Source organism: Triticum aestivum, chromosome 7D (genome assembly GCF_018294505.1).
Source record: "Triticum aestivum cultivar Chinese Spring chromosome 7D, IWGSC CS RefSeq v2.1, whole genome shotgun sequence".
Lineage (NCBI taxonomy): Eukaryota > Viridiplantae > Streptophyta > Magnoliopsida > Poales > Poaceae > Triticum > Triticum aestivum.
Window position 1 is genome coordinate 470,100,996 of NC_057814.1, and position 72,089 is coordinate 470,173,084.

The window sequence follows — 72,089 nt, forward strand, 5'->3', positions numbered from 1 at the left end:
CAAAGCTCAGGGTATCATCGAGCTTACTGCCCTGCCCACTCCAGGTGAGTTATACGAAACTGATTGTCAGCTTCATCAGAATGAGCTGCAGAGTATCTTTCAGAAGCCAGAGCCAGACATGAGCTAAATGCTTAGTATGATGAAGCCATTGCCTCAAGATGCTGAATATCCAAAGGAATTCCTTGTGAAGGACCTTGAGTACTTGCCATGCACAGTGTACCATATTCTGAGGCGTACTCTATGGCCCATCAAGGGACATTCTTCTGAAGCTAAACTTGAAGGCGCCATGAAGGCTTTGGTATTCCATATCATCAATGGCATCAGATTCAACACCCAGGATTTCTTCATCAGACAACTTGCTGCTTATGGGATTGATCTCTTTGGTCTGAAGTTCTATGCTCCATGGGTGATGCGCTTGAGTAAGCTTCATTCCACCATTGACTATCAGCCCTCAGCGCACAACCATATGGTTTTTCTGCCTGAAGTTGATCTTTCTATTGAAGCCATCTACCCCGAGCCCGTTAAGAAGCCACTACATCTTCAGAATGTTGAATTTCAAAGCTTCACGCAGCCTATTGTAGGAATTCTTGTCCCCAATGCTGCAACACCTGCTTATCCTCTGGATGGAAACATGAGAGTGCCACATCGTGCTAACACTGAAGCCACTGCAAGTACAATTGCGCAAAGGCCTCAGAAGCATCCTCGTGTACTCAGTGACCGAGAGCTTCTGGTGGCATTGCATCAGAAGCAGGATAAGCATCATGACTAGCTGAAGCGTCAGGTGCAGAGCCTCTTGGTCGATGTCAATCGCATTCGTAACTTGGCCACCAAGAACACATTTGTAGCCCATGAAGCCTATCGGCTGTCCTGGAAGAGCCTTACACTGCTATGTTCTGAAGATGATCTGCATGCAGATGGCTTCACTGAGCACTTCAAGTTTGACTCCAGACATCCTCAAAATGCAAGCTGGTGTCGCACTCCCTCAATTGAAGATTCTGAGTATCCATCTTCGGCTACAACTATAGTTGCCAGAGTCGTCGATGAAGAAGACGATACCACTTCACCAACCATGGCTGTACTGCATCTGGATTCTGCACCAGGCCCGTCTGCACCACCAAACTCCAACGACGACCCTGCTCCATCATCTACTCCAACTGGGAACGAGTAGATACTCTATGTCTTCAAACCTTTTTGGTCATTACTGACAAAAGGGGAGAATCATATGAGTTGATAGTCTTCAAGCGGGTCCATATGGGTGGTTGCATTTATTTTTGCTAAGTCGTTACAACTCTCGTCTTTTGAAACAATTTTGTTTTTGAGTTGTAACACTTAAACTTGATGGTCGTCTGCTTCATTTTTCTGCCACTTTGTGATGCGATGATAAATTCCGCATGAAGTCATTCTGCAGACGTCCATTTTTCATTGTGCATGTCATTTATCTTCATTATACGTATATGCATGATGAATTGTCTTCATAAGTTGAAGAGGATCTCCACAAAGTAAAACCTGCCATGTGCATTTGCATACAAACACAAACTACTTACATGCACATCTTTAGGGGGAGCCTTTTGCCACTTATGAAGACAATACCTCAATCCTTAACTTTCACATACTTTTATCCCCGTTGAAAACTTCAACCAGTTTGTCACCAATCACCAAAAAGGGGGAGATTGTAAGTGCATCTAGTGCCACCCCTAGTTGGTTTTGGAGTATGGACGGAAAACTTGGTTGAGGGACTAATGTGTTTGTGAGAATTACAGGATAACACAGGTAGTAGTCCCTTGTTGATTCGGTTTACCTACCAGAGATGACCCCTAAAAATGTGTGAAGACATTGAAGACAATGGTGGTTCGTGAAGACATTCACGATGAAGATTATGACATGAGAAGACATTCGTATGAAGACTATGGAGTGCGAAGACATAGTTGTTTTGTAGTTTCCTTTTCTTCTTTGTTGAGTCATAGGAACCACCGTACTGTTAAGTGGGGTCCAAGTGAACAAAGTCAGAGTGACTAAAGTGATGCTCAACCAAATCCTATGTCTTCGAGCGAAGACAATGAGAGCAAATCTTATCCTGAGCTGGATGAGTCAGCTTTACTTGTAGCCCAAGTCAAGCTGCCGCGTGTGTTTGAAATCCGACTATTGGACACGTATGGGTTCCTTAGTGACCCAGGGTCATTTCGGACAAATCAGGTCGGGTAGCCTCCTGGCTATAAATAGCCCACCCCCTCCACCATAAATTGGTGGCTGCTCAGAGTTAGTGCATGGCTTTTGTCGTTTGAGAGCAACCCGCCTCCGAAGCATTTGAGAGAGAGATCCTTGCGAGGACTAAGCCCAAAACACCCATAGCCAAAGAGTGTTAGGCATAACTAAAGTCTTTCTGTCCGCCTGACCTGAAGACTTGTTACACTTGAGAACTGTGAATCCTCCAGCCGGTTAGGCGTCGCGTTCTGAGCATCCAAGAGCCATTGTGGATTGCCAGTGAACAAAGTCTGTGAAGGTTTGGAAGTCTACCTTGAAGACTTACCAGAGTGATTAGGCGAGGACTGGGTGTCCTTAGCTCAAGGGGAATAAGGTGAAGACGCGGTCTTCTGAGTTAAATCTCAGCCTCCCTAACCAGACGTATAGTTGTCACAGCAACTGGAACTGGTCTACCAAATCCTTGTCTTCACCAAGCAACTGGTTCTATCCTTCACTTCCCTCTACTTTACAGTTTGTCTTCATGAAGTCTTTGCTTGTCTGTCTGATCTGATTGACTTCACTATGTGAAGACTGTTTACTGTTTGGCTTCATACTGTCTTCCATCCCGATCCATACTACCTAGCTGCTGATAGTCTTCGTGCTTTCACTTCATTGCTTGATTGACTATGGCTAGTCTAGTGTAGTCTACCTTCCGCTGCATATCTATAGGTTCATTTCTACTGTTTGTCTTCAAAGACCTCGTGCTTTGAAGACTTCCGTAAAAATCGCCTATTCACCCCCCTCTAGTCGATAACTAGCACTGTCACACCTATTAGACCTAGCTCTCCTAGATTTGAAATGCGTAAGATACCTGAAGGTTATGTTATGGATAAGGAGATAGCTAGAGACTTTCTTGCTTGCAATGATAGAAATGATCTTCAGAAATTATTATGCAAACTGAAAGAAAAATCCTTGAATTCTAGAATGAAATGTGATCCTAAGTTTGCTACTTCACCTATCTTTGTTACTGATAAGGATTATGAATTCTCTGTCGACCGAGAGTTAATTAGTCTAGTTGAATTTGATCTTTTCCATGGCTATGAAAATGAAACTGTTGTGGCACATCTTACTAAGTTAAATGGTATAGCCACCCTATTTGCTCATGATGAGAAAATTCGCTACTAGTATATTCTCAAGCTATTTCCGTTCTCATTAAAGGGTGATGCTAAGATATGGTACAATACTCTTGCTCCTGGTTGTGTGCGTAGTCCCCAGGATATGATTTATTACTTCTCTAAAAAATATTTTCCTGCTCATAAGAAACAAGTTACCTTACAGGAAATATTTAACTTTGTGCAAATTGAAGAAGAGAGTCTCCCACAAGCTTGGGGGAGGCTTCTCCAATTGCTTAATGATTTGCCTGATCATCCTCTTAAGAAAAATGAAATACTTGATATCTACTATAATGGAATAACCGATGCTTCTAGGGACACTCCAAGAAATTTGTCAACTTGTGACCTTCTGTCAGTGACCCCTGAAGAATTGGTCGTAAATCTACGAACATTTGAGACCAATTGGTCATAAGCTGTCCGGGGGGCTCCAGACCCTAAACCATAACGACCATTTTGGTCAAAAAGGTCATAATTTCCTTACACGAAATGGTCATAAAGCAAACAGCATTGGTCCGCTGCCTTATTTCTAGCTGATCACGACCAATATATATGGTCATAGCCTTGTAAATTGTGGCGCATTGCTATGAGTTGGTGCACCTCGTCAGTTTTGCCTATGTGTCAATTTTTCCCCTAGGTTGTGAAGTAGCCTATATTTCTTTCATTCCCAAAATTCCCCAAAAAAATTGGGCATTCTTTACTATCCAAATCATTGCCTCATGACAAAATTCAGCTCCATTTGCCTAGTAAATCTTCCTCGTCAAATTTCCAAAGTTTTTGTTCAGCTAGAACCGGTGTGAAGGAATTACTAGCTAGGCATATCCTAATAAGTTGAATTTTTGCCACATCTTCTATATTCCCAAATCATAGCTCTCCACAAAATTTAAGCCCCATCTAACGATCCATGTGTGCTCACCACCCAATCTTTGTTTCTGGTAATATTTTCAGCTTGTGAAGCAACTATATTTTATGTTAATTTATAATTCCTGGAAATTTACCAGGACATGACCCTACCCATAGAAGCTCCCTCCACCAAATTTTAGCTCATTTAATCTAGTTAATTTTCCTCAATATTTTTCCCAATTTTTTGTTCAGTGGAGACCACTGTGAAGGAAGTACCATTTTTATTTATCCAAATGGTATGAAATTTTTACAGGGCCTTCATACGCCCAAATTATCATCCTCCTCCAAAATTTAGATCAATCCATTATTCATTTGAGTCCAGCTTCAACATTCATATTTTTGTCCAATGTGGTAATTTGCAAAGCAAGTGACATCTAGGCTCCTCTATTTGAGCTGAAAATTTTCCATGATGGTGTCCTTAGTAGATGATCATCCTCGGCCAATACTCAGGCCCATTGGCCATGTGCATTTTCCCAACCACTAATCAAACACTTGGCTGCTAATTCATGTTTGACCTTACCTTAGTCTCCTCGTGAGATTCTTCTATTGCCTTCTTCTTCTGAACACCTACTGGGGAGTGCCCAACCCACTAGACATGCCTAGGCCGCCCAAAACGCATGGGAATGCCACGATCACGTGGTGACCACGCGGCGGAGTTGGGGCCCTCGGCCACCATCCAAACCTCGACGTATCGCCACCAAACCATGTATTTCTGATTAAATAGATACTTATGTACCTAGAAACAATTTTTGGAAAAGATAAAGAGCAAACTATAAGGCAGATGCAGTTCAAATTTGACCCGCTTCCTACTAAATCAGCGGAAATTTGTCTTTTTCACGAGAGGTGGATCAAAGCTTTTGGCACCTAACCATTTGGTCAATTGTGATTTAAATATGTCATAGTGTTTTATAAAATTGATTTGGTACAATTTTGCAACAAATATATGGTAGGTCCTTCACAAAAAAACTCATTTTGGGCACTCGAAAAATGGAAAATGAAATATCCGTCCAAAGAAAATAAAAACTTCCTTAGGCAACAATGTTTGCCATTCCAAGATGCACCTTTGCACACAATATTTGATCATTTGAACAAACTATGTCATGAATGTGGCCATAAGATTGATCATTTGGCTTGAAAGCCATTGATCTTCATACATGATAGCTCATTTCTGAGAACACTTTTTTTAAGAATTGCCGTATTATAAGTTTATTTTTTTGGTAACTTGGTCACATATGATGACACAATGCGAAGGTTTTCCAATTTTTTGATTGTTTTTTAAATTTTCTATGCCCGTTTCAAAATGTGGTCAAAACGGCAGGCATGACCGTTCCTAGATAGTGGTTGAATCTTGGAAATTTTTTGGTGTTTCTCTGATTAAATAGATACTTATGTACCTAGAAATGATTTTTGGGAAAAAATAAAGAGCAAACTATGAGGTAGCTGCAGTTCAAATTCGACCCGCTTCCTACTAAATCGGCAGATATTTGTCTTTTTCACGAGAGGCGGGTCAAAGCTTTTGACACCTAACAATTTGGTCAATTGTGCATTAAATATGGCCTAGCATTATAAAATTTATTTGCTCCAATTTACAACAAATATATAGTAGGTCCTTCACAAAAAAAACTCATTTTGGCACTTGAAAAATGGAAAATGATTTTTTTCGTCCAAAGAAAATGAAAACTTCCTTAGGCAACATTGTTTGCCATTCCAAGATGCACCCTTGTGCACAGTATAATATTATTTGAACAAACTATTGCATGAATGTGACCACAAGATTGATCATTTGGCTTGAAAGCCATTGATCTTCATACATGATAACTCGTTTCTGAGAACACTTTTTAAAAGTAATTACTGTATTACAAGTTTATTGTTTTTCCTAGTAACTTGGTCATATATAATCACACAATGCTAAGGTTTTCCAAATATTTTATTTTTTTTTGAAATTTTTATGCCCGTTTCAAAATGCGGTCAAAACGGCGGGCATGACCATTCCTAGCTAGTGGTTGAATCTTGGATTTTTTTGGTGTATCTCTGATTAAATATATACTTTTGTACATATAAATGATTTTTGGAAAAAAGAATCATGAGCAAACTATAAGGCAGCTGCAGTTCAAATTTGACCCGCTTCCTACTAAATCGGCGGAAATTGTCTTTTTCACGAGAGGTGGATCAAAGCTTTTGACATCTAACCAGTTGGTCAATTGTGCATTAAATATGTCCTTGTCGGGGATATCTAGCGACATATGCCAGGGGTGGCTTATCATGGAGGGGGACAAAAGTACGTCGCCGGTGCCTGGAAACGAGATGAGGTGTAAACACGTACACCGACGCATCTTACCCAGATTCGGTGCTCTCCTGGGAGATAACAACCCTAGTCCTGCTCTGCGGGGTCTCCGCATGATCACTATCTCAACAAGGTAGCTACAAGCTTGCTCCTTGAGCTGTTTTGGCTAGAGGAGGAAGAAGAACAAGGCTAGCCCTTACTCCACTCTCTCTATGTGGTGTGTGTGTGTGTGCTAAGGTTCTAAACCCTTTGCATGGGTGACCTGGGGGGCTTATATGTGCCTACCCCCCCAGGGGTACAATGGTAATCTGGCCGGGTGTAGGGCCCGGCTGTTAGTGTCCCTGGTCGCCAGCTTCTCCGCCGGCTGCTGGGGCCCGCCACCTGGTGGGTCATGCCGGTTGTCTTGTACTTGGCCGACAGGCCGCACCCGCCACTTGCAGGTCCTGCCGGCTGCTTAGTACTGTAGCCGTGCCACTAATGATGTGTGCTTTGTTGGGGAGAGCATGGCTACAGTCCCGCCGCCTGGTGGGCGTTCACTGTAGCCATTCCCCGTCTCTTCTCGTTAATGGCGCATAGACTCCAAGGGAGGGGGAGGGCCGCCTGCTTGGAGTTAGCCTCCCCATGCGCCGACTGGTCAGAGCTTGCTGCCTTCTGGCTTCTCACGGACAGGTAGGGCCCGCCGCCTGCAGGCCGTACCGACAGCCCGTCGTGGGAGCATGGCTTCCTCTGCCATGGATGATGTCACGGGCTGCGTGGCAATAGTGATGCGCCGGGCAAGGGATGTCCGCCTAGTACGCTGCACTGTGGCCACGTTCTGCCCTGGATTCGGGGGTGGCAAGCTGCACTGTGGCCACGCCCCGTCTCGTTGTTGTAATGAGGTGCTAACTTCAAGGGAGCGAGGGGCCGCCTGCTAGGAGCCGGCCTCCCTGGAGGCCGCCCACTAGGAGTCGGCCCACCTTGTGGCCGCCTTCTGGGCTCTGCCGTCCTCTAGCAGCCAGCCGCCTGGACCAGCCGGCCCCAAGAAGGCGGTCCTTTGTCTTTGACGCTTGAGGGGCGCAGCCGGCCCCGATGTCTTGAAATACCATGGGGGATGATGAGGCTACCCATGGTCATTTGCTCCGACAGTAGTCCCCAAAGCTGGTGGGGCACCGCGGCTGAAAAGGCGAGAAGCCTCAGCAGCTTCCTACTCCGAGTGGTCCGGTAATTTCGCTTCGTCCGTCTTCTGAAGTGCCGACTGCTAGGAGCCAGCCGCGACCAAGCAGGCCGCCTGGTGATTTCAAAACGTCATGGTGGGGGCCAGGTGGCACGCCAGCCATACGTCAGACTTGCCGCCCGTTGCCCGCCCGCCATGAGGCGCCAGCAGGCCAGGCCGGCCTGCCAGCCCACGCGCGCGACGGGACGGCACCGCAGGCCGGGGCCCGCCACTACAGGGCCTCGGCACGCGCGCGGATCCGCTACGGCCGAGGCGGGCGGTTGGGCTCCTGTGGCAGTTAATACACGCCTTTATTGGTGCAGTAAACGTGGGATCGTGGGGGGAGTGGGCGCAGTTAATCCCATGACCCCCCACGTTCTCGCCCCCTCGGCTCCGCCGCTTGGGGCTATAAGTAGGGGGAGGGGGCGGGCAAACGCACGCGCGCCCTCCTCACCCTTGGCTTTCGCCATTCTTCTTCTTCTCCTCTTCGCTGCTGCAGCGCCTCTTCCTCTTGCCGAAACGCTGCCGCAGGCCACCGTCGCCGGGCTTCTTCCCACCGCGGCTTTCTTGCTCCGCCGCGGTTTCGCCCGTTCGCCACCGCGCCGCGCCTCTAACGAGCGCCTAAGTCCATGGCGCGCGCACGGGCCGGCGACTGGGACGGCTCCAATGTCCATGAAGCTCATATCTCGTTTCTTCACCAGGCGCGGCGGCTCCACCGGGAGATGCACGTGAAGGTGCATGTCCCCCCCGAGGCAGAAATCTCGCCGGCGCCGGAGGATGGCCAATGCGTCATATTTTGGTCCCATTTTCTTCGTGGCTTTGGTCTTCTGGCGAGCGGCTTTCTGCGCTCCTTCCTCGCCTTCTATGGAGTCTAGCCGCACCACGTCACGCCAAACACGATGGTGCTATTGGCCGCCTTCATCACCCTCTGCGAAGGCTATCTCGGTACTCTCCCCACCCTCGAGCTCTGGGGAGAGTGCTTCTACCTCAAGCTCGGCACTGCCGCCAAGGGCCAGGCGGCTCAATGCGGAGCCTGTGTGGCGGTGCGGCGTTTGGGTGCCGGGAACCACTTCTCGCCCATCTCTCTACTGCAGTCGGCCAAGCTGTGGCAGAAGTCCTACTTCTACGCCAAGAACATCCATCCGACGATGGACTACATCAACTTGCCAGAATACGTAGCCGGCCCGCCTGTTGAGCCGTGCGCCAACTGGAAGTTTCTGCCGAGCAGCCTGTCGGCCGCCTCCTCTGCCGTCCTCGCCCGACTTCAGGTGATGACGAAATCGGAGGGCCTCAAGGGCTCGGATTTGTTGGCCGCCTACATGGCGCGCCGAGTGCTCCCTCTCCAAGCTCGGCCCCACATCATCAACCGCATGAGCAGGCACCGGGACTCGTGCTGGATGTGCACATGGGAGCTGCCGGACGCGGAGGTGGCCCGGTTGGTAAACTACTTCTCCAACAGCAAGTTATCGGAGAAGGATTGGCAGTTCGGCAAGCAGCCGTATAGCCGCGCACACCCGCCGCCTGCGGTGAGTCCTTAATTCTTTTTTTCTCTTCATTTGTTCGGGTTTTATCTGTCGCCGGACCAGTCGGCTATGGTGCAGATCTTCTCGACCCAGTCGGCTGCCGACGCTCTAGAGCCAGGTCATGAGTACATGCCGGACCGGACGAGGAGCGATGTGGACGACCCCGAGTTGGGGGCGGCCGCCATGGAAGAGGACGACGCCACAGGTGGCAGGGGTGGAGTAGGCGGCTCCTCGGGAGGTGGCCTTGAGGATTGGCCGGATGATGATGAGGGGAAGAATGAGCCGCACCGTTCTCACGACGCCAACAAGGCGGGCGCGAGCTCTTTAGCCGCGCCGACTGCACCCGGGGTCACACCGAAGCGCCGAGCCGAAGCCGGGTTGTTCAGCAGCCGGCCGAAGAAGGCCAAGAACACGGCCGCTGCGACCAGGCGACAGGAGGCCGCCGTGAAGGCGGCCCAATTCCAGAGGGCCCTGAAGGAGCTCACGCTGGCGTCCGGGTGAGTACTTAGATTTTTCTGCTCTTGCTCTTGCACTTGCTTTCCTTCTGTCTTCTAGTCTTTTTACCGGCTTCTCGTCGCCGTGTCTTCATAGGGCTCCGCTCTCTCTTTCACGGGCCTCATTTGACTAAGTGATTGGGGCGGCGGACGGCTCCGCAGAGCCCCGCCGTGTGGACCCGCTCGCCGACCTTCGGGAGGCGACAGAGCGGAACGCGTGTGAGGCACGCGAGGAGCGGGAGAAGGCGGAGTGGGAGAAGGCGGATGCGGCCAAGGCGGTGCAGGCGTAGGCCGATGCGGCAGCCAAGGCTCAGGCCGACGCCGTTGCCAAGGAGCAGGCGGACGCAGTAGCCAAGGCGCAGGAGGAGGAGGAGGCCCGCAGCCGGGCTCCACAGCTCGTCGTCCCGCTGCGTGCCGTGCCGCCGGCGCCGGAGAGCCAGGCGCCGACTGGAGGAGCCGGCGACGACCAACCGGTCCTGGAGAGGGGAGGCGGCGACCCCATCATCTTGGGGGCGGAAGTGCCCCCGCCCACGCCGACTGCCAACGCCCAGACCAGCCGGCCTGACACGCCGCAAGTGCCACCAGTCAGTGGCGAGTTGGTGGTGGGATCGAATCCCGCAGTCCGCACTCCAGTGCGCCGTCACGCGGGGAAGGCGACCTCAGCGCCACTGCCGTTAGAGACCGGGGTCGCCAGCTCATCGGCTCCTGATGCCGAGGCCACCAGCGCCGCCCTGCCAGAGTGGACGCCTGGGGGCGGGACAGGTGTTTTGAACAGAGCTGCGCAGGACGTTTAGGCCCAGCTCCAGGCCCAAGATGCCGCCCTCTAGCAGTAGACGAAGGCGTTCCTGGTGACGAGAACGGCCGTCCGGGTATGTTTCTTGTGCTTTTTTTTTCTTCTTGTATTCTTTCATGGGGGCGCGCCAGCGCACCCACTGGGTGTAGCCCCCAAGTTCTGGGGCGGTTGCTGAGCAGGCGGCTGGGAACTTAAAGGTCAATTCAAAGTGCTAACTTTTTTATTTTCTTCTGTTGTCTTCGTTGCAGGATTACCACAACATCCGTGCGGTCGCCTTCAACTCCCAGGTCCAGGAGCTGCCCAAGCGGACCACTGATTTGGCCGAGAGCCGGAGTAAGCACTCCATCTTTTCTCTCTCGCGGGGGTGCGTCAGCGCACCCGCTGGGTGTAGCCCTCGAGATTCGGGCCGACTGCTAAGCAGTCGGGCCGGATCTTCCGACAACCATTTTCCCCTTTGTTCATTGTTGATTGTCTTCTCTTTCATGTCTTCTGCAGGAGCAGCCGCCGCACTGCAGCAGCGCCTGGGTGAGGTCCAGACCGAGCTGTGCGCCGAGGAGTGCAGCAAGGTGGCCCAGGAGTGCGACCGCCTGGTCAAGGAGCTGGCGGACCAGGCAGATTGGCACAAGACGGAGCTCCGGAAGGTGAAGGACGGCGAGGCCACCCTCCAGGCCGAGTTTGAGACTGAACGCTCGGGCTGGGCCGAGAGGGAGAAGGCTCTGTCCGCCAGCTACGGCGAGATCGAGGATATGGTCGATGGTGAGTTATTTCTTCCTTTCTTTCAGCTGACGACTGTTATATGAGCCGGCCTCTAGCTTCAGACTTCTTTTTTCTTCTTGGGAAGACTTCTTTCCTGGTCATGCCGTCGCCGCCAGCCAGGCCATCGAGGCACGCCGCGACGAGCGAAGAAGGCTGGAGCGGAAATCGCGCCCAACGCCCCCCGGACCCTCAGCGAGCAGCTTCTCGCCATTCACGCACGCCTTCAGCCGGCTCATCGGATGCTCCGCCGCCTGCAGTGCGTCGGGGCCCCGGTGCTGACCGCCCTCTGGCCGGATGCTCAGATCGCACGCACCCCTAGCCGGACTGCCGAGTGGCTGGATGTAGCAGGCGGCCACTTCGAGGCTTGGAAGGGCTCCGCGGCTCGCTCTAGCGCTCGAAGGCCTTGGAGTTCATCAAGGCGTGGTACCCAGGCCCGAACTTGGATTAGCTGGCCACCTTCCAGCAGGAGGCCGCACCGGTGCTGGCGGCGGCGAGCTGCGACCTGACTCAACACACGGTGGCGATCGCCGACTATGCTGACACCACCGAGTTCTTCCCCGAGCTGAACGAGGAGGGCACTGAGGTGCCACTCAATTGGTTCGGGCTGAACCCGGAGTATGGGGAGGATTCGGCGGAGGAGATCGCCTCCAGTGATGAGGGCGAGGACGAAGAAGATGAGGACGGCGAGGATGATGCGCCGGATGATGGAGCCGACGGCCGGCCTCAGCCCGACCAAGTCTCGACCAACGAGCCGTGTGCCGGCGAGCCGACTGCTGCTGGTGCCGACCAGGCCGAGACCAACCAGACGGCCGTTCCACCACCCGGTGCCTCAACCTCTGCCGACCCCTCAGATCCGGCTGCTGCTCCTCTGGCCTAGGCGGCCAAGTTATCTTTCTTTCCTGTTCTTGTAATCTTTTGGACACATATGTTAGATTTACGCAATTCCACCTGCTGGGGGTGTATTCAAACTCCTTGAAAGCTGGCCGAGGGCCTTTTGCTTATGTAAATTAACTTTATTCGCGCAAGTTGTGCTTCACCGGGTTCTACTTGTCTTGCTTCTCTTGTTCTTTTGGATTTTTCCTTTGCCGCCTTCCCTTGGCTGCCGCCTTCCAGCCAGGCAGCCGCTCTGCTGTGTGTGGCTGGGTCAGGTACTTGGCCATTTTGGGAAGACGAGCACTTTGGCCGCTTAGAACGTAGCAAGTTAAGTGAGAAGCCAGCCGTCCGGCTGCTCAGCAGCCGGACAGTGAGGCGAGGAGCCGGCTTGGCCTATGTAGATGCTTTTTCCTTAGCCATTTTTCGTGTGGACACCATTTCCCGCCTTTAGCTCTCGCCAGCCGGGCAGTCGCTCTGCGAGCTGCGGCTTATGGCAAGAGAGGGCTTTAGATGCCGGTACACTACTTGTCCGACTGCAGGTAGCATCAACATAGTACAAGGCGGCAAGCCCCCGGGCCGACTGGTCGAACCCGGTGCCGGGCAAGGGAATAAAATCACACATTCACAGGCATAAAACTTATCATATGGATAAAAAGGGTAGCCCCCGAGTGCTCCTCGAGGGTCCTGATGTCTTCGCGCTTAATACAAAAGGTAGCATGGTACATACTGCTTCAACTGTAAAACCTTCGGAGGATATTTGCATTCCATGGGCGCTCTATTTCCTTGCCGGAATCGTCCCTCTTGCGTGCCCTGGGCTTCTGTGCATCAATCAGGTAGTAGGAGTCGTTGCCCAAGGCTTTGCCGATGATGAAGGGGCCTTCCCAAGGGGCCGAGAGCTTGTGCTAGCCGGATGTTCGCTAGATCAGCCGGAGCACAAGGTCCCCCTCTTGGAAGGATCTTGGCTTGACCTTCCGACTGTGGTAGCGGCACAGGCTCTGCTGGTAGATGGCGGACTGGCTGAGTGCCAACAGCCGACCCTCTTCCAGCAGATCGACGCCATCTTCTCGTGCTTCCTTCGCCTCCGCCTCCGTGTACATGGTGATGCGAGGTGAGTCAAACTCAATGTCAGTTGGGATGACGACCTCGGCCCCGTACACGAGGAAGAAGGGAGTGAAGCCGGTTGCTTTGTTTGGCGTGGTGCGGAGGCTCCAGAGGACGACAGGCAGTTCATTGATCCAGCAGCCGGTCGAGTGCTCCAGTGGCTCGACCAGTCGGGGCTTGATGCCGGACAAGATGAGGCCGTTTGCTCGCTTGACCTGGCCTTTTGACTGCGGATGGGCAACGGATGCTAAGTCCAGTCGAATGCCCTATGTCACGCAAAAATGGGCGAAGGCGCCTTTGGCAAAGTTTGTGCCATTGTCGGTGACGATGCTGTGTGGTATACCGTACCGGATGGTGATATCTGACATGAAGGTCACAGCAGTCGGGCCATTTAGCTTCTTGATTGGTTTTGCTTCAATCCACTTGGTGAATTTGTCCACTGCGACAAGCAGATGAGTCATGCCGCCGCGTGTTGTCTTGAATGGGCCCACCATGTCCAGCCCCCACACGGCAAAAGGCCAAGTAAGGGGGAAGGTCTTTAGTGCAGAGGCCGACATATGTTGCTTGGAGCTGAATTTCTGGCACCCCTTGCATTTCTTGACCAAATCCTTGGCGTCCTCCAAAGCAGTCGACCAGAAGAAACCATGGCGGAAAGCTGTGGCGACAAGGGATCTGGAGGCCACGTGGTGGCCTCACTCTCCTTGGTGGATGTCTCTGAGGATTGCCTTGCCTTTCTTTGGCTCAGGGCAGTGCTGGAAGACGCCGGTCACGCTGCGCCTGACAAGCTCTCTCTTTACTATCGTGTATGCTCCCGCCCGACGTTGCACTTGCCTGGCCAAGATCTCGTCAGCTGGTAGCTCTCCGCTCACCGGGAAATTGAGGATGGGCTGCGCCCATGATGGTGCTTCGACTTCGTCCACTGTCATCACGACCACTAAGACTAGGGCGGCTGGGTTGGGAGGCGGCGGGGTGGAGTCGGCTGCCACTTGCTGCGTTGTTGAAGTTCCTGGGCCGACTGCTGCAGCGCCTGGGCCGAGTTCTGAAGTCCCCGGGCTGGGTGTGACAGCTGCAGTCCCCTGGCTGCCTGGTGAAGTCCCCGGGACGGCTGCTACAGCCCCCGAGTCGGGTTTTGAAGTCCCCGGGCCGGGTGCGACTGCTGCAGTCCCTGTGCCACGTGCCGAAGTCCCCGAGCCGGCTGTTGCAGCCCTTGAGTCGGATCCGACTGCTTCAGGAGCAGCCGACACGAAGATGGACTCTGATTCTGGATAAGGCTTGATAGACGGCTTGCGGAGGCACTGAAGGGAGATGCCGGCTGGTATTGCTTGGCGGGTGGAGCCGATCCATGCCAGGGCACCAGCTTGCTCGTTGTCGTTCCGTGGCACGTGAAGGAAGTCACACCCGTCAAAGTATCCGCTGATCTGCTAGACGAGGAAGCGGTAGCTCGCCATATTTGCATCCTTGGCATCCCAGTCGCCAGACGACTGTTGGACCACCAAGTCTGAGTCGCCGTAGCACAGGATCCGGCGGATGCCGATCTCTTTGGCCAGCCGGAGTCCGTGTACTAGTGCCTCATACTCGGCCACGTTGTTGGAGGCGGCAAAGTGAATTTGCCATGTGTATCTGAGCTCGTCGCCTTTGGGAGAGGTGAGGACGATGCCGGCTCCGAAGCCGGTGCGCATCTTCGAGTCATCAAAGTGCATCCGCTAATGAGTGGAGTCCGGAGCTGGCAGCAGGTACTGGGTCTCGGCCCAGTCGACGAGGAAGTCGGCCAGTGCTTGGCACTGGTACGCATCGGTCCTAAACAAACGATTTTTAACCCCTTTTCGCGACGACATTTGGAACCGTCGCCAAGTGAGTGTGTGCGATAGGGTGTCCTTCCCACACGACCCAGAAATTGTCGGGGATAGGCCCTCCTGGGACCCAGGCTGGGGCCGTGTGCGATCGGGCGAGGCATCGACACCCAATCATTTCCGTAGGTATGTACATCCCACACGGTAATCCGAGAAAATCATTTCCGTAGGTATGTACATCCCACACGGTGAATCCCAGAAAAACATTTCCGTTCGTATGTATATCACACACAGTCAATCCAAGGAATACGTTTCCGTTGTTATGTACATCCCATACAGTCAATCTAGGGAAAACGTTTCCGTTCGGATGTACATCCCACACGGTTTTATGTATACGCTCGTGTGTGAAAGGTGTAAATATCACACACGCTCTGCCTTGGTTAACTGTTTGCTTTCATTAACTACATCACACACGATTTGATGTAGAAAAGTGTGTGGCATTGGGCTATCCATCACAAGTGCTTTTACTGCCAGAACCGTTTGCAAAGTTCCATGACCGTCTGTTCTCTTTTTATTTTTGCGTGTAATTTATTATTCTAATTGGAAATTTTGAAATACGAAACAAGCAATTCAAGTTCTCAGCACAATGGTTCAACAACGAATCCATAAATAAAATTGCCAGTACAATATGTTCAGTAATTACAAGATTAGGCAGCAATTAACTATGATGAACCACAGTATTTAAAGGCGGTAAAGGTGAAGAGACAAGTGTAAATCATTTTGACTGCTGACGGTGTTGAAGAAGCGGAATGCCCATAATGTGCCTTTCTGCATGCCATAGGCACGAACCACTTTTGTCCAAACCCTTGTGACGATCGCCCGCCCATCCTTCACCGCCTTCAGAAAGACTTCTAGAGCATTATCATGGTAGCATGAATTATATACTTTAACCTTAGTTGCCTCCACTCCGGTCATGTAGTTTGCAAGGTAATCATTAGTAAATAGCTTCGGAAACCACTGAAAAGAGAAAAATATCAGATACTGAGGTCTAATATAGTAACTTGTTGTGGGCAGGTGGAAAAGGCAACACATTACTTACCATCCTAAAGTTCACTGTTGTCTTCGACAAAATGTAAATAAAGAGCTTAATTCCAATCACCCGTTTCTTTCGCCTAATAATCTTTCTTAGTTTCCTCACTGGACGCTTATTCATGAATATCTCATTGCCCCATACGTAAAAGGGATCGAAGCGTGGATCAGTACCGCTCATATATGTACCTACAAGCAACCAGTAAATGTTAGAAACTAAATTGAGATTGCACAAATGATGTAAAATACAACTACCTATGTTCCTAAGTACAAGTATTTTTTTCGATATTTCAATATGAACTACATACGGATCTATATAGAATTATAGATATAGTTTAGATTAGAATCTAGATTCACTCATTTGCTCCTTATGTAGTCTATATTGGAATCTCTAAAAATACTTATATTTAGGAATATATGGTGTATAATACATGGGATGCAGCTAACCTCGACGGCAAACAACAGCATCGCCCATTGTAGCCCTATGTAAGTACATGGAAAGCCAATGTTAACTACAACAGGATTAACATCCACCAAAAATAGCAAATGGTAATAAAACGGTAGCATTTGTAGTGATATCTTCATTTCAAAAGAGTAGGACTGTAGAAAGGGACGGATTAAAAAATGGATACAACTGTTAATTGCAACAGGCTTAACAACATCCTAATTCATGTTTTGTAAGTTTGTAGCCATTGAAATACAACTCTTTAAAAATGGATACAACTATTAATTGCAACAGGCTTAATGGCCATTGAAACCGGTACTGATAAAAATGCACGGTACCCCATGCCTCAGAAGCTCTTGCTCGCGCTCTTGGTGGCCTCGCGTAAGCTATGGCACTACTTTCAATGTCATCCAATCAAGGTCGTCTCTACCTACCCGCTGGAGAGGGTACTCAGGAGCCCCAACGCTGCTGGAAGGGTTGCCGAATGGAACATCGAGCTGCAGGCATTCCAGCTGGAGTTCAGCACAACCAGGGTCATCAAGGGAGCCGCGCTCGCCGATTTCGTGGCAGAATGGACGGATGCCCCGGGGCTTGAAGCAGGCGAGGACCGATCCCTCTCGCCGGGAAGTGAAGCGCCCGACGGCTGGGTTATGTATTTCGATGGCGCGTTTGCATGCCAGGGCGCGGGGGCTACAGCGGTGCTCATCTCGCCCACTTAAGACAAGCTCTACTACGCCGTGCAGCTTTGCTTCCAGCAGGGTGAGAAGGTCACCAACAACATCGCGGAGTAAGAAGGCCTCATAGCTGGCCTTAAGGCTGCGGTGGCCCTAGGGGTAAAGCGCCTCACCATCAGGGGTGACTTGCAGCTCCTCGTCAACTTCTCCAATAAGGTATACGAGCCGAGGGACAAGCACATGGAGGCATACCTCGCGGAGGTACGCAAAATGGAAAAGCAGTTCATGGGTCTAGAATTGCAGCACGTGCCCCGTGGCACCAACAAGGAGGCCGACGACATCGCCAAAAGAGCATCCAAGCGACTACCCCAAGAGCCAGGCATCTTCGAGGAGCGGCTCTTCAAACCATCGGCAGCACCTCCGCTTTTGGGGCCGGCGCCGCCTCGGGAGGAGCTCCGCCAACCACCTGCCTCGGGAGCCCCGGCCTGCGGCCCGACCTCAGGAGCACGCCTACTCTTGGCGCTCGAGCCTCGGGAGGGGTGCTGGACCAAGGAGTTCAAGGAATACCTGACGCAAGGGACGCTGCCACAGAAAGAGGAGGACGCGGAGTGCGTGGCCCGACAGGCCACGGCGTACTGCATCCAGGACGGTGAGTTATACAGGAAGCGGCCAAATGACATTTCCTTGCGTTGTATTTCCAGGGAACAGGGGAACGAGTTGCTAGCTGACATACACGACGGAGACTGCAAACACCACTCGTCGTCACGAACCCTCGCCGTCAAGGCATCGCAGCGGGTTCTACTGGCCTACGGCGCTCAACGACACGACTGAGCTAGTGAAGTCCTGCGAGGCCTGTCAGTTCCATGCCAAGCAGATCCATCAGCCAGCTTAGGGCCTCTAGACCATCCTGCTCTCGTGGCCATTTGCAGTCTGGGGGCTTGATATCTTAGGCCCGTTCTCTCGAGCGCCTGGGGGCTACCGCTACCTCTACGTCGCCGTCGACAAGTTCACCAAATGGGCGGAGGTAGAAGTTGTCCGCACCATCGTGGCCGGATCTACAGTCAAGTTCATCAAGGGTCTCATGAGCCGGTTCGGGTCCGTAATTGCATCATCACTGACAACGGCTCGCAGTTCACTAGCAATCTCTTCAAGACATATTGTGCTAACCTTGGAACGCAGATCTGCTATGCCTCGGTGGCACACCCCAGGAGCAATGGTCAGGCCGAACGTGCCAACGCGGAGGTCCTGAGAGGCCTCAAGACCAAGACCTTCAAGAAGAAGCTCGAGGCCTGCGGCAGGGGATGGCATGATGAGCTCCAATCTGTGCTGTGGTCCATCCGCACCACCGCCACCAAGCCAACAGGCGAGACCCCGTTCTTCCTCGTCTACAGAGTAGAAGCGGTTCCCCCTCACGAGGTCAAGCATCACTCCGCGCGGGTCCTAGCATTCGATGAGGCGCAACAGGACGCCATGTGGGGGATGGACCTCGTGCTGGGGGAGGAATGCCGCCGCGAAGCCATGCTTCGGGCGGCAAGATACCAGCAGGCGCTTCGATGGTATCACTGTCGCAGCGTCTGCTCCAGGACGCTCGAGGTGGGTGACCTCGTCCTAAGGCGGGTGCTCTCCAGGGAAGGGCTGCATAAGCTTTCACCCATGTGGGAGGGCCCGTTTAGGGTCGCCCAGGTCTCCAGGCCTGGCGCCGTGCGCCTGGAGATGCAAGACGGGGTCCCCATCCAGAACGCCTGGAACATCCAGCACCTCCGGAAGTTCTACCCATGAAGCAAGGCCCGGCGCCTGTGAAGCAAGGCCCAGTGCCTGTGAAGGTCTCCGCTCGTGACACTCTCACGTAATAATGAGTGGGGCTGTACACACCCCGGAGTCTCAGGAGTGCCGCCCTCGGGCCTCAGGGGCTCCCTCCCACGTCCTAGTGGCAGCACTTAGCTCCGCGCTGGTGAGAAGACTAGACTAGGTGTCAGACGTGACTTTTCATTTGCTTTCTGTAGTTGGCTTGCCCCTCTTTAATGAAAATTTTCTTTCTGGTGTTCCTTGCCGGCTTGGTTCCATCTCCTTTCGCCTCCATTTTTGCCCTTGGTTCCTTCTTTTGACCCGTACTCTCCCTCGCATGCCTCGCGAGGGGGCTGGACAGGTACCCTCGGGAGCATTTTTCCTGTTCTTCGTCAGGCACCCGCGCTCGAGCTCGCAAGCTGGCGCACCTCTCTAAATCCGTGCCCCTCGGGTACCGCAATGCGAAGCGCTGGATCATGGCCGGCTACGCCTGCGACCAAGGCTCAAAAGGGCTCGGAAGAATAAGAGTTTCCTAACGAATTTTTGCAGTTCCTAGATGCCTCCCAAGCCAAGGAGGCCTCGCCAGGTACTTGGAAATGCGTGCCTCATGAGGCGGAAACTACTCCGAGCGCATCAAGCTAAGTTATTCCTAAGCGCCTACATAAAACGCCGATGCTGCAACACGACAGATGAACGATAAACATAGCATAGCGACTTGGAAATCATGGTTCGTTGCACGCCCCTGCGGGGCCCCATACTTGTCTCTCTCTTAATGCAGGAAGAAAAGGAAGAACGAAACAAAAGTGGCGCGCGCTCCCGCAGAAGTTCGCGAGGATGGGCCCATGGCGCTCTCCTGGGCTCAGCCAGACCCCTCCTCACACTTCACTGGGGCACGACGACGAGACGACCCGCTGCCACCCTCGAAGCGGGCGCGGCGGCATGGCGGCTAGCCGTAGCCACCGCTGCTGGAGCTGTCGCCGGAAGAAGAGTCGCTGTAGCTGGACGAGCCATGGCTGGTGCCGAGGACAAGCCCGCCTTCACCCTCAGCGCGGCTGTCGTCGAGGCTGAGCACCTCACCACCGTCGTTGTCCTCAGGGCAGCACCCGACGCGGCGACCATCTTCCCCAAACACCCTCACATAGAGGGTCACGTCGCCATCGTAATTGAAGTGGAGGGTGCACCGCCGACCCAGGCCGCGCGCGCGGGCAAACGTCTGCCAGCCACGGGCCACGGCTGCGTTGCCCGTGACGGAGACCTCGACCGCGACCCATGAAGCCTTGCTGCAGCAGCCGTCCGAGTGCAGGCAGAGACCGCCTAGACCCGTGGCTGGCAGCTCGCCGGCAAAGAAGCACGGGAGCTGAAGCCAGGTGCCAGCTGGGTTCTCTGACCACACGGCGAACTCCGGCAGCACCTCCGCCGAGTGGAAGCACGGCTGGGGAGGCCGCACGACCATGGCGCACCTTCCCTCATCGACGGGGCTGCTACGACCTGGCCGACTCGCACCACGTGAAGAGGCGCCGCCGCGGCCGCGAAGGGCCACGGCGGGGGCCGCGGTGTGCTTGCAGGGACGGCCGCGCCCCCTCTTAGGCGGCGGTGAGCCGGGGCCCTCCTGGCGGGCCTTCCCCTTTTCTGCAGCCGAGAGCATCTTCGCGGGCGCCATGGGTTTCACTACTAGCAATGAAGCAAGGGAGAAGAAGCGAGCAGAGCAGGAAGAGATGAGCGACGGGGGCTCCACCCCCCTCCTCATTTATAGTGACAGAAGGCCAACCGGCGATCCCCACGATCACAGGTAATGATGATTTTTCTCTGCATGCAGCAGGGACTCGTCAAGTCGGGCAGTTGCCGAGGCAGCGTGGGGAAGCGGAGACGCCCACGTCCAATCAATCGCCACGCGTCAAGCGAGGCCGCAGGATTTTGGGGCCCGCGACGCTCCGCACTTGCCCCTTGGCTTCGCCTCGAAGCCAAGTCCGAGCGCGCCTTGGGCCCGGGGGCTACTATCGGCGTCCTGGGAGTGGGGGTCCCTAGATTTGCCTACCTGCGGCCCACGGCATGGCTCCACTAGCGGCCCTGTACGGCCCATCTTCACCAGCAAACACTAAAGACCCTCGCGAGGGGCCAAGCCTCGCGAGGCTGACGACGCAAGACCTCCTTGGGGGCGGCCTCACCAGGCTGGCTCGCGAGGGGCGGAGAGATCAAGGCAAGGGGCACCTCGCGAGGCTCCTGTGACATAAGCCATGACGACCGGGGCCAGGCGGGCGCCAGCGCACGTAGTGTCCTCGTTTCCTCTTTGGTGCTAAAGAGGCGAGCGCAGGCGAGGAGTCCCAAGACATCAAGCAAAGGCTTCCATATCAGTGTAACAAGACCAGGACCAGCGGGACGCCAGGACGAAGGTCACCATGGAGCCGAGGACGGCGTCACCACGAGAGCCTTTGGCAGGCGAAGACTACTTTTGTCAGGATAGCTTGTACTAGCTGTCCCCCTTCAAACTTGGCCATTGTGGGATCCCTTGCCGCTCAATATTTGGGAAGAGGACCAGGGCCTCTATAAATAGGACTAGCCACCACCATAGCCGGGGACGGAGGGATTCGGATCATCCTCATCCCCTCACCACCTCACCGAGCACAAGAGCACCTCTCCTCAGGAGGCTGTTCTCCCCTTGTACTAGTTCTTCCTTAGCCCAAGAGGCTATCCACCACACCACACTAGAGTAGGGTATTACACCACATCGGTGGCCCGAACCAGTATAAATCTTGTGTCCCTTTGTCCTGCGAGTTCGACGCGCTCAGCCTTGAGATCACGGTGAGGGAGAGCGCTAAGGGAGGAGAGATCTTCGTGCGCACCCCAGTGTTCGAACCCCAAGGGTTTTACCGGAACCCCAAATTCGACATAAAGTACTACTGGTAATTTTCTCTAATACTAGAAACTTAAACTATTTCTCACATGCTGCCATCAGGGCATGCTGGCCAGACACCGGCGTTCGCCTTCCTGGCCTTGTAGGCGGCAGCCCACCGTGCTTCGATCTCCGCCAAGCTCTCCTCACCACGGCGTGCGGCCTCTTTTTCTTGCGGCTGCGGGACTCTTTTCTTGGCTGCTTTCGGCCTTCTCCGCTCCTTCTGTGCGGCTTTGGCCGCCTGGCTTAGAACCAGGACTTCGAAAACCTTGAATGCCATGGAACATATGAGATGTTCCAAGAGTTGAAACTGGTATTTCAGACTCATGCCCATGTTGAGAGGTATGAGACCTCTGACAATTACTTTGCCTACAAGATGGAGGAGAATAGCTCAGCCAGTGAGCATGTACTCAGAATGTATGGGTACTACAATCGCTTGAATCAAGTGGAGTTAATCTTCTAGATAAGATAGTGATTGACAGAGTTCTCTAGTCACCATCACCAAGCTACTAGAACTTCGTGATGAACTATAATATGCAAGGGATGACGAAAACGATTCCCGAGCTCTTTGCGGTGCTGAAATCGGTGAAGGTAGAAATCAAGAAAGAGCATCAAGTGTTGATGGTTGACAAGACCACTAGTTTCAAGTAAAAGGGCAAGGGAAAGAAAGGGAACTTCAAGAAGAATGGCAAGCAAGTTGCCACTCCCATGAAGAAGCCCAAAAGCTAGACCCAAGCCTGAAACTGGGTGCTTCTACTGAAAGGAAATGGTCATTGGAAGCAAAACTGCCCCAAATACTTGGCGGATAACAAGGATGACAAAGTGAACAAAGGTATATATGATATATGTTATTGATGTGTAATTTACTAGTTCATAGCAACCCCTGGGTATTTGATACCGGTTCAGTTACTGAGATTAGTAACTCAAAACAGGAGTTGCAGAATGAACAGAGACTAGTTAGGAGCAAAGTGACGATGTGTGTTGGAAGTGATTCCAAGGTTGATACGATCGCCATCGCACACTCCCTCTACCTACGGGATTAGTGTTGAACCTAAAATAAATGTTATTTGGTGTTTGTGTTAAGCATGAATATGATTAGATCATGTTTATTGCAATACGGTTATTCATTTAAGTTAGATAATAATTGTTGTTCTATTTACATGAATAAAACCTTCTGTGGTCATATACCCAAGGTGAATGCTTTATTGGATCTCAATCGTAGTGATACACATATTCATAATATTGATGCCAAAAGATGCAAAGTTAACAATGATAGTGCAACATAATTGTGGCACTACCGTTTAGGTAATATTGGTGTAAAGCGCATGAAGAAACTCCATGCAGATGGATTTTTGGAATCACTTGATTATGAATCATTTGATACTTGCAAACCATGCCTCATGGGCAAGATGACTAAAACTCCGTTCTCCGGAACAATGGAGCAAGCCAATGACTTATTGGAAATAATACATACCGATGTATGCGGTCCGATGAGTGTTGAGGCACGCGGCGGGTATTATTTTCTGACCTTCGCAGATGATTCGAGCAGATATGGGTATATCTACTTAATGAAACACAAGTCTGAAACATTTGAAAAGTTCAAAGAATTTCAAAGTGAAGTGGAGAATCATCGTAACAAGAAAATAAAGTTTCTACGACCTAATCGCGGAGGCGAATATTTGAGTTACGAGTTTGGCCTTCATTTAAACAATGTGGAATAGTTTCACAACTCACGCCACCTGGAACACCACAGCGTAATGGTGTGTCCGAACGTCATAACCGTACTTTATTAGATATGGTGCGATCTATGATGCCTCTTACCGATTTACCACTATCATTTTGGGGTTATGCATTAGAGACAACTGCATTCGCGTTAAATAGGGCACCATCTAAATCCGTTGAGACGACACCGTATGAACTATGGTTTGGTAAGAAACCTAAGCTGTTGTTTCTTAAAGTTTTGGGGTTGCGATGCTTATATGAAAAAGCTTCAGCCTGATAAGCTCGAACCCAAATTGGAGAAGTGTGTCTTCATAGGATACCCAAAAGAAATTGTTTGGTACACCTTCTATTACAGATCTGAAGGCAAGATATTTGTTGTGAAGAATGGATCCTTTCTAGAGAAGAAGTTTCTCTCGAAAGAAGTGAGTGCGAGGAAAGTAAAACTTGATGAGCTAATTGTACCTTCTTAATTGTACCTTCTCTCAATTTGGAAAGTAGCACATCAGAGAAATCCGTTCCCGTGATGCCTACACCAACTAGAGAGGAAGTTAACGATGATGATCATGAAACTTCGGATCAAGTTACAACTAGACCTCATAGGTCGAACAGAGCACGTTCCACACCAGAGTGGTACGGTAATCCTGTCCTGGAAGCCATGTTATTAGACCATGGCAAACCTACGAACTATGAAGAAGTTGTGATAAGCCCAGATTTCGACAGATGGCTTGAGGCCATGAAATCTGAGATAGGATCCATGTATGAGAACAAAGTGTGGACTTTGGTGGACTTGCCCGATGATCGGCAAGCCATTGAGAATAAATGGATCTTCATGAGGAAGACAGACACTGATGATAGTGTTTCTATCTACATAGCTCGACTTGTCGCAAAAGGTTTTTGACAAGTTCGAGGAGTTGACTATGATGAGACTTTCTCACCTGTAGCGATGCTTAAGTTTGTCTGAATCATGTTAGCAATTGCCGCATTTTACGATTATGAAATCTAGCAAATGGACGTCAAAACTGCATTCCTTAATGGATTTCTTAAAGAAGAGTTGTATATGATGCAACCAGAAGGTTTTGTCGATCCTAAAGGTGCTAACAAAGTGTGCAAGCTCCAGCGATCCATCTATGGATTAGTGCAAGCATCTCGGAGTTGGAATATACGCTTTGATGAGGTGATCAAAACATATGGTTTTATACAGACTTTCGGAGAAGCCTGTATTTACAAGAAAGTGAGTGGGAGCTCTGTAGCATTTCTAATATTATATGTGGATGACATATTATTGATTGGAAATGATGTAGAGTTGCTGGATAGCATAAACGGATACTTGAATAAAAGTTTTTCGTTGAAATACCTCGGTAGAACTACTTATATATTGGGCATCAAGATCTATGTTGGCACCCCGGCTCAGAGAAACCGGAACGCCCCGTATTCCAGCCGAGAGATCGAGGAGAAGTCTTCTGGAATACGGCACTACTTAGCATAGAAAAAATAATCTATTTATTACAATCTATATGGGTACAAGGGGATTACATCGGCACGGTGACACTACGCCTGCCACGGTTGCTGTATGCAAGCAGCAGAACAACACGAAGCAGCGGAATAACTCTAGCAGCGGAACAACGACGATCGTGATGAACTCCACTCCGCAGGGACTCTGGCTGGAACGCTTATCCTAGCTTGCAAACAAGGAATCCATGGCAAACAAGCAATCAAATCTGGCATGACCTGCAAACTGGCATGACACGCCATGTCAGTACATGGAATGTACTTGCAAGCTCACAGCAACCAGAAGCAATCAAGACAAACAACAGCATGGCATTTACAGGTTTCTTAGCAATGATGAACATCATACTATCAGAACAACATGGCATGTACAACATGATACAGCTAGAACAATACGAGCATGGCATGAACATATGAACATGATGATACTAGCATGCAACATGATAACGCTATCATGCACCAACTTATGCTACTCAGGTTACCTCATAACCATCACATGCATAAGCTTACCATCACAGACATCATACGATCATCTCAGGATCCAATCAAGCTTGGTATTACCATACCGTAGTAATCATTAATGACCACAAGGAGCTTGACCTTAACCCTTGACTATCGCATAACACCACAAATATCCAACAACTCGGTATCCTCGATACCACGGTGATCATCTCACGATCACAATCAACCTCTTTCTCATCATCGAACCAGGGTTGTTATTAAGCACATTATTATTACTGTTGACCCATAGTGTGACCAACTACGAACTGGGCCCTTATCCATGGGCGTGGCTATCGATAGATTTAACACACACTCTGCAGAGGTAGCGCACTTTACCCACACCACGAAACCCATGGCCTCACACACCCATTCGTGTGGACCAACGGCGTTCCGACAAAACCGATCTATCGCCATGCCACTCTCCCGGCCACTCCGACCAACTCCCCTTTGGGCTAAGTCATGGGTGTCCCCGTGCCTACCAAAGGCGTCAACGGCCACCGTCGTGGCAAAACTAACAACGGTCCCAAACGGGGACAATGGTATACCAATCACAACAACGTGCACACAGGCTTATGCTGTCCTACCCGGCCAAGGTAGCGCCCGCGCATAACCTTCCCTCGTTGGAGGCACTAGCGAGAGGCATGACAATACACCCAGTTAGGACCCCCCCATAAAAGCACATGTGGTTGCACTGGTCAGCTCGATTTGGTGGCACCATTACTCAGCCAACAGTTGTTCAAGTTCATTTAAGTCCGGTTAAACTTGGATGCAAATGATGTTGAGTCATACAATATAACATGATGCAACTAGGCATGATATCAACATAAGCATGGGGGTACAACATAATCATCAAGCATATCAACAACAATAAGGCATATATCCGAATGAGCATGTCATACTGACCAGCATGAACATCACAAGTATAACACTACTCATAGCATAACATCACCCCTAGCATCAACAATAAATACTGAGCAAGAACATATCAAGAATACTACCAAGTAAGCATATAACTAGCTAGATGCAAAGGAACATGCATAATCATGGTACTCGGCAGCAGACGATAGTCATGATCCGAAGAACATGACCAACACCAACATGTAATACTACCAAGCATGACATACGACAGAAATACTAGCAACAAGTACATGATAATCAGGTGCATAAAAACATAGCATGAAAGTGAACACAAATCCATAAGCACCACCAAAACAACGATAACCGTATTAAAACAAGCAGACATTTATTAAATATTCAAGTTGAAAACCATGGCTACTGCATGGCCATTATGCAAGTGGGTGTTGTGGCTTGCCTGGGGATGAAGAAAGCACCGGGGAGAAGTGCGGGAAGCTCGCGGAACGAATCACCGGAAAAGTTTCTCTCTCGAAGGGGCCGATTAGGGGCAAGGGTAGAATGGTCATTTTCATAGTGGGACCACCTTGTGAAAATGATACTAATAGATAGAACTCGACGAGACAAAGATGTGGACGTTTGATTCACCTCAAACGGAATTACGGGTGAAAAGACATAGCCACACGAAGTTCAGGGACCAATCTGTAAAAATAAACTCTATAAACAGGCCCCTGGCTGAAAAAACAGAAAGCGTCTTCTGTGGGAATATGTTTTCCTGCAGACAAAGCGAGTCTCAGTTATAAACAGTGAGGAAATACGCTTTCAACTACAGAAAACGTAAACAGAGAAGTGCGCTTTCACTTAGCTGACTAGATATGGACATGTGCGGCTGACAAGCGGGGTCCGCGAGATGTGGAGCCCACCTGGCAGGTCCTTCTTTGACCCCGCGATCGCCCAACGGCAGAGGCAGCGGCGTATTGCGGGTGCCCGTTCCGTGACCTGGGTCGTCTCCGGCGACGCCCAGCACACCGGCGAGATCGGGAAGACGAGGCGCTTCTGTCTGGACTCCTCACGCTCGCCGATATGCGCCGGAGGGAGCGTAACCTCGACTGCGGAGGACGACGGCTATTGGTAGCGACGGGCATGGCCCCCTGGTGCACCGGAGGGAGGGATGAAGAGTGGAGGAGGATCACCGGAGTGTAGGAGGTCTCCTGGTGGTGGAATGAGGGGGAGGGAAGGCCGGCAGCGAGCCAATTTAGGCGGAGCCGAACCATGGCCATGGCGGCAGAGGGTGAGGAGGGGAGCTCCTGGAGGCTAGTGGAGGGGCTGGGGAGGGTGGGAAGAAGCTGGTTGAGGTCGAGTGGCCTTGGGGTGGTTATTTAAAGGCGGGGCGAGGGAGGCCGAGCCGAGTGCCGCCACAGGCGTCCGGCAGAGGTCCTGGTGACGGGCAGCGATCACGGGAGGGCGCGGGAATGCGACGAGGCACCGATGCAGAGGTTATGGAGCAGAGCAAGCCAAGGGAGCACAGGGAGGAAGAGGACACAGCTGAGGAAGACGACGCGGTCACGAGCAGGAACTGTTCGGCGATGGGGACGGCCCGCCGAGGAAGCAAATAGAGGGGGCACGGGCTCCAGAGGGACGGCGACGACATGAGGAAGACGCTGGACATGGCTAGGGGACGAGATATTTAGTGCATAGGCAGGGAGGAGGAGATAGAGGCGCCAGAGCGCGCGTTTCACTGGCATGACCCGTGGTCACCGCGTGAGCTGGCATGCGCGGTGTGTTTTGGGCAGCCCGATCATGTCCAATAGATAGGACATCCAACGGAGAGTGCCAAAGTGCAAGAAAACGAGCATAGGGACTTAATTGGTGAATAGCGCTTGTAGTGTTTCAGTCGCGCAGAAAGTGTTTCTTGTTTGCTATGACTCACATGCTTGGCTATCATGGCCGAGCTTTGACTGGGTTGATCACTCACTAAGGTGATTAAGATGGCAAGGTTTCAGCTCAAGAGGAGGAGTTTAGCTAGTACTTGCTGTACAAACCACCAGACTGGACATAAATACAAACTATGAAGTAGCACTCACATGGAGAAGCCACTTGAGCTGAAATGTGGCAAGGTAGGGTGATTTGTACATATGAGAGTGACATAAAAATTTCATGCCATTTGGCCAAGCCAAAATGGTACTTCCTTCATACAACACCTCTCTGGACAGAAACTTAGGAAAAATCATGAGGGAAAATGGATGAATGAAATGAGCCCAAATCTTGTGGTGATAGGTTATATGGGTAGGAGAAGGTCCTGGAAAAGTTCCAGCAATAATGGAGCAATATAAAATATACTTGCTTCACTAACTGAAAATTTGGACAGAAACAAAGATTTGAAGGTATGCTCACATGGATGCATTGCACGAGCTCAAATCTTGTGGAGCGATTTGATTTGATGATATGAAGGACCATGCAAAATTTCAACTCATTTGGACCATCCTAGCTAGTACTTCCTTCACAAACAATTCCCTCAGACGGGAGCTTTGAAAAATTCCTCAGGAATATTCACTAGGCAAATTAAGTTGAATGTTGGCATGAGGCAATGATATGGACATGAGAAGATGTTCAAAAAGTTTAGGGTCAATTGGGCAAAGGTAAATGGCACTTGCTTCACAAACTGCCATTCAGGACAGAATATGAAAGGAATTTGTCGGGGGAAACGACACCTATGGGATCACGAAGATCCCTTCTACGGTTGGCGGGCGCGGGGTTGTGCAAAGAGCGGGCCTAGAAGTCAGCACAAGGAGATTTTACCCAGGTTCGGGCCGCGTAGATGCGTAATATATATCGGTGTCCAAACCGGCGGATCTCGGGTAGGGGGTCCCGAACTGTGCGTCTAAGGCGGATGGTAACAGGAGGCGGGGGACACGATGTTTACCCAGGTTCGGGCCCTCTCGATGGAGGTAATACCCTACTTCTTGCTTGATTGATCTTGATGATATGATTATTACAAGAGTTGATCTACCACGAGATCATAGAGGCTAAACCCTAGAAGTTAGCCTATGGTATGATTGTTGTCATCCTACGGACTAAACCCTCCGGTTTATATAGACACCGGAGGGGGCTAGGGTTACACAGAGTCGGTTACAGGGGAGGAGATCTACATATCCGTATTGCCAAGCTTTCCTTCCACGCCAAGGAGAGTCCCACCCGGACACGGGACGAAGTCTTCAATCTTGTATCTTCATAGTCCAACAGTCCGGCTGTCCGAGGACCCCCTAATCCAGGACTCCCTCAGTAGCCCCTGAACCATGCTTCAATGACGATGAGTCCGGCGCGAAGATTGTCTTCGGCATTGCAAGGTGAGTTCTTCTCCAAATTCCGAGTACCTGTCGAGTAGTGTCCGGCTCTCCAAAAAAAATTCCACATACCACCGTAGAGAGAATAATATTTCCGCAAATCTAATCTGCTGACACATTCTGCAGCATGACATCACACCACGGCCCGGTCATTATTCGAACCGTTTTTCACAACCAGCCACTGCACATACCGAGGCGGTTTTCTTGGCACGTCTTGTCGAAGCAGATATCGTGTCCCCTTATCATGGGATTCTCGTCAATACGGGTGTGGGTAACCCAACCGCGCCATCAATTACGGCGCTTGGGGAATAAGCGAGTTTACCAGGTAGGTGGGGAGGCGCATAGTTTCTTCCGCCCTTATAAAGGGACAAGGATTCACCTTTTTCACCCACGCCTTCTTCCTCCTCGCTCATCCATTCTTGCGCACTCGAGCTCCAGGACCCAAGTCCGCGTTTTTCTCCTCAAACCACTCCAATCATGTCCGGAGCGGGAGGCAAGTGGATGGTCTCCTCCGTTATGGAGGAGGACATCACAAAGCTGCGGGGAGCCGGATACCTGGCCACGGATATCGCGCACCGGCTGCCAAATGCGGGGCAGATCGTCCCTACTCCAGAACCCCATGAGTGGGTGGTATTGCTTACACACTTCGTCTGCGGACTGGGATTTCCCCTCCACCCGTTTGTCCGCGGGCTCATGTTCTATTACGGGCTGGACTTCCATGATCTGGCCCCTAACTTCATCCTCAACATCTCGGCGTTTATCGTCGTGTGCGAGGCCTTCCTCCGCATCAAGCCCCACTTCGGCTGTGGCTGAAGACCTTCAACGTTAAACCGAAGGTGGTGGTCGGCCAGCAAGCGGAGTGCGGAGGCGCCATGGTGGGCAAGATGCCCAACGTCACCTGGCTCGAAGGCTCCTATGTGGAGACCGTAAAGGGGTGGCAATCGGGGTGGTTCTATATCACCGAGCCGCGCGACACCAACTGGGTGGCGGCCCCCAAATTTTGATCCGGAATCCCCATGCGGCTCACCTCCTGGAAAGAGAAGGGCCTGTCCTGGGGTTCCTTGGTAGAGCTGACCGGACTCCAGACATGCGTCAAAAACATGATGAGCAAGAAAATCAAGCTCGTCAACGTGGTCCAAGTCATGCTCTTCCGCCGGATCCTCCCGTGTCAAAGACGGGCATTCAATTTGTGGGAGTTCGACCCGGCCGAGCACCAGACGCTGCGAGAGCTCTTCGACACGATGCACAAGGATGTCTGGAAGGTGCTGTTCAAGGGTGCCGAGGTACCTCCTCCCCTTACCGAGGACCGCGGACTCAGCGCAAAGTGCCCTGCCAATCCAGTAAGTCTTTTACATCTCATAAGATGTTCTTTTCCCCAGTATAACCACGCGCGGGATCTAAGCCTCCACGCCTTTTAACAGGACTGGGTAGTGACAGCGGAGTAGATCGATTGTCCGGCTCCCCTGCCCGAAGATCCAGCAGATGCTCTCCTAACGGAGATGCTGGTTCTGGCACCTTATGAGGTGCCAGAGAAGAAGGCCAAGAAGAAGGCCACGAGGAACAGGAAGGGTCTCCGGCGCAAGGTTATATCGGACTCATCGTCCAAAAACACCGAGGCGCACTCCTCCCATGAAAACGAGGAGGAGGAAGAGGAAAGTTCTCCCCCCCCCAGCCGGGAGGGATAGGAAAAGGAAGGCCGCCCCATCAGGGGAGGCCGAAGGGTCCAAGAAGGGAAGGACCCTCCTCCCGGACTGCTCCACGATGGCCGCTTTTAGCGACGAGGAGTGGTTACCCAGGGACAAGCCCCTGGCGAAGTCGTGAGTATCCGGATATCATAATAATTCTTGGTATGTCTTATTGTACTGTTTCTTATCACGCCACGCATGATTATGCAGTCCATCCCGAGCCCATATCGACGTGTCTTCGTCGGATGACTCTTTGGGCCCGTCAGATATGAACAGCGATTCACTCCCGACCGCCTCCTCCCCACGCCCTACGGACGACGCCGAGGTGTTGTCTCAAAGGGAACAGAACCAAGGGGGACAGTTCCAGAGGCGCCCCAAGGCGACATTCCAGGTGCTGGGCGTACGAGGGGCAAGACACCCCTGGGCCCCAACGCCGGGGGAAGCATGTCTAGCCCCAAGCCGAATACGGCGCCGGAACCTCCAGTGGTTTCGGATTCTGTCAGGCAACCCCTCGTTAAGGGGGGCAAGCCGTCTGTGCCGATGGCCTCTGTCCATCCAGAGGCATCAGACAACTTGTTGGAAGTGCTTCGCGGCATGCCCATTGACGAAGAGCACAGCACTATTATGAGTGCGGTAGTCAAGAAGGTTAAGTCCGCTAAGAGCGGACTGACTGAAGCCTGTGCTAGCCTCCTAACCGGCTTTGAGGTAAGTAATCAAATTGTAAGAAAATGTTACAACATAGATAGTAGCCCCTGATGCTCTGTTTGGCGTTCGCGAAGAAAAGCCGAATAGAGGATCAAATAATAAGCGTAGGAGTCTAATCAGAATGCGTCTATGTGAATAAGCAGGCTTCACTGCTGGCTGCCGCCGCTCGTACTACGGAGGTCGCCGCACTGAGGCGAGACCTTGAGCTGTCCAAGGAAGAGCTCGGTCTTACCAAGAGGCAGCTCAAAGAGAACAAAGGTAAGTGACACCCCGTCTGAATATTGATGAAGAAGAATTTGGTTTTGGAATAATAGGATCGTTATGAATTTTCCTAGGGGTCACGACCGAAGTGGGGGCCCTGCGGAAGGCGCTATCCGAGGCCGAAGACAAAGCGGACAAGGAGCGCATCGAGCGAGAGAAACAAGAGGCCCGAGTAGGCGAGGTGCAGCAAGAGCTCCAGGCTCTCGTCAAGAAGCATGAGTCCTTGGAGCTTGGCTCTAAGACGCAAGGGTCCGAGCTTGCGAAGGCCCTCGAAAGCACACAACATGCCAAGGCCGAAGCCCAAAAGGCCCTCCAGGAAATTGAGGCGGTTAAGAAGATAGCGGCGGGTAAGGCATTCATTATGCAAAGCAAGCATGTGAAGGAAACTTTCTTTTTACTTACCAGAGTTCGGAGCTCTCTAGGAGCGTTCACAGATCTACCCTGCAGCGTGTCAGATGCCGCAGAGTTCTACCGAGCCGAGGAGGGGAGCTCGACGGAGAAGTTGTTCTGGTCTCAGTATACTGGGACCGAACACCCAATGCCCTTGAGCGACCAGTTGAAGCAACTGGTCGAGCTTCACAAGGCGACCGAACAGGCCATGAGGGGTCTTATAGTCCGGATGTGGCCTGGCGAGCCCCTGCCTGGTAGCTACTTTGGTGTGGTGAGGCGGCTTGCGAATGCCTGCCCACGGTTTGAAGTCATAAAGCGGTCCATCTGCATCGAGGGTGCGCGCAGGGCTTTTGCCCGGGCGAAGGTGCACTGGGCGAAGCTGGACGCCGAAAAGCTGGTGAAGGAGGGGCCGCCGGAGGGCAAGGAGCATCGCCACCCCGAAAAGTATTATTGAAGTGTCCTGAAGGTTGCTCGCCTTGTGGCGGAGGAATGTGCTAAGGATGTAATATTTGAATGAATGTACTCATGTGATCCTGTAATATGAAACGAGTTCATTTGCGCTATGCAACGCTTGTGAATTTAAAATATTACCTTCTGTGCGGCCGTTTATAAAATCTGAGAGTTGGCCAGTCGTCGGCTTCTGCCCCCATGCAACTAGTACTGAGGTGTTCGGGATAAATCTGAGCACTCTTTATCCCAATTTTGGGTCCTTCGAAGGAGGTGTTCAGCGCAACGAACCAGGCAATCGGACTATAAGGCTTTATCACTCTCACTTAGCCATAGAAGTCTACAATTTTAAATTTTGGCGAAGCCCCTAGTATTCGGAAGGCCGAATTTGGGGCGCTATATACGCCTATGTCGGGCAAGGCCGACTCCTCGCCCGAAGCGGAAAAAGTCTTTAAGGACTTGAGACCTCTCGAACAGTGACCATCTCTCGCCTTATCATGACAGTCAGTTTTCGGCTTTCTCTACTGAGGTGCTCGTCCGGAAGAACCGGGACACAATCGCAGTAGTTCTCCCAGTGCTACCTTAGCCGATATTGCGGAACGTAAGGTACCAAAACATGGGAGCCGGGCAAACCCAACTATTGACCCAAGACATGATTCGGAGCTGATGCATATAATGCTATAAGTTCGGGGTGCCGCACTGTCGAAAGTGTTCGGACTTCTCACGCCGTATTTATGGGGTATACCGAAGCCCCTGGCGTACTGGTCGTACCAGAATGTACGGGTGCAATTTGTCATAAATAAGCAGACAAGAGAAAAAAAGAAAGGGTAATGCAATAATAGACTAACGCTCATTGTTATTAAATAATACGTCGAAGCGTACTGATACAAGTAGTGCAATAAGCAAAAAATAGGACTATTTGACATGTCCTATTCAAGGGAAAGCTGCATATGGGTATTTAAAACAGGTATTTCGATCGTTATCAGAGACCACGTGGGGATTCCCTTGTACGTCTTGGCTTCTTGCCTCCATGGTATTTCCTTCCCGTAATGCGTCCAGCAATCAGACTGCCGAAAAGGGCTTCCAGAGAGTAAGGTCCTGAAAGAGAGAAAATGATAAAGGTATACAGCCCCTGGGGCGGTTGAGCCGCATTGTGGGACATGTCCTGGCCGTGCCCCCGCCTATGCCCATGGTATTTTTAGTGCGTAATTATGTATGCGCGACACAGGTTTCATCGCTTGACTGGGACTAGGACGGAGGACGAATTGCTAGGCGAGCTCTGAATGTGCCAGGCGATCCTGTTGCAGGTTACTCCGGACTCGCTTGAAGGTGTCCGGGGGCTTTATCACCGAATTGCCGGTTTGCCTTAAAAGGCTGCTTTGTGCTTCTGCTGCGAGGGCCGCAGTGTGCTCCTCCGTGCGGAGCGAGCGTTCTGTGTTTCCATTGACTGTTATAAATCCACGAAGTCCTGGCATTTTGAGCTTGAGGTATGCATAATGCGGTACCGCATTGAATCTGGCAAATGCGTTTTGTCCGAGTAGTGCGTGATAGCCACTGCGGAACGGGACGATATCGAAGATTAACTCCTCGCTTCGGAAGTTGTCCGGAGATCCGAAGACCACTTCCAGTGTGATTGAGCCCGTGCAACGGGCCTCTACACCTGGGATGACACCTTTAAAGGTGGTTTTAGTGGGTTTGATCCTTGAGGGGTCTATACCCATTTTGCGCACTGTATCCTGATAAAGCAGGTTCAGGCTGCTGCCACCGTCCATAAGGACTCGGGTGAGGTGAAATCCATCAATGATGGGATCAAGGACCAATGCGGCAGAACTGCCATGACGGATACTAGTGGGGTGGTCCCTACGATCGAAATTGATCGGACAAGAAGACCATGGGTTGAACTTTGGGGCGACTGGCTCCATCGCATAGACGCCCTTAGTGCACGCTTCCGTTCCCTCTTGGGAATATGGGTTGCGTGTATCATATTCACCGTTTTCACTTGGGGAGGAAATTTTTTCTGTCCTCCTGTGTTCGGCGGCCGGGACTCTTCCTCATCGTCGCTATGCAGCCCCTTTTCCTTGTTTTCGGTATTCAACTTGCCGGCCTGCTAGAACACCCAGCATTCTCTGTTGGTGTGATTGGCTGGCTTATCGGGGGTGCCGTGAATTTGACACGAGCGATCGAGTATGCGGTCCAAACTGGACTGGCCCGGGTTGCTTCTTTTGAACGGCTTCTTCCGCTGACCGGATTTAGAGCCACTGAACCCGGCATTGACTGCCGTGTCTTTGGCGTTGTCTCCGTTGTTGCGGCGCTTCTGTCTGTTGTGACGTGGTCTGTCGTTACTATCTTTGGCATCTGAATTGCCGTAACTTCTTGACGTGTTGTTGCTGCGAGCCAGCCAGCTATCCTCGCCCGCGCAAAAGCGGGTCATGAGTGTCGTGAGGGCTGCCATAGACTTCGGCTTCTCCTGGCCGAGGTGCCGGGCGAGCCACTCGTCACGGATGTTATGCTTAAATGCCGCTAAGGCCTCTGCATCCAGACAGTCGACAATTCGGTTTTTCTTAGTTAGGAACCGGGTCCAGAATTTCCTGGCCGATTCCCCTGGCTGCTGAGTTATATGGCTCAAGTCATCAGCATCCGATGGTCGCACATAAGTGCCCAGGAAGTTGTCAAGGAATGCATCTTCCAAATCCTCCCAACTACCAATGGAGTTTGTTGGCAAGCTATTCAGCCAATGCCGAGCTGGTCCTTTGACTTTTAGTGGGAGGTACTTGATGGCATGTAGATCATCACCGCGAGCCATGTGGATGCGGAGGAGGAAATCCTCGATCCATACCGCGGGGTCCGTTGTACCATCATATGATTCAATGTTTACGGGTTTAAAACCCTCTGGGAATTCGTGATCCATTACTTAATCAGTGAAGCATAGGGGGTGTGCGGCGCCTCTGTGCCGGGCTATATCACGACGCAGTTCATACGAGTCTTGTCTGCTGTATTCGTCCCGGTCAGCTTTGCTTTTAGTATATTCGGCGTGACGGTCATCGTCCCGCGTTGGGGCGCGCCCCGTGATCCGTAGATCGATCTTGCATGTTTTGCTTTGTTTTCCAATACGTCTCGCAGGTCCCGCGTGTTGCCCCGGGCCTTGGTATTTTTGTTTGAATGGCGGCGGGGTGCGGGCTGGACTTCGGGCTGATATGCCTCTCTGTCTCGGCCACGAGGTGGCCGATCAGCCGCATCATACGCTGGTGATGTAGGTTTCAATGCTTCCTCCTCGAGTTGGGGTAGCAACCTGCGCTTTGGGTAACTCTTGGTTGGGCGCTCGAGTTCGTATTCCTCGGCTGCCAGGACTTCAGTCCATCTATCCGCTGGCAGATCTTGATCAGCTCGAAGCTGTTGTTGCTTTTTCTTCAGGTTGTTTGCTGTGGCTATAAGCCGGCGCTTGAAGCGCTCCTGCTCGACGGGATCCTCACGCACGATAAATTCTTCATCGCCTAGGCTCACCTCGTCTTCGGAGAGAGGCATGTAATTGTCATCCTCTGATTCTCCGTCTGCTGCCTGTTTCGGAGGGCTAGCTTGTTCATCCTCCCGCTTGAGGTCTGGCTGGAGGGGGTTGTCGTCGTCTTTGGCACTATCCGGAGCGTTATTGTCTCTTGTGCCGGTATCGCTGCTTTTGCTATGGCGGGACTTAGAGTGGCGCCGCTGACGTCGGTGCTTGGATTGCTTCTTGGAGGGATTATCCTCCGTTGTCTTATCGCCTGTTCGGGGGTGTCCACCATGTATATATCATATGATGAGGTGGCAGTCCAGTGCCCTGTGGGCGGTGGTTCCTGTTCGTCTCCTGCATCGTCGTCCATACCATCGATGTCTTCGGAGCCGAAATCGAGCATGTCGGTTAAATCATCGACAGTGGCTACTAAGTGGGTGGTTGGTGGGCAGCGAATTTCTTCGTCGTCCGCATCCCATTCTAGGCGGACATAGTTCGGCCAAGGGTCTCCTGACAAGGAGAGAGACCTCAATGAGTTTAGCGCGTCGCCTAGTGGTGAGTGCTGAAAGATATCCGTGGAGGAAAAATCCATGATCGGTGCCCAATCAGATTCGATAGGCACGGACGCAGGCGGTTCGGAGCCCGTGGCCGGGGACGAATCCAAGTGTCCGGCAACACGGGTCTCATAAGAGGTGAAGTCAGTATTCGGCTCTATCACCGCTGAGTGTGCGGCCTCCGTGGCGGGGTCCATCCACCCGTCCTCGGACGGCGTAATCTACTCCGGATCGAGGGCCGGAGTAGCTGTAGGTGGGATCTCCCGAACACTGTCCGTCGGCAGAGCTAAGTCATGCCTGTCGTGACTGTGCGGCGCACCAGACATGGACTCGAATCCGTCAAAGATCAAGTCTCCGTGGATGTCGGCAGTATAGTTCAAGCTTCCAAACATGACCTGATGGCCAGGGGCGTAGCTTTTGATCTGCTCTAGATGGCCAAGCGAGTTAGCCCGCAGTGCGAAGCCGCCGAATACGAAGATCTATCCGGGGAGGAAAACCTCACCCTGGATCGCATCGTTGCCGATGATCGAAGGGGGCCATCAAACCTTGTGGTGACGGCAGAGTGGAACTCTTAATGAAAGCACCAATGTCGGTGTCAAAACCAGCGGATCTCGGGTAGGGGGTCCCGAACTGTGCGACCCAGGTTCGGGCCCTCTCGATGGAGATAATACCGTACTTCCTGCTTGATTGATCTTGATGATATGAGTATTACAAGAGTTGATCTGTTGGAAATATGCCCTAGAGGCAATAATAAAATGGTTATTATTATATTTCCTTGTTCATGATAATTGTCTATTGTTCATGCTATAATTGTGTTATCCGGAAATCGTAATACATGTGTGAATACATAGACCACAACATGTCCCTAGTGAGCCTCTAGTTGACTAGCTCGTTGATCAACAGATCATGGTTTCCTGACTATGGACATTGGATGTCATTGATAACGGGATCACATCATTAGGAGAATGATGTGATGGACAAGACCCAATCCTAAGCATAGCACAAGATCGTGTAGTTCATTTGCTAGAGCTTTTCCAAATGTCAAGTATCATTTCCTTAGACCATGAGATTGTGCAACTCCCGGATACCATAGGAGTGCTTTGGGTGTGCCAAACGTCACAACGTAACTGGGTGGCTATAAAGGTGCACTATGGGTATCTCCGAAAGTGTCTGTTGGGTTGGCACGAATCGAGACTGGGATTTGTCACTCCGTATGACGGAGAGGTATCTCTGGGCCCACTCGGTAATGCATCATCATAATGAGCTCAATGTGACCAAGTGTTTGGTCACGGGATCATGCATTACGGTACGAGTAAAGTGACTTGCCGGTAACGAGATTGAACAAGGTATTGGGATACCGACGATCGAATCTCGGGCAAGTAACGTACCGATTGACAAAGGGAATTGTATACGGGATTGATTGAATCCTCGACATCGTGGTTCATCCGATGAGATCATCGTGGAACATGTGGGAGCCAACATGGGTATCCAGATCCCGCTGTTGGTTATTGATCGGAGAGTCGTCTCGGTCATGTCAGCATGTCTCCCGAACCCGTAGGGTCTACACACTTAAGGTTCGGTGACGCTAGAGTTGTAGAGATATTAGTATGCGGTTAACCGAAAGTTGTTCGGAGTCCCGGATGAGATCCCGGACATCATGAGGAGTTCTGGAATGGTCCGGAGGTAAAGATTTATATATGGGAAGTCCTATTTTGGCCACCGGAAAATGTTCGGGATTTTTCGGTATTGTACCGGGAAGGTTCTAGAAGGTTCTGAAGTGGGGCCCACCTGCATGGGGGGACCCACATGGACGTGGGTAGTGGGGGCAAGGCCCCACACCCCTGGTCAAGGCGCACCAAGATCCCACCTTAGAAGGAATAAGATCATATACCGAAGGGATAAGATCAAGATCCCTAAAAAAAGGGGGATAACAATCGGTGGGGAAGGGAAATGATGGGATTTCTTTCCCCCACCTTTGCCAACGCCCCAATGGACTTGGAGGGCAAGAAACCAGCCCCCTCCACCCCTATATATAGTGGGGAGGCGCATGGGAGCAGCACCCCAAGCCCCTAGCGCCTCCCTCTCCCTCCCGTGACACCTCTCCCTCTCGCTGAGCTTGGCGAAGCCCTGCCGAGATCCCCGCTGCTTCCACCACCACGCCGTCGTGCTGCTGGATCTCCATCAACCTCTCCCTCCCTTTGCTGGATCAAGAAGGAGGAGACGTCTTCCCCAACCGTACGTGTGTTGAACGCGGAGGTGTCGTCCGTTCGGCGCTCGGTCACCGGTGATTTGGATCACGACGAGTACGACTCCATCAATCCCGTTCACTTGAACGCTTCCGCTCGCGATCTACAAGGGTATGTAGATGCACTCTTTTCCCTCTCGTTGCTAGAAGACTCCATAGATTGTTCTTGGTGATGCGTAGAATTTTTTTAATTTCTGCAACAATCTCCAACAGTGGCATCATGCGCTAGGTATATACGTAGTTTCTATGCACGAGTAGAACACAAGTTGTTGTGGGCGTTGATTTTGCCAATTTACTTGCCGTTACTAGTCTTATCTTGATTCGGCGGCATCGTGGGATGAAGCGGCCCGGACCGACCTTACACGTAGGCTTACGTGAGACAGGTTCCACCGACTGACATGCACTAGTTGCATAAGGTGGCTAGTGGGTGTCTGTCTCTCCCACTTTAGTCGGATTGGATTCGATGAAAAGGATCCTTATGAAGGGTAAATAGAAGTTGGCATATCACGTTGTGGTTTTACGTAGGTAAGAAACATTCTTGCTAGAAACCTATAGAAGCCACGTAAAAACATGGTACAACAATTAGAGGACGTCTAACTTGTTTTTGCAGCATATGCCTTGTGATGTGATATGGCCAAAAGGATGTGATGAATGAAATATATGTGATGTATGAGATTGATCATGTTCTTGTAATAGGAATCACGACTTGCATGTCGATGAGTATGACAACCGGTAGGAGCCATAGGAGTTGTCTTTATTTTTTGTATGACCTGTGTGTCATTGAATAACGCCATGTAAATTACTTTACTTTATTGCTAAACACGTTAGCCATAGAAGTAGATGTAATCGTTGGCGTGACAACTTCATGAAGACACGATGATGGAGATCATGGTGTCATGCCGGTGACGAAGATGATCATGGCGCCCCGAAGATGGAGATCACTATTTGATTGCATGTGATATTTATCATGTTTTACATCTTATTTCCTTAGAACGACGGTAGCTGATCCCTCGCAATAATTTCAAGAAAGTGTTCCCCCTAACTGTGCACCTTTGCGAAGGTTCGTTGTTTCGAAGCACCACGTGATGATCGGGTGTGATAGATTCTAACGTTCGAATACAACGGGTGTAAGCCAGATTTACACACGCAATACACTTAGGTTGACTTGACGAGCCTAGCATGTACAGACATGGCCTCGGAACACGGAAGGCCGAAAGGTCGAGCATGAGTCGTATAGAAGATACGATCAACATGAAGATGTTCAGCGATGTTGACTAGCCTGTCTCACGTGATGATCGGACACGGCCTAGTTGACTCGGATCATGTAACACTTAGATGACTAGAGGGATGTCTGTCTGAGTGGGAGTTCGTTAATAATTTGATTAGATGAACTTAGTCTAAAATCTTTACAATATGTCTTGTAGATCAAATGGCCCACGCTAATGTTGCCCTCAACTTCAACGCGTTCCTAGAGAAAACCAAGCTGAAAGATGATGGCAGCAACTATACGGACTGGGTCCGGAACCTGAGGATCATCCTCATAACTGCCAAGAAAGATTATGTCCTTGAAGCACCGCTAGGTGATGCACCTGTTTCCCAGCAACTCAAGACGTTCTGAACGCCTGGCAGTCGCGTAGTGATGATTACTCCCTGGTTCAGTGCGGCATGCTTTACAGCTTAGAACCGGGGCTCCAAAAGCGTTTTGAGCAGCACGGAGCATATGAGATGTTCCAAGAGTTGAAAATGGTTTTCCAAGCTCATGCCCGGGTCGAGAGATATGAAGTCTCCGACAAGTTCTACAGTTGTAAGATGGAGGAGAATAGTTCCGTCAGCGAACACATACTCAAAATGTCTGGGTTGCACAACCGCTTGTCTCAGCTGGGAGTTAATCTCCCGGATGACGCGGTCGTTGACAGAATCCTTCAGTCGCTCCCACCTAGCTACAAGAGCTTTGTGATGAACTTCAATATGCAGGGGATGGAAAAGACCATTCCTGAGGTGTATTCAATGCTGAAATCAGCGGAGGTGGAGATCAAAAAGGAACATCAAGTGTTGATGGTGAATAAAACCACTAAGTTCAAGAAAGGCAAGGGTAAGAAGAACTTCAAGAAAGACGGCAAGGGAGTTGTCACGCCCGGTAAGCAAGCTGCCGGGAAGAAGACAAAGAATGGACCTAAGCCTGAGACTGAGTGCTTTTATTGCAAGGGAAACGGTCACTGGAAGCAAAACTGCCCCAAGTACTTAGCGGATAAGAAGGCCGGCAATACCAAAGGTATATGTGATATACATGTTATTGATGTGTATCTAACCAGCGCTCGTAGTAGCTCCTGGGTATTTGATACCGGTGCGGTTGCTCATATTTGTAACTCAAAGCAGGAGCTGCGGAATAAGTGGAGACTGGCAAAGGACGAGGTGACGATGCGCGTCGGGAATGGTTCCAAGGTCGATGTGATCGCCGTCGGCACACTACCTCTACATTTACCTACGGGATTAGTTTTAAACCTCAATAATTGTTATTTAGTGCCAGCTTTGAGCATGAACATTGTATCAGGATCTCATTTAATTAGAGATGGCTAATCATTTAAATCCGAGAATAATGGTTGTTCTATTTATATGAGAGATATGTTTTATGGTCATGCCCCGCTGGTTAATGGTTTATTCTTAATGAATCTCGAACGTAGTGTTACACATATTCATAGTGTGAATACCAAAAGATGTAAGGTTGATAATGATAGTCCCACATACTTGTGGCACTGCCGTCTTGGTCACATTGGTGTCAAACACATGAAGAAGCTCCATGCAGATGGACTTTTGGAGTCTCTTGATTACGAATCATTTGACACGTGCGAACCATGCCTCATGGGTAAGATGACCAAGACTCCGTTCTCCGGAACAATGGAGCGAGCAACCAACTTATTGGAAATCATACATACTGATGTGTGCAGTCCAATGAGTGTTGAGGCTCGCGGTGGCTATCGTTATGTTCTCACTCTCACTGATGACTTGAGTACATATGGGCATGTCTACCTAATGAAACACAAGTCTGAGACCTTTGAAAAGTTCAAGGAATTTCAGAGTGAGGTTGAGAATCAACGTGACAGAAAAATAAAGTTCTTACGATCAGATCGTGGAGGGGCATATTTGAGTCACGAATTTGGCACACACTTAAGGAAATGTGGAATAGTTTCACAACTCACGCCGCCTGGAACACCTCAGCGAAATGGTGTGTCCGAACGTCGTAATCGCACTCTATTGGATATGGTGCGATCTATGATGTCTCTTACCGATCTACCGCTCTCATTTTGGGGCTATGCTTTAGAGACTGCCGCATTCACTTTAAATAGGGCTCCGTCGAAATCCGTTGAGACGACACCGTATGAATTATGGTTTGGGAAGAAACCTAAGCTGTCGTTTCTAAAAGTTTGGGGATGCGATGCTTATGTCAAGAAACTTCAACCTAAAAAGCTCGAACCCAAGTCGGAAAAATGCGTCTTCATAGGATACCCTAAGGAAACCATTGGGTATACCTTCTACCTCAGATCCGAAGGAAAGATCTTTGTTGCCAAGAACGGGTCCTTTCTGGAGAAAGAGTTTCTCTCGAAAGAAGTAAGTGGGAGGAAAGTGGAACTTGATGAAGTACTACCTCTTGAACCGGAAAGTAGCGCAGCTCAGGAAGATGTTCCCGTGGTGCCTGCACCGACTAGAGAGGAAGTTAATGATGATGATGATCAAGGTACTTCGGATCAAGCTCCTACTGAACTTCGTAGGTCCACAAGGACACGTTCCGTGCCAGAGTGGTACGGCAACCCTGTCTTGGAAATCATGTTGTTAGACAACAGTGAACCTTCAAACTATGAAGAAGCAATGGCGGGCCCAGATTCCGACAAATGGCTTGAAGCCATGCAATCCGAGATAGGATCCATGTATGAAAACAAAGTGTGGACTTTGACAGACTTGCCCGATGATCGGCGAGCGATAGAAAACAAATGGATCTTTAAGAAGAAGACAGACGCGGATGGTAATGTTACCATCTATAAAGCTCGACTTGTCGCTAAGAGTTATCAACAAGTTCAAGGGGTTGACTACGATGAGACTTTCTCACCTGTAGCGAAGCTGAAGTCCGTCCGAATCATGTTAGCAATTGCCGCATACTATGCTTATGAGATATGGCAAATGGACGTCAAAACGGCATTCCTTAACGGCTTTCTTAAGGAAGAAATGTATATGATGCAGCCGGAAGGTTTTGTCGATCCTAAGAATGCTAACAAGGTATGCAAGCTCCAGCGCTCCATCTATGGGCTGGTGCAAGCATCTCAGAGTTGGAACATTCGATTTGATGAGATGATCAAAGCGTTTGGGTTTACACAGACTTATGGAGAAGCCTGTGTTTACAAGAAAGTTAGTGGGAGCTCTGTAGCATTTCTCATATTATATGTGGATGACATACTGTTGATGGGAAATGATATAGAATTCTTGGGAAGCATAAAGGCCTACATGAACAAGTGTTTTTCAATGAAGGACCTTGGAGAAGCTGCTTATATATTAGGCATCAAGATCTATAGAGATAGATCAAGACGCCTCATTGGTCTTTCACAAAGTACGTACCTTGACAAGATATTGAAGAAGTTCAATATGGATCAGTCCAAGAAGGGGTTCTTGCCTGTATTGCAAGGTGTGCAATTGAGCACGGCTCAATGCCCGACCACGGCAGAAGATAGAGAAAAGATGAGTGTCGTCCCCTATGCCTCGGCCATAGGGTCTATCATGTATGCCATGCTGTGTACCAGACCTGATGTAAACCTTGCCGTAAGTTTGGTAGGAAGGTACCAAAGTAATCCCGGCATGGAACACTGGACAGCGGTCAAGAATATCCTGAAGTACCTAAAGAGGACTAAGGATATGTTTCTCGTTTATGGAGGTGACGAAGAGCTCGTCGTAAAGGGTTACGTCGATGCTAGTTTCGACACAGATCTGGATGACTCTAAGTCACAAACCGGATACATGTATATTTTGAATGGTGGGGCAGTAAGCTGGTGCAGTTGCAAGCAAAGCATTATGGCGAGATCTACATGTGAAGCGGAATACATGGCGGCCTCAGAGGCAGCACAAGAACAATCTGGGTGAAGGAGTTCATTACCGACCTAGGAGTTATTCCCAATGCGTCGGGCCCGATGACTCTCTTCTGTGACAACACTGGAGCTATTGCCGTTGCCAAGGAGCCCAGGTTTCACAGGAAGACCAGGCATATCAAGCGTCGCTTCAACTCCATTCGTGAAAATGTTCAAAATGGAGACATAGATATTTGTAAAGTACATACGGACCTGAATGTAGCAGATCCGTTGACTAAACCTCTCCCTAGAGCAAAACATGATCAACACCAGAACTCTATGGGTGTTCGATTCATCACAATGTAACTAGATTATTGACTCTAGTGCAAGTGGGAGACTGTTGGAAATATGCCCTAGAGGCAATAATAAAATGGTTATTATTATATTTCCTTGTTCATGATAATTGTCTATTGTTCATGCTATAATTGTGTTATCCGGAAATCGTAATACATGTGTGAATACATAGACCACAACATGTCCCTAGTGAGCCTCTAGTTGACTAGCTCGTTGATCAACAGATAGTCATGGTTTCCTGACTATGGATATTGGATGTCATTGATAACGTGATCACATCATTAGGAGAATGATGTGATGGACAAGACCCAATCCTAAGCGTAGCACAAGATCGTGTAGTTCGTTTGCTAGAGCTTTTCCAAATGTCAAGTATCATTTCCTTAGACCATGAGATTGTGCAACTCTCGGATACCATAGGAGTGCTTTGGGTGTGCCAAACGTCACAACGTAACTGGGTGGCTATAAAGGTGCACTACGGGTATCTCCGAAAGTGTCTGTTGGGTTGGCACGAATCGAGACTGGGATTTGTCACTCCGTATGACAGAGAGGTATCTCTGGGCCCACTCGGTAATGCATCATCATAATGAGCTCAATGTGACCAAGTGTTTGGTCACGGGATCATGCATTACGGTACGAGTAAAGTGACTTGCCGGTAACGAGATTGAACAAGGTATTGGGATACCGACGATCGAATCTCGGGCAAGTAACGTACCGATTGACAAAGGGAATTGTATACGGGATTGATTGAATCCTCGACATCGTGGTTCATCCGATGAGATCATCGTGGAACATGTGGGAGCCAACATGGGTATCCAGATCCCGTTGTTGGTTATTGACCGGAGAGTCGCCTCGGTCATGTCTGCATGTCTCCCGAACCCGTAGGGTCTACACACTTAAGGTTCGGTGACCCTAGAGTTGTAGAGATATTAGTATGCGGTTAACTGAAAGTTGTTCGGAGTCCCGGATGAGATCCCGGACGTCACGAGGAGTTCCGGAATGGTCTGGAGGTAAATATTTATATATGGGAAGTCCTATTTTGGCCACCGGAAAATGTTCGGGATTTTTCGGTATTGTACCGGGAAGGTTCTAGAAGGTTCCGAAGTGGGGCCCACCTGCATGGGGGGACCCACATGAACGTGGGTAGTGGGGGCAAGGCACCACACCCCTGGTCAAGGCGCATCAAGATCCCACCTTAGAAGGAATAAGATCATATCCCGAAGGGATAAGATCAAGATCCCTAAAAAAGGGGGATAACAATCGGTGGGGAAGGGAAATGATGGGATTTCTTTCCCCTACCTTTGCCAATGCCCCAATGGACTTGGAGGGCAAGAAACCAGCCCCCTCCACCCCTATATATAGTGGGGAGGTGCATGGGAGCAGCACCCCAAGCCCCTGGCGCCTCCCTCTCCTCCCGTGACACCTCTCCCTCTCGATGAGCTTGGCGAAGCCCTGCCGAGATCCCCGCTGCTTCCACCACCACGTCGTCGTGCTGCTGGATCTCCATCAACCTCTCCCTCCCCTTGCTGGATCAAGAAGGAGGAGACGTCTTCCCCAATCGTACGTGTGTTGAACGCGGAGGTGCCGTCCGTTCGGCGCTCGGTCATCGGTGATTTGGATCACGACGAGTACGACTCCATCAACCCCGTTCACTTGAACGCTTCCGCTCGCAATCTACAAGGGTATGTAGATGCACTCTTTTCCCTCTCCTTGCTAGAAGACTCCATAGATTGTTCTTGGTGATGCGTAGAAATTTTTTAATTTCTGCAACGATCTCCAACATGATCTACCACGAGATCGTAGAGGCTAAACCATAGAAGTTAGCCTATGGTTGATTGTTGTCGTCCTACGGACTAAACCCTCCGGTTTATATAGACACTGGAGGGGGCTAGGGTTACATAGAGTCGGTTACAGGGGAGGAGATCTACATATCTGTATTTCCAAGCTTGCCTTCCACGCCAAGGAGAGTCCCACCCGGACACGGGACGAAGTCTTCAATCTTGTATCTTCATAGTCCAACAGTCCGGCCAAAGAATATAGTCCGGCTGTCCGAGGACCCCCAAATCCAGGACTCCCTCAATACCCTAGTCCTGCTTTGGTGTATATTTGAGTGTTCTTGAGTTCTTGAACTAGCTACGGTGCGTGCGTAGTCCGAAAAGACTGAATCCTTCCTCAGTACGCCTCGGGGATCCTTTTATAGGAAAAGGGGTTGCCACAGTGGCACACAGGAGGTGGAAAGCATGTACAGTGTACAAGCTTATCGCCTGTCATTACAGGACAAAACGCGTAAAATGCGCTACTTAGGTGTCCTCTTGCTTTATCGGGGACGGTAACGAGGCCCGTCCCGTCCGTCGACGCTCCTCCTTGCTCCGACACGCGTCCAGGCCAACGAGGCATGCAGCGCCATGTAGGCTGGCAGGTTGCTGAGCTGGCGTGGTGGTAGGGTCTTCACGAAGATCTGCATGCCACCACATAGGTGCTTGACTAGTTGGATTAGGAGCCACGTACTGCCATGTGGGTACTTGCTTTAGTTGGTGGGTTGGCCGCTGAGCTGAGGCGGCGATGGGGCGGCAAGGCCTTGCTGCGGTCTTGCGTATATTCCCGGCAAGAGTCTTGCCGGGGCCTTGTGAGCGCCCTCGGCAAGAGTCTAGCCGGGGCCTTGCGGGTGTCTTCGGCATGGAGCCTTGCCGGGGCCTCGTGGGCATCCTCGGCCAGGAGCCTTGCGGTTGTCCTGTCTTCTGGTTCTCATCTAGGCTTTGTAGGCTCTCTGTCTTCACAAAGATCTGCATGCCACCATGCAGGCGCTTCCCGAACCTTGGTTCCAACGTTGTCGATGGTGTCGGAACTCTCAGGCTCAAGGGTGGCTGCAATGCTGGCGTTGGGTGAGCTGCCCCGGCAAGGCTCTTGCCGGGGCTGTGTAGGCCGTCCTGGCAAGGGTCTTGCCGGGGGAAAGCCCATCTTGTTGCTTGACCTTCTTGCGCCTCTGTCTTGGCGCCGCTCTGGTAGTCTTGTGTTTCGGCTTCCTTCCTCTGCCCCGCTATGTGTGGCTGTAGGTGTGGCTTTGACTGCCCATGCACAAGTAAAGGGGTACAAAGAGGGCCCCTACTTTCGTACACCGACAGGAGCCCCCGGGCCTGGGCTACACATAAGCGCGGCGCGTTGTTGGGCTAGGCCCAGAACGGTGCGCGGGCATGCGGGGCCGAGTTTTTACCCCAGTAACTTCCTCACCTGTTGCGCTTCCCCACGACCTGCATTGAACGCGTGACGTGGGGGTCGTGCGTGGGGCGGTTGTTGCACGCCTGTGTCACATCGTAGTAAATGGTAAAGAGGCAGCCCGCGCCTTCCCCATAAAAATAGGGAAAACCGTGGGCGCGCTGCTCATTTACCCTCTGCGCCTCTTCCAATCTCGGAAACGTTGTTCCTCTCTTCTTCCCTAAGCAAAAAACCGAAGCTCTCACCTTCGCTCGCCACCGCCGTGCTTCCATTGCCTTCGATCCCCCACCTCTTCTCGGTCGCCATGGTGCCCAAGTCAAGCAAGGGCAAGGGAGTGGCCAAGGATGCTGGGGAGAAGGAGGCACCGGAGAGCGAGTTGGCGGTGCTCCGGACGCAGCACGCCTACTTCCCCTCTACGGTCAATGCGGTCCATCTCAGGGACAACTTCAAGCCCTTGTGGGGGTGCAAGACGACGGGGCACCCTGCCACGCGCATCGTCCCCGCTGATTTTACCAAGGCCAGCCCGAATCGGTATCCCTTCTTTGTTGACTACTTTTCTTGCGGACTCTGCCCCCTTTCTCTGATTTCTTCAATGACGTAATGCACACCTATGGCTTCCACCTTCTGGATTTCACGCCGAATGTTGTGGCGTGCATGGCCATATTTGCCCATCTCTGTGAGAGCTTCGCCAGGGTGCACCCCAGCACGGCGCTCTTCCGCCACTACTTCTATCCTCGCATCCAGCCAGGAGGCGCCATCTCCGGCTGTATCGCCTGGATCCCAAGGAGCCATGAGAAGGGCACATATCCGGAGGGCACTCAGAAGGATAGGTGAGAAGAGTGGCGAAGCCGGTGGTGCTGGATTGAAGAAAAGGATCCGCAGGAGTTCTGCCGGGTCCGTCAGGCGCTGCCGGTCCGCAGAAATGACTGGGGCGATGTCGACGCCCACGACGAGAAGCTCACAGTTGCCACAACTAGGATCAATCGCCTCACCGCGGCCGGGCTCAACCTCAAAATGATTGGAGCTGATTTTATCCGCCACCGGATTGCCCCATTGCACAACAAGGGGAGGCCGGCCTGGGATTACATGAACGCGGCTGATATCATGAGGCTCCGCCCTGGCTTGAATCAATACTTCACGGTGATGGGGCATGCCCATTTTTGCCAGAGGCTCTTCCAGCTCAATGTGGACGACGACGGCAAGGCTGAGAGGTCCGAGAGGGCCGCGAAGGCCGGCAAGGCTGTCAAGGGGCCCCTGATTGGGTTGCCGGCGGGAGTGGTCCCGCTGAGCAACAATTCTTGCCAGACCGACATCATTGACATGATGCCGGACTTCAACGCGCATGACCTCGACCCAAGCTGGGCCGAGCCGGAAGCGGAGCGGGTGCAGGAGTTTTTCGACAACCTGTCAGAGAAGTACATCCGTGAAGAGCCACTGCTTATCCAGGACACCACCAAGGACGAGCTGGATTACATCGCTGCCAGGGCGGCGGAAGCGGCGCTCGCCAAGGAGGCCGGCAGCGCTGGCACCGTGGTGGACGAGGCCGGCACGGCCGCAGAGGAAAAAGAGCTCGCCGGATGGGCGGAGTCTGCTGGGGAGGCCAGCAGTGCCGGCGCCGGGGCTCCTCTCATTGAAGACGTGGTCGAGGCGTCGACCGAAGAGGGGGCCGAGGCCGTCGACCCTCCGGCCACAAGGAAGAGACGCGTCCCGTGCCGGCCGGGCTCCGGCGAGCCGGTCCGGCCCTGCAGGGCCGCGCCGCGGCAACAGGTCCAAGAGCAGTCCGTGCGCCAGATGAGGGCCGCGACCGCGAAGAAGGCGGTGAAGGCCGTTGTAGCGAAGAAAACGGCGACCGCCTCTTCCTCGTCCAAGTGTCGCTAGACCCCATCCCCTTCTCCTCTTCCCTCAGATGTCGACCTAGAGGCCGACTTTGACCTCGGGTCTTTCAACCCGAAGAGGAGGAGGAGGACAGTGGAAGAGGAGGTGGAGGACGAGAAAGCTTTTTGCCCCCCCCCATCATCTCTTGACCTCACGCTTGTGTTATCCTCTTTTGACTTAATGTTGTCTTCACAGGGACACGCAGACGCTGGCTCAGAGGGTGGCGAAAGGATCAAAGCCTTGATGGGCGACAAGCCCCCGACGGGCACTCCGCATACGCCAGCGTTGGTGGAGAGCTGCTCGGACACCAGCACCCAGCGCAGCCCCCGCTCCAGCCCCCAACGTGAGTCCATTACTCACTTCTCGTCGATGGGCGTTGGGGACGATTTCACGGTGCTGACCTTGCCGTGGTTGCAGAAGGAGGACGGCAGCAGGAGGAGCCGCCGAGGGCCACCCCGAACATGCCGCCCCCATCGACCATGCCACCTCGAGGGGCGTCCCCGGCAAGGGCACCAAGCACCGAACCCATGCGCATGGAGGAGGAGGAGGCGAACCTGGGTGGCTCCATCCCGACAATGAACGTTGGCAGGGAGGGGAACACTTCTTACCAGCTCGGCATGGGTAAGTGGCCAGCCTTCCGACCCTGTCTTTTCTTCTTTCTCTCTCTCTGTATTTTGATCTTGACCTTGTCCTGTTCTTTCTTCTGGTTTTCAGATCCTCCCTCGATGGACCAGGAAGATATCGACCTCATTATCGAGGGGGTTGCCAAGGACGCCGAGGCCGAGGCCGACATGATCGCTGCCGAGGAGGCTGCCAAGACTGCTGCTGAGGAGGCCGCCAGGGGGTCTGCCAGGGAGGCCGGCAAGGCTGCTGCCGAAGGGGCCGGTGAGGCCGCTGCTGGGGAGGCCGACATGGCTGCCGCCGAGGAGGAGATAGCCAACGACCAACCTCCCTCCCCTCTGGTTCTCGCCCCGGGCAGGTACTTGAAGGTGGGCGACGGCCTGTTCGTCCACCTCCCAGGGGCGGTGGGCACCAGGGCGCCGGCCGAGGGGGAGGTGTTCGACGACGAGACGCTTGCCACCGCTGGGCTCCAAGTTGTTCATGAGCCGAGCCCTAGCGACGGCAGTTCCCAAGGGAGCAATTTCTCTGGGCCATGAGCGCCAACTTCCAGAAGCTCCAGGCGCTCCACCGTGCCCGCTCCGACAAGGCGAAATCCAAGATGGCAGCGGTGGACAAAGCGGAAGCAGATTTCAAGGAGCTCATCACTGAGACGCAAGCCTGGTTCCGCGATGCCCACCAAGAACTGAAGGCTATCCAGGGTGAGCTGGCGGAGCGCAAACAAGAACTCATCCTGAAACAAGCTGTATTGAGAAGGCTCAGGAGCTGGCAAAGCAGCTGGCCGCCAAGGATGAGGCCGCTCGACAATAGCACCAGGCTCTGCTGAACTCTCAGGAGGAGGACCTTACTTCCCGTGAGGAGGCGCTTGCCGCCACACTCCGCGGCAAGGATGAGGAGATCGAGAAGCTCGTTGCACAGCGGACCCAAGAGCTGGAGCAGAGGCACAAGGAGGCACTCAATGCTCAGGCCCTGGTCCATGCCGACAAGGTGAAGGAGCTGGAGCTGGAACGGGAGGAGCTAAAGAAAAGGGTCTTGGAGCTGATGAAGGAGAGGGACTCGATCAACGGTGCTCTGGTGGAGGCGCAGGTGAAAGTGCAACTATCCCTGGGTGGTTTTGGTAATTCCTAACAACATATAGCTCATTGAGCTAATGCTATTCCAAGATAAATATTTCAGGAAAGCTCAATGATTGGCATGGCATGGATTAGAAAGTGGACCCTTCAAAATTCTAAGGACAAAGGATTGGCTCAAGCTCAAAGCTCAGGACTCTACATTTTCTATTTTAGTGATCCAAGATCACACTGAGTCTATAGGAAAAGACAATACTATTAAGAAGGGATGAGGTGTTGCTTAATGAGGTTCTTGCTCAAAATGCTTAGTGATATGCTCCAAAACCCTCCACTACTTTCTCACATCCACATATGTCCCAAACCAAAAAGTCCAACTCGGCCCCACCGAAATTTCATATGCGGAGCCACCGAGTTCAGTTGACATAGCCACTACCAAAAACCCTAGTGTTTTCGGTCTCACCGATAGGGATCTCGATCTCACCGAGATGGGATTGTAATCTCTCTGTTTCCCTTTGTAATGTTTTGGTCAAACTGAGATGAGCGATCGGTCCCACCGAGATTGCAATGCAAACACTCTGTTTCCTTTTCGTAACGTTTCGGTCCAACCGAGCTGAGCGAATCGGTCCCACTGAGTTTTCCTGACCAACTCTCTGTTTGTCTATTACCAAAATCGGTCTCATCGAGTTTGTGTAATCGGTCTCACCGAGATTATGTTATACCCTAACCCTAATGAAATTAGTCTCACTGAGTTGACGTGTCGGTCCCACCGAAATGCCTAATGGTCACATTATGAACCAAATCGGTCCGATCGAGTTCTCTAAATCGGTCCCACCGAGTTTGGTGATTTGTGTGTAACGGTTAGATTTTGTGTGGAGGTTATATATACCCCTCCACCCACTCTTCATTCGTGGAGATAGCCATCAGAACATGCCTACACTTCCAACACATATTTTCTGAGAGAGAACCACCTACACTTGTGTTGAGGTCAAGATATTCCATTCCAACCACATAAATCTTGATCTCTAGCCTTCCCAAGTTGCTTTCCACTCAAATCTTCTTTCCACCAAATCCAAATCCTGTGAGAGAGAGTTGAGTGTTGGGGAGACTATCATTTGAAGCACAAGAGCAAGGATTTCATCATCAATACACCATTTGTTACTTCTTGGAGAGTGGTGTCTCCTAGATTGGCTAGGTGTCACTTGGGAGCCTCCGTCCAGATTGTGGAGTTGAACCAAGGAGTTTGTAAGGGCAAGGAGATCGCCTACTTCGTGAAGATCTACCCTAGTGAGGCAAGTCCTTCGTGGGCGACGGCCATGGTGGAATAGACAAGGTTGCTTCTTCGCGCAACCGTTACCCTTCGTGGGTTGAAGTCTCCATCAACGTGGATGTACGATAGCACCACCAATCAGAACCACGGATAAAAAATCTCGGTGTCAACATTGCGTTTGCTCCCTCAAACTCCTCCCTTTACCTTCATATGCAATTGTTTTACATTACGCTGCTATACTCTTAGAATTGCATGTGTAGGTTGATTGCTTGACTTGTGCTAAGTTGCTAAAATCTGCCAAGAACTAAAATTGGGAAAAGGCTAGATTTTTATTTGGTCAAGTAGTCAAATCACCCCCCCTCTAGACATACTTTCGATCCTACAAGTGGTATCAGAGCTTTGGTCTCCATTTGCTTTGATTTCCATTGCTTTTGGTGGTCATAGCCTTGGTTTCACAACCTAGGAGAGTATGGTGTCTAGCGAGGGAAACTACCACCGTAGAGGTCCTTACTTTGATGGTACAAATTTTGCTAGTTGGAAGCATAAGATAAAAATGCATATTCTTGGACATAACCCCGCTGTTTGGGCTATTGTGTGTATTGGCTTGCAAGGTGAATTCTTCGACGGGACAGAACCAAACCGTGAAGCTACCGCGGAAGAGCTAAAGATGCTACAATACAATGCTCAAGCTTGCGATATTCTCTTCAACGGATTATGCCCCGAAGAATTCAACAAAATCAGCCGTCTTGAGAATGCAAAGGAAATTTGGGATACTTTGATTGATATGCACGAAGGTACCGACTCCGTCAAGGAATCCAAATTGGATGTGCTTGAAAGTCAGCTTGACAAGTTCAAAATGAAGGATGGTGAAGGTGTCGCTGAAATGTACTCTAGGCTTGCTCTCATCACAAATGAGATTGCCGGCTTAGGAAGTGAAGAGATGACCGACAAATTCATCATCAAGAAGATCCTAAGAGCCTTGGATGGAAAATATGATACCGTGTGCACATTGATCCAAATGATGCCCAGCTACTTAGGTGTCCTCTTGCTTTATCGGGGACGGTAACAAGGCCCGTCCCGTCCGTCGCCGCTCCGCCTTGCTCCGACACGCGTTCAGGCCAACGAGGCGTGCATCGCCATGTAGGCTGGCAGGCTGCTGAGCTGGCATGGTGGTAGGGTCTTCATGAAGATCTGCATGCCACCACGCAGGTGCTTGACTAGTTGGATTAGGAGCCACGTACTGCCACGTGGGTACTTGCTTTAGTTGGTGGGTCGGCCGCTGAGCTGGGGTGGCAAGGCCTTGCCACGATCTTGCGTATATTCCTGGCAAGGGTCTTACCAGGGCCTTGTGAGTGCCCTCGGCAAGAGTCTTGCCGGGGCCTTGCGGGTGTCTTCGGCATGGAGCCTTGTGACGCCCGGATAATTAAGTTATAGTGAAATTCTGCTAATGATGCCATGTCACCTCTGTTACTATTGCTAATATCGCGTTAGTTCAAAACAGGTTCAAAAATCAAATTGAAAATATGGCAAACGATAAAAGTTTTCAAACATCAAAACTAAAATGTTCGGAGTGTGCCAAATAATGCCTGGGTATTTAAGGTGAAGGAAACACATTTTTTACAGAATGCATAAATATGTTAAATTGAATTAAAACAGAAAAGGAAAATGAAAAAAAGTAAAAGAAAACAAATCAAACAAAATAAATAAAAAGGACACCCCCGACCAACTGCGCCAACTGGCCCAGCTGGCCGCCCACGGGGCCTCGCTCCCACGTTCGCCCCCTCACTGATCCAGATCTGGATCGTGGAAGCGAACCGCCGACGTCGCCGCCTGGAGGATCACAACGCCGTCGCCACCATCACCTCCGATGCTGTCGCTCGGAGCTCCCCGTTCGTCTGCCTCGTCGACAGCCCGTCGTCCCCGTCCTCCTCCTCGAGCTCGAGCCCGCTGCCATTTTCCCCACGAAAGCCGGTGAGGCTCCGGACTCCCTCCCTCTCTCCTCCTGTCTCCTCGCGCACGAACTCACGCCCCGCGGCCTCGTCCTGCGCGCGCCCGCGCCGTCCCGCACGCGCACGCTGCCGCGCACCGCGGCCCCTCCCCGCGCCCGCTCGCGCTCCGCCGCGACGGCCACGGCCTCTGCCCACACCTCCCGCCGCGGTGCACCTCCCTGCCGAACGGCCCCTGCGGCCGCGCCATGGCCGCGCTTGCGCGCGCCACTATGCACGCCCCTAGTGCTGCTGTTACCGCTGTCGTGGCCCCCACGCGCCGCTCGCCGCCGAGCCCGCCACTACCGCGCCTGCTCCGGTCACCGGTGCCCCCGTAGATGCCCCCGCGCCAACCCCGCTGGCCCCGCTCCCGCCGTCGCCCGCGTCGCCTCGCCTAGTGCCTCACCTCCGCCACAGCTCTGCTACCGTGTGCTATGCAACCGCACGCGCCTTCGCGCCCCCTACCGGTCGCGCGCCGCACCGTCCAGCCGTGCCCGCCGCCTCGTGCCGTTCACGCCCCCTCGTCGCGCCGCTCCGGCGCCCTGCTGTCGTCGTCCGCTCCACCCTGGCGCCGCTCACCACACGCGCTCCCCCCACCAGCTGCTGCTAGTCTGCTGCTGGCGCTGCTCGTCGTTGCCCCGCGCCGCCGTGCTGGGCTCAGCCCTCCCCGGCTCTGTTCCGCTCCACTCCGCGGGCGAATCCCTCTGCTCCGCCCGTTAACCCGCACGCCCGCAGCGCCCCAGCGCCCGAATCGCCCAGCGCCCGTTTGGCCATATGGGCCACTGCCTAGGGGTCCCACCCCACAGAATGTTAAAAAAAGAATTAAATAAATAATTAATTAATTAACAATGTTTAGTTAACTAATTAACTCTAGTTAACCTGCTAATTAAATGTTAACAAATAGTTAGTCTTCAGCCTATGACATGTGGGACCCACACGTTTGTTTGACCGGTCAACGGTCACAGTTGACTGCTGACGTCATGATGACATCAGCAAACACTATTCTGGATAATGTTGAATTAAAATAATCAAATAAATTCTAAAAATAATTAAATCTTTTAAAATTAATATAAAATAAACCGTAGCTCGGATGGAAAAACTTAGTACATGAAAGTTGCTTAGAACGACGAGACGAATCCGGATACACAGCCCGTTCGTCCGCCACACATCCCTAGCATAGCAAACTCGCAACTTTTCCCCTCCGATTCATCTGTCCGAAAACGCGAAACATCGGGGATATTTTCCCGGATGTTTCCCCCCTTCACTGGTATCACCTCCTACTGCGTTAGGGCACACCTAGCACCGTTACTTGTCATTTCATGCATCGATATGCATCTGTTTGCATTGTATTCATTGTTGCTTCCCCCTCTTCTCTCTGGTAGACTACGAGACTGACGCCGCTGCTGGTGCCCCGATCGACTACGCTGTTGACGACCCCTCCTTGCCAGAGCAACCAGGCAAGCCCCCCCTTGATCTCCAGATATCGCCTATTCCTTCTCTCTACTGCTTGCATTAGAGTAGTGTAGCATGTTACTACTTTCGGTTAATCGTATTCTGCTGCATAGCCTGTCATTGTTGCTACAGTTGCTACCCTTACCTGCAATCCTAAATGCTTAGTATAGGATGCTGGTATTCCATCAGTGGCCCTACACTCTTGTCCGTCTGCCATGCTATACTACTGGGCCGTGATCACTTCGGGAGGTGATCACGGGCATATGCTATATACTTTATACTGTTACATTAGTTATGATAATGTTCAGAGATGGGGGCTGAAGGGGCAGGTGGCTCCATCCCAGTAGAGGTGGGCCTGGGTTCCCGACGGCCCCCGACTGTTACTTTGTGGCGGAGCGACAGGGCAGGTTGAGACCACCTAGGAGAGAGGTGGGTCTGGCCCTGGTCGGCGTTTGCGGATACTTCAATTAACACGCTTAACGAGATCTTGGTATTTGATCTGAGTCTGGCCTATACGCACTAACCAACTACGCGGGAACAGTTATGGGCACTCGATGTCGTGGTATCAGCCGAAGCCTTCTTGACGTCAGCGACTGAGCGGCGCGCACCGGATTGGACTGGAACACCTGCTCTTGTATTAGGGAGGCTAGGTCTGCTTCCGGTCGCCCTCGCAATGTGCAGGTGTGCAATGGGCGATGGGCCCAGACCCCTGCGCCATAGGATTTAGACCGGCGTGCTGACCTCTCTGTTGTGCCTAGGTAGGGCTGCGATGTGTTGATCTTCCGAGGCCGGGCATGCCCCAGGAAAGTGTGTCCGGTCAAATGGGATCGAGCGTGTTGGGTAATGTGGTGCACCCCTGCAGGGAAGTTTATCTATTCGAATAGATGTGATCCTCGGTAACAGGACGACCCGGAGTTGTACCATGACCTTATGACAACTAGAACCGGATACTTAATAAAACACACCCTTCCAAGTGCCAGATATAACCCGATGGTCGCTCTCACACAGGGCGACGAGGGGAGGATCTCCGAGTAGGATTATGCTATGCGATGATACTTGGTGAACTTACCATCTACTCTCTTCTACATGATGCAAGATGGAGGCTGCCAAAAGCGTAGTCTTCGACAGGACTAGCTATCCCCCTCTTATTCTGGCATTCTGCAGTTCAGTCCACCGATATTGCCCCTTTACACAGATACCCATGCATATGTAGTGTAGATCGTTGTTGCGAGTACTTTGGATGAGTACTCACGTTTGCTTTTCCCCCTCTTTTCCCCTTTCTATACCTGGTTGTCGCAACCAGATGCTGGAGTCCAGGAGCCAGAGGATCCCGAGGATGATTCTACGTGGAGTTCGACTTCGAGGAGTAGTTAGGAGGTCCCAGACAGGAGGCCTTGCCTTTTCGATCGTTGCTACTTTTGTGCTAGCCTTCTTAAGGCAATCTTGTTTAACTTATGTCTGTACTCAGATATTATCGCTTTCGCTGACTCTTGTGTATTCGAGCTTATGTATTCGAGCCTTCAAGGCCCCTGGCTTGTAATATAAAGCTTGTATTATTTTAATTTGTGTATAGAGTTGTGTTGTGATATCTTCCCATGAGTCCTTGATCTTGATCGTACACATTTGCGTGTATCATTAGTGTACAGTCAAATCTGGGGCGTCACAAGTTGGTATCAGAGCCGACTGCCTGTAGGAATCTCCCTTCCACACTCTTTGGCGGAATTTGAGTCTAGTCATTGCAAAACTTTACTAACATGGCTGTGCGGCTTACGGGCCCACGTCGCCATTGGGTGGTAGTAGGATCTTTTATTCCTCGACCTATACTCTGGGACTCTGACATCTCTTCTATTCGGGTTAAACGATTTTACTAACTCTAACTCTAGGTTCTCGTAGTTGCTTCCTCTCGGAGAGACCCTCACTCCAGATGATTGCTTGGTGCATCGAAGGATTCCAAAGATACCCTCCGATGTTCTCTCGAGACTTTGTGCATCGGTATTGCAATTCCCTTCCATCGATAAACCCCTATGGATAACCACGTGCACTTGCCATTCATAAAATCATTCCCCGTTGATCTTGTTATTACAAGATACCCTGGAATTTTCACTATTGCTCCGAGAATACTTTGTGCCTACTGCCTTGCAGTTCTTGCCACATGAATACCCCCAACGGATAATTCCTCGCACTTATCGAGTATCCGTTCTTCCCCCGTTGTTCTTATGATTCACAAGATACATGGAAATACTATCCGATCTTTTGAGAATCCTCTTCAGCCTATGGCTCTTGAGATTCTTGTCTGCCTGCACTATGGTTAATTCCAAATGCCTAGTAATGTTCATTGACATCCTTTTCCTATATCATCTTGGGTCCCTTGATTCAATATGTTATGAATGTTTGCAATCCTTAATCAGATCCTAGAATTCATCCTTTCGGCTCAGACGTCATTTTAAACATGGGCTAGATCTTGACCAATCAAATTGCCATCGATTGTACCCCTAAGCCTACTCAACTTATCCATCCTTGATCAGAGCGTTTGCTTCTGACCCTTGATTTGGAAATCATAATTCTTTTGTATTTGAGCTTTGAATTAGTCAGTTGTTTCTAAAATCTGATCTCCTTACATTCTTTCTTCCTCTGGTTGAGTACCTATGCTCACATCAGATCCCTTGAGGACCATCAGATCCTTTTGTAGATTATTATCCGACCGTTCCAGCATATTCTCAAACCTTGAGTTCTTCCCCTGATACATAACGCCTTTTGTATGTTGTATCAACTGCTTTTCTCAACCATGCTCCGCTTCCGAGCTTGAGTTATTTGCTACTGAAGTTTGTGGTATATGTTCCTAAGATGCCTCGATGGGTTGAATCTATGCCTTCCTTAATCTGTGGGAATCCGAGAGTTTTCACGAGTCATATTCTTCTGGTATTTTGCCAGATAAAATTTCAACACTGCAACTTCTCCGAAAGTGAGAAGTGAATGAAAGGTTATGCATTGGAGAAGTGGGAGTCGACCTTGAACTTTGTGTTCATGCCCATGGATACGATGTAGATCTTATCATTAAAGCTTCTCTTAAATTAATTATTCCTTTGGTATAAGTTCATCTTATATCTGGGATTTGGTCTTTTGCAATCGTGGTTCCAACCATGTTCTCCTTTAAATACCATTTCTCGTGCAAGTTTAAGCACTTGTCTTCTGCAGAGCAATACCCCAGTCCAACCTCTACTTTGATCTGTCGTCGAGTGTTACCCCCCTGGTATCTCGAGATTATCACGAAACTGCATAACTTCTTATGAGTTCTTCATCAATTACAACATTCTCACTGATTCCAATTTTTTCACGGGCTCTGAGTTATTAAACACTCAAAGAAACCAATAACTGAGTCGAGTTCGCACCGCGATTAAACAACTCTTGGTAACCTTCATTACTTACGAATTTGAACTCGATCACGTAAGTCCTAGCCTGCTCGGCTATATCATTATCGTGCCGATTTTAACTGTGCTACCTGGTCCTTAACCCCGGAGCACACTTTTGATGATGAGCTAATCTTACGCCGATCTTCCTCGTCATATCATTTCTCCTTGAACAGAAAACTTGATTTCGGGTTTGTGTCATACCCATGGTTATAATAACCTTTCGCTTCATCATTCCTCAAATTTGATGTCATCGCCGATCGATTACATCCTCATGAAATCTCTCGACAAAATTTGTCGTGATCATCATCAACATGTGACTCCCTTCAGGATATCGATCGAATTCATGATGATAAGTACCATCCTCGTCCCTTGGTAATTTGAGTTGCCACCGACAACATCCTTACTCCCTTTCATCACAAACTTGTTCAGGTTATGGATGCAATTTTCTTTCCAGCTTGTATTATGTTCTACCTTGAAGTAGTACTGTCTTTTATGTCAAGGATGTTGTGAGGATTGCTCCATCTCTTAAGAATTCTTGGTATAGTGATACTTCTCACCATCACCATTCTTTCTTGGTCCCCATGTTGATTCCAACAAGTGAACGGTGTTATTTGGATTCTTTCCTTCTAGCAACCCTATTGCTTTGGAGTTAATGGTCGACATTTCATTCTTAGACCATTGGTTATCGAATCACCATTATAGCATCGGTCATGCTACCTAAGCCCATATTTCGGGTGCACCTTTCAGCCAATGTTTAATTGTGTATGTTTTCCTTGATTATACATCATTATACCACTGTATGGGTAATGACATGATATTTCTCTCCCCATTTCCTAAAGGGTTTTCTACGTTATATCATGTCATAAATGTCATGTTCTGCTTGTCCTTGGGAAGGATATACCCCCAAAATATGTGTGTACACACATTCTCCTTTCCGTTGTTTTGTTTAACCTTTCTTGTGATCTATATGACGTAAGCAGTAATATTCTCCTGCTTATGTAAACACCTCGGTGTACAATTCTGTTAGCAAGACCCTGTTACTATGTTGATAACATTCCGGTAGCCACCGATGGACGAGAACTTTGCCTATTGGTCCGCCTCGTTCAACGAGCAGGAATATGGTTCTTTTCGTCCCTCGCCCTTGGTACCGGCGTTGTTGGCGACATAACTGACAGACTATTTTCTGACATGCCTTGCTATCATGACCATGCAAGATGACATCACCGTCCCTATTTTTAACCCACATGGTGGGCCCATAACCCACAGTTCCACAAGATCGAAACCTGACTCTCCTATACACCCCCAGTTGCCAAAGTTAATTCCTCGCACTTGGCCTCGTATGTGATTCACGAGCCACCTTCCGAGAGATCATCAGTTCTGGTATCAGACACAATACTTATTCCCATTGCTTTGAACCCCTTTTCACGCCCTGTTTCAGGCATCGAACGATTGCCTGCCCGCTCGAAACTTCCCATGATACCTCCTTACTTTGCTCTTGATATTTTCGTAAGTTTAAATTCGAGAGTTACTTCCGCCACCTTCCTCGATATTATCAAACAGATAGTCGACCTTGCAAAGCTCTGTTCTCCCGGAATTCCCACCCTTTATTCTTTCGTAAGTATGATGGAGTTCCTGAAGAAAGGACGCCTACTTCATCATGATGACCTAAAGCAGAAAAATGAAGACATCAATGTATTGGACCGGCCTCTTCAAGAAGAGCAAGCCAGGATGAAAAGACCCGCTAGATTCGTTACCAAACCTTCCCCCCTTTCACTACCTCTTAAATCTCGGGACGAGATTTCTTGTAGTGGAGGAGAATTGTGACGCCCGGATAATTAAGCTACAGTGAAATTCTGCTAATGATGCCACGTCACCTCCATTACTGTTGCTAATCTCGCGTTAGTTCAAAACAGGTTCAAAAATCAAATTTAAAATATGGCAAATGATAAAGTTTTCACACATCAAAACTAAAATGCTCGGAGTGTGCCAAATAATGCCTAGGTATTTAAGGTGAAGGAAACACATTTTTACAGAATGCATAAATATTTTAAATTGAATTAAAATAGAAAAGGAAAATGAAAGAAAGTAAAAGAAAACACATCAAACAAAAAAAATAAAAAAAGGACACCCCCCGACCAACTGGGCCAACAGGCCCAGCTGGCCGCCCACGTGGCCCAGCCGGCCGACCCACCCACTTCCCCTTAACCCCACTACGCGGAACCCTAACCGTGACCGCACCACTCCTCCCCCTCGCTCCCCCGTTCGCCCCCTCCCCGATCCAGATCTAGATCGTGGAAGCGAACGGCCGACGTCGCCGCCTGGAGGACCACCATCACCTCCGACACCGCTGCTCGGAGCTCCCCGTTCGTCTGCCTCCTCGACAGCCCGTCGTCCCCGTCCTCCTCCTCGAGCTCGAGCCCGCTGCCATTTTCCCCACGAACGCCGGTGAGGCTCCGGCCTCCCTCCCTCTCTCCTCCTGTCTCCTCGCGCACGCGCTCACGCCCCGCGGCCTCGTCCTGCGCGCGCCCGCGCCGTTCCGCACGCGCACGCTGCCGCGCACCGCGGCCCCTTCCCGCGCCCGCTCGCGCTCCGCCGCGACGGTCGCGGCCTCTGCCCACACCTCCCGCCGCGGCGCCCCTCCTCGCCGAACGGCCCCTGCAGCCGCGCTTGCGCGCGCCACTGTGCACGACCCCATTGCTGCTGTTACCGCTGCTGTGGCCCCCACGCGCCGCTCGCCGCCGAGCCCGCCACTACCGCGCCTGCTACGGTCGCCGGTGCCCCCCCACCCGTAGATGACCCCGCGCCAACCCCGCTGGCCCCGCTCCCGCCGTCGCCCGCGTGGCCTCGCCTAGTGCCCCGCCTCCGCCACAGCTCTGCTGCCACGTGCTGCGCAACCGCCCGCGCCTTCGCGCCCCCTGCCGGCCGCGCGCCGCACCGTCCGGCCATGCCGGGCACGCCCCCTCGCCCTTGCAACGTGCAGGTGTGCAATGGGCGATGGGCCCAGACCCCTGCGCCATAGGATTTAGACCGGCGTGCTGACCTCTCTGTTGTGCCTAGGTAGGGCTGCGACGTGTTGATCTTCCGAGGCCGGGCATGCCCCATGAAAGTGTGTCCGGCCAAATGGGGTCGAGCGTGTTGGGTAATGTGGTGCACCCCTGCAGGGAAGTTTATCTATTCAAATAGATGTGATCCTCGGTAACAGGACGACCCGGAGTTGTACCTTGACCTTATGACAACTAGAACCGGATACTTAATAAAACACACCCTTCCAAGTGCCAGATATAACCCGGTGGTCGCTCTCACACAGGGCGACGAGGGGAGGATCTCCGAGTAGGATTATGCTATGCGATGATACTTGGTGAACTTACCATCTACTCTCTTCTACATGCTGCAAGATGGAGGCTGCCAGAAGCGTAGTCTTCGACAGGACTAGCTATCCCCCTCTTATTCTGGCATTCTGCAGTTCAGTCCACCCATATTGCCCCTTTACACAGATACCCATGCATATGTAGTGTAGATCCTTTCTTGCGAGTACTTTGGATGAGTACTCACGGTTGCTTTTCCCCCTCTTTTCCCCTTTCTATACCTGGTTGTCGCAACCAGATGCTGGAGTCCAAGAGCCAGAGGATCCCGAGGATGATTCTACGTGGAGTTCGACTTCGAGGAGTAGGTAGGAGGTCCCAGGCAGGAGGCCTTGCCTTTTCGATCGTTGCTACTTTTGTGCTAACCTTCTTAAGGAAATCTTGTTTAACTTATGTCTGTACTCAGATATTATTGCTTCCGATGACTCTTGTGTATTCGAGCTTATGTATTCAAGCCTTCGAGGCCCCTGGCTTGTATTATTTTAATTTGTGTCTAGAGTTGTGTTGTGATATCTTCCTGTGAGTCCTCGATCTTGATCGTACACATTTGCGTGTATGATTAGTGTACGGTCAAATCGGGGGCGTCACAAGCCTTGCCAGGGCCTCGTGAGCATCCTCGGCAAGGAGCCTTACGGTTGTCCTGTCTTCTGGTTCTCATCTAGGCTTTGTAGGCTCTTTGTCTTCACAAAGATCTGCATGCCACCATGCAGGCGCTTCCCGAACCTTGGTTCCAACGTTGTCGATGGTGTCGGAACTCTCAGGCTCAAGGGTGGCTGCGATGCTGGCGTTGGGTGAGCTGCCCCGGCAAGGCTCTTGCCGGGGCTGCGTAGGCCGCCCCGGCAAGGGTCTTGCCGGGGGAAAGCCCATCTTGTTGCTTGACCTTCTTGCACCTCTGTCTTGGCGCCGCTCTGGTAGTCTTTTGTTTCAGCTTCCTTCCTCTGCCCCGCTAAGTGTGGTTGCAGGTGTGGCTTTGACTGCCCATGCACAAGTAAAGGGGTACAAAGAGGGCCCCTACTTTCGTAGACCGACAGAATTAGTTGAGCATGATGAGGAACATGTTAAATGAAATATTTTGGCACATTTGATGAACATATGACCCAAACAATTTATGAGAATTATTTGGGAATTTTAGGAGTGATGGAAAGATAGGTTGCTTCACAACCTAGGGCATACATGGTTATTCCTTTAATAGAAAAAATGAATATTCCCAAGGAAAAGAATATTGGGGTTAGTCCAAGATGGAAATGGCAAGGTCTTGGGATGGATTTGAGAATGACAGGCTACTCTAGAAAGAAAGAAGAGGTCATCTTCTCCAGTTTCCAGACGACATAGCCACAGAAAAGGAAAGCTCAAGCAAAAATCTCAGAAAATCAAAAGAAAAAGAAAGGGCAAAAAGTTCAGGGTGTGACAAAACTTCCCCCCTTAAAGAAATCTTGTCCTCGAGATTTGGTTTCTCAGGGAACAAGTATGAATATACCGACTCAAGGAAACCGTTTCCAACTCAGGTATCCTTTTTCCTTTATTGATTGTTCCCCACAGAATTTCATATGACAGGACTTCCCGGCTCTGGGGTGGTTTGTTTCACTGTATCCATATCCTGATAGAACTTACCTTACATGTTCATTTCTTATACTGGCTCCAATTCTTTACATATCTGCTGACTCAGCTGAGTGTGATGGATCATCATGACTGAAACATATGTTTGTCTCACAAGTCCAAGAGTCATTTCCGATGGATGCATCATCCAACACTGACAATATTTCATGAAGCTGTGAAATGATTTTCCTGGCGGACACCCAATCTCTTTACTCCCTGCATTAGGGTTCTCAACTAACTGTAGGTCCTCTAGGAACAGTGATGTGGATCATAACTGTTCTTCTGACTGATAATGATTTCTCGCGGAATTTCTGAATCGTCTTGACTGGCTCCACTGTCTTGAGTGTCAGATCCGTACCAAATATTTGACTGCCTCCTGTCGTGGACAGCATAAAGGGGTATGGCCTTATATGATAGCATCCACAGTCTTGGCTGACGGTGGTTCTTGCAGAAGAATTTTGTTCACGACAGGCTACCCTTTGATGCTCCTCACACTGGTGCGCGTCGGTCCTAAACAAACGGTTTAAAACCCCGTTCTGCGGCGGCATTTGGAACCGTCGCCAAGTGAGTGTGGGGGATAGGGGGTCCTTCCCACACGACCCAGAAACCGTAGGGGATAGGGCCCCTACATTACTCCTACTCGTTTCTGCTCGCATTGCCATCGCAGTCGGTATTCTGTGGTGCTACATTTACGATGCGCGGCCCATCACAAACGGTTCACTATTATAGAACGTGTATGATGCGCGGCCCATCACAAACGGTTCACCGTTAAGAAGATTAGCTAATCGTCGTATGAGTGTCGGACAGGATTACGAAACGTCGGACCATCGTAACATCGTCGTACACGACAACTATCGCACACGCTATTTTGTGGTGCAACGTTTACGATGCAGACTTCATCAGAAATAGTTCATGGATGTGAATCGTGTACGATAAGGTAACTAACACAAACGTTTAGTTTTCCCGCACCATTTGTGATATTGTCTGACATCGCACATGCTTTGCAAACGGCAACTGTGTGCATGCTTGCACACGTTTCCTCTCTGTGAACCGTCTCGGATTATGGTGCATATCGCAAACGTTTGTGTTTTACCAACCGTGTGTGTCGTAACAACCTGGAGAGCGTAATTTCACCATAATTTAATTGATGCTTTTCCAAATTGTACCAGATTTGGATTTGAATTTGAATGTATGCTACAACTTTATTCATATCCATCAGGCTCAAACAACCAATGCATTATTCGATTCATAGGTACATATGTTCAAGAATTACATAAGAACCAAATAAAGAATGATAAACCACAGATGTATACTTGTACTATTAAAGACGGTAAAGAAAGAGGCGAAATATATTCTGGTTGCTGAACAAGGTGAAGCGAAATGCCCATATTGTGCCCTCCTCCATGCAGAAGGCACGCATGACTCTAGTCCAACCCCTTGTGATGGCCGACCGCCCATCCTTCACGGTCTTCATGAAAACATCTAGATAATCATCGTGTTCTGGTAGAAATACTTTAACCTTTGCATGCCCACCAATCATGTAGTTTGAGAGGTAATCTTGAGTAAACTGCTTTGGCAACCACTGCAAAGGAATAAGATTTTAGACATTGTCATCTAACGCAACTCATTATGGGCAGTAAAAAGAAGGCTGCAGAGTTCTTACTTACCATCCTGCAGTTCGCTGTTGTCTTGGATAAAGTGTAAACAAAAAGTTTAATTGCCATCTTTGGACCCATTTTACTAACAATCTTTATCAGCTTCCTCACTTGATGCTGGTTCATCGATATCTCATTGCCCCATACGCAGAAAGGGTCGAAACGCGGATCTTTACCAATGACATATGTACCTAAAAGCACCAAGTTAATATTAGAAGCTAAACAGCAATTGCACAATGATGTAGTACAACACTCTTTTATAATATGTCTATATACATCCGTATGTGGTAGTCCATTTGAAATCTCTAAAAAGACAAATATTTAGGAACGGAGGGAGTATCTTATAACATCCAATATACTCACATATTAGATGAATTAACATCTTATATTATGGGCCGGAAGGAGTTTAGTTCATTCTTACAAATTATCTGCTGCTGTATCCACGGGTTACAGTTAGTTTGAGCTAGTTCGGGCTCAAATAGCCATAAAGTATATCTAAACATGAGGGCTAGTTTGAGCTAGTTGCGTCTATAACCCACCCAAAAAAACTAGTATCCAACCCAAGAGGTGCTAATTGGAGCTAGTTCTCCTAGTGCATTTATTGTCAATCTAACCCTGCCATCCAAACAACTCTCTGGATGGAGTTAGTTCAGGGTTAGTAATGAGCTAGAAACTAACTCTAACCTCTAGCTAAGTTGAGTATCTAAACAGGGCTGTGTTGTTGTTGTTACTGCTGCTGCTACTCTTCTACGTATACCTAGACATCATTAGAACATTAATGTAACACTCTTCCTTGTTGCTATGTAGCCTAGGATTGCATATTTAGACATTAAGTACAGTGCATGTTGCTATGTAGCCTCAGATATATTACATATGGCCATAGTTAACCTAAGGAAAAATGGGTTGCAGATATATTCAGTTAAGAGTCCGATTCATCGATTAGTACCTTATCAGCCGCCGGCCTATATGATACCACCTATGGATATCCTGAACAGTGAGTAGATATAAGCCATGGGATGAAACTAACCTCGATGGAAAACATCAGTCGTTCCCAAAGTTGTCATGTGTAGGTACATCAAGAAGCATGTTAAGCACAACAGGCTAAACATCAACCAAAATTACACATGGCAGACAAAATAATCTCCAAAAGATAGCTTCAATGTGCAGGTTTAAGCACGCTAGTAAAGCAAAACAAGTGGAAAGGTGTGCTAACTACAACAGGCTTAACATTTAACAACAAGCCAACATGGTCATTCAAACTGGTATTGTGCCGGTCTAAGTACACTAGTTATGGTTAAATAAAAATGGAAAGGTGTGTTAACTACAAGATGCAGCAACCAAATGTAGTCATTCATAGTGGTATTGTTGAAACTGGTACTGATGAAATTGAACTGCACAGTTCATACTTGCACATATAGAACATCATGTTGTGAATAACTGGAATAAACAAGGCATACTACGAGCAACCAAAGATAGCATTTGAAACTGAACATATGCTAACTACAAACAACCGAACAATCAAAAAACTTTAAAAGAGGCATATGCTAGTTATAACAGGCTTAACAGCAAGCAAATATATGAATTCCTATCGGTATGTTTAAAACTGGATTGATCAAATGTACTGCACAGTAAATAATTGCACATATAGAGCATCACATTATGAACAACTAAAATAAACAAATCATGGGTTTCCTCACTTGTCACAGATGGGCTTGTTCCCGTGGGAAGAGCATGGACCCTGGATGCGCTCCATGTCGTCGCAGATGGGCTCCTTCCCCTTGGAAGAGCATGACTGTAGGGTGCCCTCCCTGATGTCGCAGACGGGCACTTTCCCCTTGGAAGAGCAGATGGGCTCTTTCCCCTTGGAAGAGCCGGAGAGGGTGCCCTCCTCGTGGTCGCCGTCGATGAGGTCTGACTTGGAAGCTGTGGATCCCAAGCCAGCGTCGCAGAAATGACAAAAGGGGCTCGATGGCGATGTAGAATGGCAAATTGTTGACAGCGAGCCAGAGGAGATCAGCGGCGGGGCCATGGATGAGATCGACGGCGGTTGAACCCGAGGGGTTGTTGGTGGGCCACTTAACCTATGACACAGCCCGCCTCAGGGCGTCGCTGTCGATGACCTCGATGTCGTAGCCGGCGGACGAGACATGCTCGCATACTCTAGCCCGCTGCTTGAGTGTCTGCCGCCAGTAATGGTCGTCAGCTTCCTCGGCGACGTCGGGCGAAGAGACCGCTATACACCTCTTTTGGGCCAGTCGCTCCTCGAGCTCCACGGGAAGCGTAGCCGGGCTTAGGCTGGGACGCTCTAGAGTTGGGGATGGGGATGGGGATGGGGGTCTGTGGGAAAGGGGGCGTTTGGCAGGCGTCATCTAATAAACTCAGGGCGGCCTGGGTATGGAGATCAGTGGGTAAGCTGCATGGGCAAACCAGCAGATGTTGACAATGGAGGCCTTGCGGCGGCGGCTGCGGTGGCGGGGACTTTGCTAGGCTTTCGAGCGAGGGTGGGTGTGTGTGTGTGCGCGCGCGCGCGCGCACGCCCGAGGAGGTTTTGGTGTTTGTATGTGTGTGGAGGGGGGCGCGGGGTGTTTGAGGAAATGACGCGGGTACTAAAAATTTTACTACGCAGGAGTCAAACGCGGGAGTGAAATGCCGGGCTATTGAAAATTTTGATGATAGTGCATCGCACACGGTCCGGATATAACAACCGTGTGTTATGAAAAAGAAAAACCCTCGTGGCGGGAAGATATTTCCGATGCAGCGGGATTGGGAACAAGAAACATCACACACGGCCCGGAGATAACAACCGTGTGTTATGAAACAGAAAAACCCTCGAAGCGGGCAGATATTTTTGAGAGGGGGAGCCTCGTGGAGCCCAATGTACTGTGGGGATGTGTGCGTGATAGGTGCACCGGCGTGGCATACGGTTAGTTTGAGTGAACCGTGTCTGTTGCGTCATCCGACTTGTCTAATCTTCATAAATTTGGCGAAAAATGACGCGGGAGAGGGTCAGAACACGAACACACTTGCATGTGGACAAAATTTATGTATCAAAAGGGTGGTTTGATTTTCAAATACCAAATGCAACTTCGACGTGCAACCTCTGTCCCAAAGCGCACGGTATTGCTTGCCCCCACCCCCCTCGTGTCGGCACAAAGGGAATCCTAAGCTATGAATGAATGCCCCCTCCCCCTCAACCGAGGTTCATCTAGCAAAGTGTGAAGTAGCTAGCAGTCCCCCTCCTCCCTCGTGTTGGCACGAAGGGAATCCTAAGCTATATATGAATGCATGCCCCCCCAACCGAGGTTCTGTAGGAGATATGCCCTAGAGGCAATAATAAATGATATTATTTATCTCCGAGTTAATAATTATGTTTATGTTCCATGCTATAACTGCTATGGTTCTCGAGTCTGCAATAACCACGAGTCTCAGAGGAAGACTCATATGCACGTGTGGAATAATAAATGGTAAAATGTATTCCTAGTCTGGCCTCTAAGACTAGCTCAAGTGTTGCATGATGGTTATGTTTTCCTGATCATGGGCATGTCTATGTCACCAACCTTGAGGGCATAATGTTAAGAGAACATTTGTGTTGAATCGACCTGGCATGATGTTATGCTATGAGATTCATTCATCACAATTTTATTGGTACATAACACAGAGATGGTTAACGTTTGCATGATTCCTTAGACCATGAGAGTATCGAGTTTCTTCATGCTTGCTTCATGAACTTTGGGGTTTGTTAAACGTCATCTGTAAATGGGTGGCTATTACGGCGGCTTACGGGTTCATGGAAAAGTGTGTCAAGTAACTTGATAGCTCAAGATTGGGATTTGCTCCTCCGACGATGGAGAGATATCTCTGGGCCCTCTCGGTGTTATGGTATCCATCATCGTCTGGCCAGACACTTTGTGATTTGATCACGGGGATGCCGGAACACGATAACGAGAAAAGAGAACAATACCGGTAACGAGGTAACTAGCATAGTGGACAAGTTGTTGATCCACGGGAATGCCAACATGTCTCACCTCGGGTATTTGTAACATATCGCGAAGCAACAGGAATAGCACACGGCAACTGGAGGTTCACTCGAATATTTATTCGTGTGGGTATAGGGGTCAATATGGGTGTCCACGGCTCCGATGTTGATCATTGATCGGAAGGGGTTCCGGGTCATGTCTATACTTCACCGAACCTATAGGGTCACACGCTTAAGGGTCATCTATCTGCTGAATACTAGACAGGGAGTCTGAGAGAAAATCACCGAAAAAGTTTCGGACACCGAAAAGTTTCGGACAGCGGAATCGTACCGCAGAGAGAGGTCATCGGATAAGTTTCGATGATACCGAAAAGTTGTTTCGGGATACACCATTAAGTCAAATTGGTTTCGGCACATGCCTGATAATTCTTGGAGGATGCCAGAATCATTCTGGAAGCTTTTTGGAATTTTCTGAGATAAAAACCGGAAATGTTCCGGAGCTGCCGGAGCCACTTCAGATGCGTTTCGCAGATGAAAATCACTAAAACCGGAATTGTTTCGGAACGCGTTGAAAATCATTTTAGTGGGTACTGGAAATGTTCTTAGCCCACATAAATATTTTCAGTTCGATCAGACGCTGAAAAATGTCGTCGTGAATAGTGAAAATCAGCTTTATGGTTACTTTATGGAAAGCCACCTTTTGGGGCTTTGCTCCAAAAGATCTTGGGGATGACATGGATGGATAGGAGCCATTTTTTGGGCCCCTCATGGGGGTGTGGCCGGCCACATGGGGTATCCCCCCTTGGGGACCCTCTTGTTCCTTGGTTTCACTCCTAGGTCCTTGTGGAAGGACTTCATTCATGTGCATTTTGGGTTTTTTGTGAAACTACCCTACCCCCTTGGGATTTCCTATAAATAGAGGTGGAGGGGCAGCCCTCCACACTCATCCCTTGCTCTCATACACATGCCATGCATTATCTGGCTTCTTCTCTCCCTCCCACGAAAAGAGTTTCGTAGAGCCGTAAGGCTGTCTGGGTTCCGGCAGGAACTAGTTCTGGACGGCGAAGCCCTGCCGGATAGATGACACCGTATGTGTGCAACTCTGTAGAGAGATCGTAGTTTCGGTCTTAGTTCGTGAGTGCCTCCCGAAGGGCTGTCCGTGTGACCGTCCGAGTTTCGAAGGTCCTCCCGAAGGGCTGTCCGAGTGACCGTTCGAGTTTCGAAGGTCCTCCCGAAGGGCTGTCCGCGACACCGTCCGGGGGGCTGTTCGACCGCCTCCCGGAGGGCTGTCTGAGGAGCAGATGAGGGTATACATCCTCGCGGTTGGGAGGTTGTAAATCCTAGCTGCGGGGATCTGCACCGCCGATCGTCATCGACTCTACTTCCCGCTGCGCTACGAGTCGGTAACGAAAAAGATCAAACCATGTATGCAGTCTCCATAGTGGTCCTGGGCTGGTGCGTAGGTCGGAAATTTTTTGTTTTCTGCTGCGTTCCCCTACAGTGGCATCATGAGCCGTGCTATGCGTAGATGCAGGTTTCGATCTAGAATACATGGAGATGTATGGGTATTGCA